The following is a 72,089-nucleotide window of genomic DNA, read 5'->3' as shown; positions in this document are numbered from 1 at the left end:
TAGTAGTTCTTTCTAAGTAGAGCTATGTAGGTTTGAGTTCTCCATAGCACCTGGATATATGTAGGAGAAGGATTGATAAATCTTATCAGACACGTTAATGTTAAAAAAAACTTAAGTATTTCCTTTCTTTCTTTCTCTTTCGTCACTCTATAGATAGAAATTCGCAGACAATATCATGTTATCACTCTTACATGAAGCTAACTAAATAGGTCCCATCGAGTATGATGGATGTGAGGGGTGCTAATACATTTCCTTTGCATAACTGACTTTCGAACCCGATTTAGTTACAACAGTCATTTCTTTTTGTTTTTCGTGGGTTTATCTTTTTTGTTAATACCTTTCCTTTGCACACCTTTCCTTTTTGTTACAACTTCCTTTTCCCTCTTCGAGAATAAATAAATTTTGGTGGCGACTCTGTTTTGTTTATAAATTATATGTTCCTTACGCTCAGGTAGTTTCGTGACGCGACAGCTGGAGACTCTGTTGAGGATGCCTTTTCATAAGCGAGTCCACCTTCGTTTAGTTTGTTTTGGGTTTGAGTGGTTGCTTTTTTCTGTTTGTTTGCTTCTTATTTACTTTACCTTTATTTGCCTTTATTTTTTGCATTTCCATTTGGTCTATATCATTGCTATATGGTATCATTGTAGCTTTCTTCATTATTGGCATTTGTGTGAGGAAAAGCTTTATACCCGAGCTATGAGAAAAACCTAAGTTAGGATGGTGGTTGTGTAGTATTGACCTGCGAGACATCAGACTCGTTGGGTTGATGTGAGAACCCCACTTAGATGAGATCCTTTGAAAGTATTATTGCCTTACGATTAGTCATTCTGACAGTGATATATTCAACCTTGATCCATGATTCTAAGGACCTTCTGTAGAACCCTAAACCATTGGCTTTTAAGATCGATGGTTGTCTAGTATCGACCAACGAGACTTAGAACTCGTTGGGTTGATATGAAGACCTCACTCATAATAGATCCCTTTGAGGATATTATTTTCTTATGATTACTCATTCTAATGATAATATCGTCAAATGGGATCCATGACTCTGGGAACCATGTATAGAACCGTGGAGTCGATGGTTGTGTATTATTGACCTACGAGACTTAGGAATCATTGGTTTAATACAAAGACATCACCTAAAATAGGTCCTCTTTAAGATAATATTGTTTTACGATTATTCTTTTTGACGATAATATTCTTGAATAGGGTCCATGACTCTAGGAACATTTTTAAACCATATAGCCTACCTGTGGTTGGATTTCCTTTCCCTGGAACTTTTTACCTCCATGAAATAATTAATCAGAATGATCTATCGATCACCTACCCAATTGTACATGCATAAACATAATCATTTCATGATCATAACACATTGAGAATGTGCATATTTTCAAGGAACCTAAAGACTTTCTTATTTCATGCATTCAAAAGACATGGGTACCAATCATAAGAGTACTTATTCGTTCAAGTTCAGGATGAAGGAGAATTGCGACCCAAAGCGCAGCGGAAATTAAAATTTTCTCCTTTAGAGATCCTTACGAATGGTCATGATCAGTGATAGAATATTTACCTCTTATGACGATTGAAACCTTTGGTGCAGATCTCTTGTGACTATCAAAACCTTTGATGCAGATCCACGAAGCGATCACGAATGTTGAACGATGACAACGTCTCTACTCAGTCCACACGAACGGGTTCCTTCAATCTCAGTGCTAGCTGGTACGAATGAAGGCTTTGAGTGAGAGAGAGAGAGAGAGAGAGAGAGTGAAAACGAAAAGAATGCAACCGCAAATTTTTGCTTCTGCACAAGGGTTCTATTTATAGAACCACTTGTGTGGGCTTCAAGCTAAAAGCCCACTTAAGTGTATTTTGGCCCATATCTCATAATATGCCCAAAATCACTTAAGCTCATGGTACCTTACTATATTTCGTATTCTACTCAAGTACATCGTACCTTACGATGCTCTATAACTCACTTAAGGGCACCGTACCTTACGGTATTCCTTAGTTACTCTATCTCTCATTAATCCGTCCTTTGTGTGTGACCCTGTAGGTTTTTCGTGACGTTGGCAATTATATTAAATCACGCATTTAACATAATAAACAGTGAGCGGTATCTAGCAACACATCACTGCTACCCAAGACACGAAAATGTCATGTGATCTGACAATTCCTTCTGTGATAATACTTATGTGTATAATTACCCCTTTGCCCTTATGTCTATATTGAACACAAGGCATAGACCGTGTCATCCTTGTCCAGTTCAATATTGGGCCCATAGACATTTATCCTGTTATGCAGGATGGGCAAATTCCATCTAGGTCACTCATGTCCCTCAGCATGCTTTGTGGAGTACCCATCAACTGTCTTTATGGTTATCCAGTTACGGACAACGTTGGATCAGCAATAAAGCACTCGACTCTACATCTAGGATCCATAGTGGTTTCAGGTCGAAGAGTGGAATACACTATTATCACCATGAGAATAACTTATGACACTTTGCATAACTTTCTATATAGTATTCTCATAGCGTGTCAATCCGGTATAAATATTACTCCTAATATTCATACCTATGTTTAAGACTTGATAACTCTTTATCCATGATCCATGAGATGTGATCATCAGTCTACAAACATAATAGTCTTAATACTTTAATGTTATCCCACTTTACACTAAAGCTCGACTACGGATACTTTAGGAATAGTGTCCTTATGTTTAATGTGTTCTCATGATTAAGTCACACTTAATACATTAAACGGACTATCTATTCCAGGGACTTTATTAATCAACCATAATAAAGAGAATGCCTTTTATTATTCGATACAAGTACCAAAATGTATTGGCCTCTAGGGCTTACACCAACACAGGAATCCAAAGCTAGGGTTTATCAAGAGGTTGATCTCAGACGTGACTAAAATCTGAAGGAACAACTTTTGGGTTGAGTATGGTGACCTTTTGACTATCATGAACACCAAGGTGGATGCCTAGGCCATTTTCACTTTGGCGTAATTCTATGATTCTCCCTTGAGGTGTTTCACCTTCCAGGACTTCCAGTTGGCACCAACACTGGAAGAGTTCTCACACATAGCAGACATCAGTATCAAGGATGAAGTCCTTACACCGGTCTAGGGGAATTCCCTAAACATCAACTAATAGCTTCAACTCTACATCTGGATAAGGCAGAAGTGAAAGCCAATCTTGGACCAAAAGGATACACTTTGGGCTTCTCACTGAAGTTTTTAGTGGGAAAATCTCCAACCTTCCAAAGTAAATAAGATTGGGTCACCTTCAATGGTATGTTAACCTTGATAATCTACGGGATTGTTTTGTTCTCGAACATTGATGATTTCATGGACATGACTTCTATAAACATCTTCTTGCTCAGGAATCCCATTCCCACCTTGCTTATAAATGTTTATCACTCCATCCATTTGAGAAATGAAAATAAGGGGGGATGGTCTAGTGTCACACTCCTTTTCTACATAAGTGGTTCTTATCTCACTTACCGAGCGAATGACCTTTTGTTCATAACAAGGATAACCTCAAGCGGTCTTACAAAATCATGTCTTTAACTGCTGCTGACATCTCATGGTATTCTTGTGTTTATGATGATGTAGATATAATCTCTAACTATGTGAACTTCCATAATGCTCCACTCATAGGAACCCTAGGTCTCATCAATTACAACTCTGAGCTTGCTATGTGGCAACTTGGGTTTCCTATGGATGACAAACCAGAAGAAAACTCGTTGGAAGGTTTTGTTTTGGGCGAAGGAGTGAATGGATTTGATCTTGTAAATAATATAGGTCGTTCCTAGACTAAAGTTCGTAGAGAAGAAATGAATGAGTGAGGGAAGCAGAACTGTATAACTAGAGAGACGTATACCAGTTGGGTCCAAGCCAGAGTTGCTCAAGACAAACTACTATACCCTTATGATCCTCCTATACATATAAGTATCCCAAAGCCTACTCACATCACTATGAGAGAAGCTAAAAAGATCAAGGTTGTTATCCAAAGATTGGAAAAAGAGAACGGAGAGCTAAGATTGAACCTTCTCTTGTTAATTGAAGAAAAGGATAATCGGAAATTGGAGCTTGGGCAGAAGAAAACACAGTTCCAAGAAAATGTGGAAAGGACTAATAAAGAATAATACAAAAGAAAAAGATTTAAACATGGGTTGGATCATGCCGACATTTGCTTGGATACCATTAAGGGCTAGCTGAAGAGGGTTGAGAGGAATTGTCAAGAAAAAGAGAAATGGTGGAATCTTACCACACAAGAGACGAAAGAGATTAGAGAAACTCTTGAAGCTGAGATAGAGAAACTCATTATTTCTTTCCATGACTCCAGAGCGAAGGGAGAGCAGGAGCGTCGCTGCAAAGAGAGTGCTTTGGCTTCTTCTCGGATTTCACCTGAGACATGGAAAGAGAAGTGCCAAGAATTAGAGATCGCTCAAGATTGGGCACAACACTGGAAATATGGATTCGACTCTCTGCATAGAGAAGGTTCAAACTAGAAGAATCCAAGGGAAGAAATAAACGCAAGCTTGGCGGCCTGTGAAGGAACTATCCACTTTTTGCATGCATAAAGGGATGAATATCGAGACAAGTTCACTAGTTTGGTAGACTTCTGCAATTGGATAACCAAGAATGTGCTTTTGATGCTAAGATATGCTCTAGAAGAAATAGATAATGACAACATCCCTCTTTCAGTGATCATCTTTGTTTCTCTATATGAATACATGATAAAGAGGTTCAAGGAAGAGTTGGAAGAGCTAACAAGTTAGAAGCTTGCTCTTTGACCTTTTATGTTGTACTTTCTTTATGTTTGCAAGAATTTTCTACTCAATCCTTGTACTCTACTTTGAATTGAGTGAATGAAATTTTTTGACTCTTTTGTACCAAAGTTTGGTCCCATTCTTATTTTGTTCCCCATGACCTCTTTGAATGTTTGCTAAATAACAATGAATCTAAAATGGTTCCCTGAAAATAAAATTGAACATAAGCATGAAAAACATTTTTTTCACATCCCCCTACATTAAAATATGCATCATGCATTTCATTGCTTAAAACAAAAACTCGTTTCATTTTTCCTCATCTCCAGTAGTTCAAGATGATTCCTGAACGTGCATACACTACTCACTCCAATGCAAGAAGAGTCATGGATGTAGTTCGGGAAGAGAAAGATTCCATCAGAGATAAATAGACTATGTCAAAAGAAAAGTCGAGCATATCTTTAAGGTTATACAAGCTCGTCCTAGGTGACAGGAAGAGGCTCGTGTTGCTGCCGTTGCAAGGAATGACACTCTTGTTTAAGGGGCTACTCTCCAATCAGGACCTTTAGTTCCTATTCCCAATCCCTTTATCTACGATATTCCTTTACATTTCGTTCCTACGCCTGAAAGAACTCATGTGCCTCCACCTGCACATACTTCCAGAGTAGCTGACGAATTTGTTGCACAAGGACTGTCAGTTGTCAATCAAATTCCCATTCCTCGTACTAATGAGGAGCTCCAGGATGATTTTGAAATGAAGATTATAACGGGGCTACTCCAGTGTTCATTCCTATTGCTGCTTAGGATTATGAGGCTATCTTGACATGAAGTGTTTTGGCCGAAAAGCTAAGAATCCTGGAAGGACATAACTCAACCCGTTTGAGTGCTTTGGAGATGTGTCTAGTTCCAGACATGGTGATTCGTCTAAAGTTTAAAGCGCCGGAATTTGAAAAGTACAAAGGTCTCACATGTCCTAACATACACCTGAAAATGTATTGCAGAAAAATGGCTGCTTATGCTAGAGATGATAAACTCATGATCCATTGCTTTCAAGATAGTCTAACTAGGGGCATCTTTGGATTGGTACATGTAGCTAGAGTGTAGCAACATCCACACTTTGGACGAGTTGGATGAAGCATTTACAAAGCAGTACAAATATAATACTGACATGGTGCCAAACTGTACTCAACTTTAGAGTATGGCCCATAGGGACATTGAATTTTTTAAAGAATATGCACAATGATGGAGAGAATTAGTTGCAAGGGTGCATCCATCATTGGTTGATCGTGAATTGATTGACATCTTTATGGGAACCTTGCAAGGCCAGTATTATGAAAGGTTGATTAGTAGTGTGTCCACAAGATTTTCTAAAATGGTGATCATGGGTGAAATAGTGGAAGAAGGATTGAATATTGGTATAATTCAGGGAGGTTCCAGCATTCAACCAATCTTGAAGATGCCTTTCAATGGATTCAAGAGAAAGGAAGGCGAGACCAGTGTCATTTCTTCTCAACGGGGGAGGGCACTACCCAGAGCTCCTGCTCCCATGCCTTATTTTCAGTACCCTTACGTAGCCACTACTCAGTATCTAACTATGCCTTATCGTCCAATTGCTCATGTTTCTATTCCAGTTCAAGTACCTCAGTATCAAGCTTCAAAACCTCAGTACCAGGCTCCTCCTCCATAGTATCAGCAGAGAAATCAACATAACAATCAACAATGTCTAGTCCAACAGTAGCCACCAAACCAACAGAGGTCGTATCAACAGTACAATAATGCAAATACCATTCTTATCCCTATGACTTACACTCAATTGTTATCGTATCTAATTTAGAATGGGACAGTCGTACCTAAAGGATTTCCTCCAATGTCGAATCCCCACAAGCCTTGGTATTATGAGAATTCCAAGTTTATCTTTCATGATAATTCAGGGGGACATACAACAGAGAATTGTTGCGTGTTCAAGCTCTGAGTCTATGAGTTGATAAACCAGAAAATATTATTTTTTGTTGATGTTCCGAATATAGGGAACAATCAGTTGCCTTGACATGGTGGTTCATGCGTCAATGCAATAGAGAGTTCAACTGATGAATGACTAATAAAGGATGTGTTCAAGTTGAAAACTCCCTTGACAGTGGTCCATACTAGATTGACGGAAGCATAATTGAGAAGGGGGTGCATGATAAATGTGTGTGTGTTCATCTAACCCTGATCAGTATGTTGAATTCAAAATTTGTCTTCAAGTTTGATGGATCACCGGGCTATTCAGTTCACGAGAGAAAATACTGATGAATATATTGATGTGATTATGCTTGTGTTTAATCAAGAGAGGCTTCTCAAGCCTATAGTGGTTCCTTATCATAGAAGTGCCAACCCAACACCAGTGAAGAAGATTGATTCAATGGTTATCTATGTTCCCGCTCCGTTCTCATTTGATAGCACCAAAATAGTGCCATGTAACTATGAGCCTGTAGTTTATGTGGGTGACAAACTAATAATCTTGAAAGAATCGGACATGACTAACATTGCTGGAGCTACTGGTGTAACTTGAAGTGGAAGAGTTTTTGCTCCTGAAGTGGTATCGGGAAAAGAAAACGTGCCAGCAGTTGAACCAACAAAGGGGAAGGAGGTAAACCCCCCACAAGAAGGATAAGGCTCATCTAAAAAGGTAGTGACTACAAAGGAGGATAGAGAGTTCCTGAAAGTTATTAAGAAGAGTGACTACAAGGTCGCAGATCAGCTTAACCATACTCCTTCAAAAATCTCCATTCTTTCTCTACTTATGAGTTTTGAGGCTCATAGGACTGCTCTTTTGAATTTCTTGAACGAGGCTTACGTAGCATAAGACATCAATGTTAATTATTTTTATGATGTGGTTGCTAACCCCAACGTCGGTAGTTGTCTAATGTGTACGGATGATGATTTACCCTCCAATGGACGAGAACATTATATGGTGTCGCACATCTCCATTCAGTGTATATATGTTACTCTGGCTTGAGTACTAGTAGATACAAGTTCATCTTTGAACGTATTTCCAAAGACTACCATGGCGCAACTAAATATTGAAGGAATGCAGATGAGACCCAATGTGTTTGTGGTGAAAGCTTTTGATGGTTCTAAGCGAATGGTTATTGGAGAGATTGATCTCCCAATCCTGATTGGCCCTCAAACTTTTTGTATTACCTTAAAGGTAATGCATATTAGGCTTACCTATAGTTGTCTGTTAGGTAGACCGTGGATTCATGCTACTGGAGTTGTCACCTCGACACTCCACCAGAAGCTGAAGTTTGTCACTTCTGGTAATCTGGTTTCAATATCCGGAGAGGAAGATATTTTTTCAACCATTTGACTTCATTCAGATGCGTTGAAGTAGATGAAGAAATTTTTGAAACTCCTCTCTAGGCCCTTGAAGTGGTGAATATGGTTCAGACAAAGCCGAAGCCTATTGAAGAACCCAAGATGGTCATGTCCTCATGGAAGAGTGTGAAAGTTGCAATTGAAGTTTGTTGTTCTAGAAGCTGAGGTGCATTGATTGAATTACTAGAGAAGAGAGACAAGTGTGGATTGGGATATCAGCTGTCTGTTGAATAGTTCAAAGATCAGAAGTTACATAAGGGGAAGGTTCCTAGCATCCAAAAAATGTTCTCCAAAGCTAGTTTCCGAAGTGATGATCAAGTGAATCCTCTTGAAGATGAAGATCCATATTTGTCCAAGATGGTATTTTATGGACCTCTGGATGCTGCTCTTACTAACTGGAAGGAAACAAATGTTCCAGAGATAGTTTCTTGTTCAAAGTAATTTCCTGTTTAAAAAAAATATATATTCCCTTCCCAAGGCATATGGATAGCTTTGTAGGGCCCATTTTGTTTTAATCTTTAAAATTTATCATCAATACAAAGCATATTTTGAGATTACTGTCTTTTATATTTATTTTAATTTTTGCATATAAATAAACAACCAAATTAAAAAAGTGGAAATTTGTATTCCATATCACTTACATTCTTTAAAATTATTTCCTCTAAAAAGAAAAGTCAATTCCATGCAGATCATTAATAACTGAATCTATTGAACACGACAATGTTATAATTCCATATGACTTCGACTCCCGATTAACCAAGCTGAAGAGGATGGTGAGGAAGATTGCAAACTCCAAAAAGAGTTGGCTAGACTTTTAAATTAAGAGGAAAAGATGATCCAGCCTCATTAGGAACCAGTGGATGTGATTAATCTGGGGACTGATGAGGATCGAAAGGAAGTCAAGGTCGGAGCTGCCTTAGAGTAAAGTGTGAAAGAGGAGTTGGTGATGCTACTACATGAGTATGCGGATGTGCTTTCTTGGTCATATCAAGATATGCCAGAACTCAACACCAACATAGTTGTGCATAAACTACTGTTGAAGTTAGAATGCCTTCCCATCAAATAAAAGCTGAGAAGAACACGACCAAACATGGTTTTCAAGATCAGGGAAGAGGTCAAGAAGAAGTTCGATGTAGGTTTTCTAGCTGTTGCAACATACCCGCTGTGGATTGCTAATATTGTGCCAGTTCCGAAGAAAGATGGCAAAAAACGAATGTGTGTAGACTACAAAGATCTGAATAGAGCTAGTCCCAAAGATGATTTTCCTTTACGTCACATTGATGTATTGGTAGATAACACAACTCAGTTCTCTGTATTCTCCTTCATGGATGGATTCTCATGATATAATCAGATTATAATGTCTCTCAAAGATCTGGAGAAAACAACTTTCATTACACCATGGCGCACTTTCTATTACAAGGTGATGCCTTTCAGCTTGAAAAATGTTGGGGCAACCTATAAAAGGGCCATGGTAACTCTCTTCCATGATATGATGCATATGGAGATTGAAGTCTACGTGGATGACATGATTTCTGAGTCTCATACTGAAGAAGAACATGTTTGTGCGTTGGTTGTTTTTACCTTGAAAAAGGGTTTTCAGAGTGATGCTCTAAGGGGCAAAAATAAGGTTTGATGAGTTGATGTCTGTTTTAGGGTTTTTGAAAAGAAATGTTTTTTATTAGAATTACACTAAAGACTATGGGTGGATGTGAATATTTTAGAAAAAGAAGCCAAGCGTCTTGTGTCCAAAGTACTCAGAGTAAGGGTAGGAAAACTCCATTCTTACTCATTCCCCACCATTTAAGGCTCGTGGCTCACAATTTCTAATCATGTTTTTATTGAATTTTGAGTTTGATTGAGAAAATTCAGCATGACGTTGGATCAAGGGTTTATTACTTATGATTTTGAAATGGTGAGATACATGGATATTTATAGAGAAATAAATGCGAGAAATAAAATGTATCATTGTAAGGTAGCCCAAGAGAAAGTCTTTTGTGTGCAAAATGACTTAACTAGTGGATAATGGGCTTAAGAGCATGTCTCCCTAAGGTAGTGCCATGAATTCCATTATTACAATAAAAGATTGCAAGTTGCAGATGAAAATCCAAGTCATAGCAATGGGTCAAGGATCAAAACAAGGTCCAAGTGCAACGGTCCTAATGAATCCTCTAAGTCCAACAGTGGGTAACAAATGAATGTAGTTTTTGGTCTTTTGGTTTTAACATGTTTTTGTTCTTTTTTATTATGAAATGACAATGAATAAATGACAATAAGATAAGGATGCATGGGATATATATACAATGATGATGAATATGAGAATAAAGTACTTGGAAAGTAAATGATAAGAAATTAAATGATAATAAGATAAATTAGGTCAACAAGTCAATGGTTAGTGATAATAGTTAGTGGTTAGAAGTCAAATTGCACAAGGTAACCAATTAGGGACTATCTATCCACAAGTTAAAGGACTTAAAATATGGTGCATCGAGGGATTCATGATCATCTATCAATAGATTTGGATCAAAGAAGGTTGAAACATCCTCAAATCCATATATCAATGATTTGAAGTATGGAAGAATTTATCACCCAAGTAATCAAGTTAAAAGTCAGATAAAATACAAGTTAAATATCCAAATCCAAATGGTTAGTGGTTAATGATCAATGGATATAATGCAACACAAATAAAATCAGAAAGCAAAACTCAAGTCAACACAAAGGTCTCATATAAACATTAAGAGGTTCGAACATGATCAACTAAAGGCAACCTATTGTTCGCAACAATCTCTAGTGTTCGCAATAATCTCTAGCCTTCCTATCGAGGTTTACTTGCAGAACTGGCTACAAAGTTCTAGACTAATATGTGTTGAGTATATGGTGTGTTTGTTGGTAAAATGGTTGGAACAATAGAACAATAAGTAAAGTGTTTGCAAATAAAAACGCAGTAAAAGTAGAAATGTAAAAGTAAGATAAAGACGTAAATGAACAAAGAAAATGAAATAACTTGGTAAGTTAAATAGTTTGAAAATAAATGTGGAAGCAGGTGTACATTTTGCAGGAAGTTAACTCTTTTCTCTTAGACGCTTGATACTTCAAGTGGTTTCCTATTGCAATGTTATAAATGTCACCTTTAGAAATGAAAATCACATTTACTTAAATCTACTTTTAATATATAAAAGTTAATTACCACCATAATTACTTAATTACCCTAATTACAATCCATAATACAGCTACTTTCATGTTCCTATAAGTAATTTCGTACTAAACTCTATTTATACTACTAAAAAATATTACCGTTATTTTATTGTTGTTGCAATCTTATCATTCCAAAATGAAATCAATATTCTGAAATCAAATTAATTATTATTGTAGTTTTTTTGCCAAATATTATCGTTACTTGATTTTCTTTAAATGACAAAATGAATATTTAATTGTATAATTATATGTTATTAAATTATAACTTTAAAATTAAAAATAACTATTTAATATAGTTGATTAATATTAATTGATTAATTTAATATTATTGTTAATTTACCTACCAATTAATTATTATTATTGTTATTATTATTATTGATATTTACCCGCCATATATGATAAGAATATTTTTAAAATTTAAATAGTATATTTATTATTTGATTTGACTTGATTTAATTGAGATCCAAACTCTATAAATTAAAATCGGTTACTTATTATGAACAATAATATAGGGTCATTCCAATGTCAATCTATTATTAATTGAATTTTACATAGATGTAATTTTGCAATAACACGCTGGCATATTGAATCTTATACCGCTGTTATCTTTGCACTAACATATTTTATCCTTTCAACAGAATAATTATAGTAAATACGTACATTCTGTATACCGAATTATAATAAAAATGTATTAAAATCAAAAGCAATAAAACTGTTTACAGTAAATAAAAATATAGAATAACATCTTAAAATTCTATTCTATTTGATTATTCATTTACTTATTACTAATTTATTTATTATATAAAAATATATCAAATAAAATTTTAAATATATGTTGTGTCATTAGCATTTATTTCAACTTTTGATTTATTATTGATTTTTTATTTCAATGAATTTTTCTTTAAATATTTATGATCATGAAGAAATTAGACTATATTTTTATTTACTGTAAACAGTTTTATTGCTTTTGATTTTAATACATTTTTATTATAATTCGGTATACAGAATGTACGTATTTACTATAATTATTCTGTTGAAAGGATAAAATATGTTAGTGCAAAGATAACAGCGGTATAAGATTCAATATGCCAGCGTGTTATTGCAAAATTACATCTATGTAAAATTCAATTAATAATAGATTGACATTGGAATGACCCTATATTATTATTCATAATAAGTAACCGATTTTAATTTATAGAGTTTGGATCTCAATTAAATCAAATCAAATCAAATAATAAATATACTATTTAAATTTTAAAAATATTCTTATCATATATGGCGGGTAAATATCAATAATAATAATAACAATAATAATAATTAATTGGTAGGTAAATTAACAATAATATTAAATTACTCAATTAATATTAATCAACTATATTAAATAGTTATTTTTAATTTAAAGTTATAATTTAATAACATATAATTATACAATCAAAACGATGTTATATATGTGTAACATCAAAGGTTGGATCCTTTTCAGCATTTTGCCACACACCTCTATCAAATTTATATACTCTCTTTTTTTCCAGGTTATTAGGTTTGTAATTTTATAGTCATCTAAATTTGCAGTTACATTAATTTTTGAATTTTTTTTCAGTGTAAATGAGTAGAAAGGTTGATTCTGTGAAAGACATCAATGACTCAAAAGAAATTTGGCGTCTTGCTGTTCGAATAATGGATGTTTGGAGTGTTGTGAATAATAAGGGTATTGAACATTTGGAGATGATTGTTATGGATTCCTTGGTAAATTGCTTTTCTTTTTTTAAGTATAGATTTTTGTATGATAGTTAGTAATTACAACAAAATGCTTTTTTGTATAACATATAAAAAGAAGATTATTTTCATTTTGTTAGGGTGATCGGATTCAGGTCCTTATTCGTCATGACCATTTACTGAAATGGAAAGAGGTCATTAAGGAGAATATGACCTGCATTATAAACGATGGCAGTGTCTATAACAATGATTTTCAATGGAAGGTATGTGATCATTCAAAAAAAATTGTGTTTCTTGGTGGTACCACAATGAAGGCAATCGAACTTCAAAATATTCCACCTAAAGGATATTTCTTTAAAGATTTTGGTGAGATACTTCAAGGCAAATGCAAAACCAATAGACTGGAAGGTAATTTAAATTCTATTATAACTTATATAACTTATATATTTGCAAACACATTCAATAATGAACCTTACTTTAATGTAGATATTATTGGTGCTGTTAGTAAGATAAACCATATCCAATCCAACACTCCGGGGAAGAAAGTTGTTGTTTTTGTTGTGCTGAAAGATTTGAAGTAATGCGCATTATTTTCATAACTTATGTGTTTGATAAATTTATATATTTTGCATCACTGAATCCCATCATGTAATATTGTTTATTTATATTGCAAAATAGGGGTAATTGCATAAATTGCAATTTATGGGAAATCTATGGATCAAAATTTTTGGCTTACTACAATGATCCTAAAAACAATGGAGCTATTGTAATTCTGCTCACTCATGCAATGGTAAAAGATGGCCAAGGTATTACACTATCAGACTTTATAAATACATAGCTGATTTGTATTTTTCATTATACGTTCAATAATTTTTATATTAATTATACAATTTACAGTGTCAAATGCATGGAGTGGTTCCAAATTGTTGATAAATGAAGACATCCCTGAAATTCAAGATTTTATGTCTAAGTATGGATTTTATTTATTTATTTATATTCAGATTATTATACATAATTTTTAATTTCAAAAACAATCTTATTTCTATAGGTTGCCTACTAATGAACAGAAGGAGAAGCCTACTCAATCTGCAAAATCTCTTTCTAATTGGTCTGGTGGTTCTCAGTATTCGCCAGTAGAAAGGTTTATTCATAATGCAAAATGTATGTCCTTAAGTCAGTTCTGCAAAATCAAACATGTAAGTTGAATACTATAGAGCCGAATTTATCTTTACTATTACAATTATATTGTTTGCTTTTTGAAATTAATATCATTTTTGATTTGCTTTTAGGAAACTTTATGTGTTACTGTAGCAACCACATTAAAATTTGCTGTCTCAAAGTATGGATGGTTTTATTATGGCTGCACAAGATGTTCTTCGAAGGCACCTAATCCTGAAAAAGCTTATGAATGTTCATGTGGGCAAAAAGTCGAACAGCCTATACCAAGGTACATATAATCTAGATGAATTGCAAATAAATTTGGTAATGGATTTGTTATTAATCATATTATTTTCTTCGTTTAAAATACTATAGGTACAAGATTGAGATATATGTTAGCAATGGTGAATCAAAATATCGATTTGTATTCTGGGATTCCGAATGTGCTGCTATACTTGGAATGACTGCTGAATTTATGCATAACTCTATGGTGGAGGTACATTGTTATACATAAGTTAAAATGTTAATAGTTTATCGAGTTGTAAAGTTCAGATTATCACTCATGGTTGATATTTTATTTTTCCATTAGAATGGAGAAGATGATCCAATGGTTTATCCTGATGAGCTTGAAATGCTGTTGAATAAGAAAATGGCTTTTAGAGTTAAGGTGCAGCCAACGTTTTCCCAAGCGTCTGTTTGGAAGCTTTGTGATGATGAAGCCTTTGTTAAAGAGATTGAAAATGACTACATAGTAGAAGACGTATAATATTCACTTAATTCATGTATTATTTAAACATTTAACAAGTATAATAAATATTCGATGTTTCAATATGCAGAATCAGTCTAAAACTGAATATGCAAAGTTGGCACTACGCCAAATAAGGGAAAAGAGGGGGCTTTTTTGGCCTATAACAGCGCTTTAAAGCGCCCTCTAATCTGGCGCTGGCATAGGTAAAGACAGCGCTTTTTTTCCTGGTGAAAGCGCTGTCTAAAGTGGCTCTTTAAGCCCTTTAAGGGCCACTTTAGAGGGCGCTTTATAAAGAAAGCGCCCTCTAAAGTGGAAACATTTAAGGGTTTAGAGGGCGCTTTTACTGGAAAGCGCCCTCTAAAGTGGAAACATTTAAGGGTTTAGAGGGCGCTTTTACTGGAAAGCGCCCTCTAAAGTGGAAACATTTAAGGGTTTAGAGGGCGCTTTTACTGGAAAGCGCCCTCTAAAGTGGGTGGTTATTTAATTTTTTTTTTTAAAAAGCGCTATATTTATTTATTTATTTTAGACAACCTGTATATTGAAGCAGTACACCCAAAACTGTATAATTTGAAGCCCTTTTTCACACATTGCATTCAACAAGCCTTATATACAACAATCCATACATATACAACAATCCACTGATATATAATCGTTTAACTTCTAAAGATTCTAAATATACAACCAATTCATAACTTAAAAAGAAATAAAACTAAGTAGCAAAAACATCTCTGAGATGTATGTTTTTTTGCTAGCAGCAGTCTTCTTAGCAATAACCTCTTTTTGTTCAATATCAATAGCATGAACCTAAAATATCATAAAATTAGTTAGGTGATGTATAAGATCAAGAATTAACATTTTCTATGCATAAATATCATATAATTGTGTTTATACCTTTTTTTTTGATGCAACTGACTCGATTTGCTGCGTAATCCCCTTATATTTTTGGTCCCTTATCTTTTGAAGATAGAATTGATATTTGTTTAGATGGACATGTTCCATTGTCGTAGAGGGATACTTTCAAATATCCAGCATCATCATCATCTACGCGAATGAGGCTTGACGACAATGGAACATCTCCATCTAAACAAATATCAATTGATACTTTCAAGTATCCCTTGCCCTTGCACGAATGATTGACTTCATAATAGCCATTTTACCTGTAATAAAGAAAACAATTAAAATCAGATGACAAATGTAAAAACAATTAAAATCATAAAAGTCATTTTACCTGTAATAAAGAAAACAATTAAAATCATTTGACCTGTACCTTTTTCACTAAGTTCTCTTTCTTTTCTTGGTTGGAATATGTTCTACATGTCTCTTAACAACACGGACGGTTGGATTGATCCAAATACCCTCATTATGATCATTTCTAATATATGAATCATTTGATATAATATTCTCATCTTGACCATTTCTGGTAAACGATTCAATCTCAACATCAATATCACCTTGATCTCCAGTGTTTTCATCAATTACTTTGTTGGAAAAAAGAACTATAGACCATTTCGTACTTTTCGGATCATTGACATAGAACACTTGTCTAGCTTGAGAGGCTAGAATAAAAGACTCATCTTTGTATCCCACCCTATTAAGATCCACTTGCAAAAATCCTGACTTATCCATTCGAATTCCGTTATTATTTTCAACCCACTTGCAACCAAATATAGGAATTTGAAACTTCTCATAATCAAACACCCAAATGCGCTCGATAACACCAAAATACGACAGATTTGCAAATTTGGGGTTTAAGTCCTTCACACTTGATATGTGCATTGCTTCAGCTACCACAGTGACACCACTATTCTGCATAGTACTTTTATCATCTTGTTCTTTGGTATAAAATGTGTATCCACTGTGGTGAATCTGCCGGATGTCGATACTTTCCATCTATAATTCTTTCATCTGCATGCTAGGTCAAGTGTCTTGAATCGGTTTCACTACGAAACATGCGTCTAAATCTCGGAATAACAGGAAAATACCACAAGACTTTTGCTGGAGACAACTTGTTCTTATATCGCGAGACACCGCATTTAGGACACTCATTTAACGATGCATACTCATTTCGAAACAAAACGCAATCGTTTGGACATGCATGTATCTTATCATAGCTCATGCCAATAGAGCACAACATCTTTTTGGTCTCATATGTTCGATTGGGAAGAACATTATCCTCAGGAAGCATATCTTTCAAAAGGGCTAATAACTCTGTGAAACTTTTATCCGACCATCTATTGCCCGCCTTTAAGTTGTACAACTTTAATACCGCAGACAATCTTGTGAATTTAGTGCAACCATCATACAAAGGTTTCTCTGCATCACTTACCAACCTCTCAAACATTTCGGGACAATCCTTAAGATCTCCTTCAAGTGCTTCTGCAATCTCTTCAACTCGATCACAATCGTATGTATCTGCGCCACTATAGTTTGAGGCATAGGTCGTACTATCCCCCGGTTCAACATTCTCGTTACTTTTCTCACCATGCAAATTCCAACATGTATAACTTCGATCAATTCCATGCCTCATTAGATGCGATGTCAACTGAACTGCGTCAACCCGTTTCCCATAACAACAACCCAAGCAAGGACATATCATTCTACTGGGGTCTTCGGCGTGCGCAACGGCAAACTTAACGAATTCTGATACCCCATTCTCGTACTCTCTCGACAATCGATTGGAAGACATCCATGTATTATCCATTACTAATTAGAATAAACAAAAAACAATTTCAGAAGAGAAACCAATTTCAGAAGATACTCTGTGCAGGGCATTCATGTCTCCATTTACTCTATCAAATAACATCCATACCTAAACTTCTTAAGCTACTAGCTACGCTATGTACTGGTTGGCTGTTAATGAAGAATTCAAACACATTCGGACCTAGGTTTCTAATGATACTGGTGTTGACACAAAATCAGATGTTCATAGGTCGTATAACCCTAACTACTGGGTAATGTAGTCCCATTGCATGCGCTATCATGGTCACTAAAAACCAACCGTCAATTGCCTAATAAACCCAAACTATTTAAATGACTATGAATATTGAAACTTTACAGGTCGAAACAAACGTAGCATAGACAACAATAACATAAAACTGAAATGGGGCAAAGCTAAAACAAAACAATAATGCAAGTAATAATGTATGCATCGTGTACCTTTGATTGGTAGAAGGAGGAAACGTCGTAGATCTAACAGAGGTGGAAGGAGAACGCCTTAGAACCCTAACGTGAAAAAGAACGAAAATAACAGAGAGTGAAATAACAAAACGCGCAGTATGTTATAATTTTAATGTTTACTAAAGGGGACCTTAGAGGGCGCTTGTGGAAAAAAAGCGCCCTCTAAAGGGGGCCTAAGAGGGCGCTTATGGAAGCGCTCTCTAAGGCTTTCCAGAAGCGCTTTATAAGCTGGAAATGCGCATGGACTTATAACAGCGCTTTATTAAAAGCGCCCTCTAAGGGTAACCTTAGAGGGCGCTTTCTAAAAAGCGCCATGTATTGTTGTCCCTCTATCTCCTCCTTATTTTTTCGCTTCACCTTAGAGGACGCTTTATTACAAAAGCGCCCTCTAAAGTGCGCTGTCTATTGCTCCTTATTTTTTCGCTTCACTTTAGAGAGCGCTTTTGTAATAAAGCGCCCTCTAAGGTGCGCTGTCTATTCCAGTTTTTGGCGTAGTGTGGTCCCTAACAAAGAAAATTTGGAAACTTCCGCAGTAAGTATCTTCATTTATTAACATAATAATTTTCTATGATAAATATTGTATTATTATAATTCATTTTATATCTGACAATTAATTTTTTATATTGCAAGCAAACATTATCTGCATCTGGTGAAAATGATCCAGAATCAATCATTCTAATGACTCCGGCTAAGGATGTTGTAATTGCTGACAAGGGTGAAGAAGTTGATTTTGAAGCGTCTGGCGCTACGCAATTATCAGACACCAAACCATCCAAGAAATTAAAGATAGAACCATTTTCTTAATTAGAATTTTCGGAAATTTGATATTGAAATATATTTTATGAACTTTTTAGCACCAGAATGAGTTTAAGTATGAAGTTGTTAAGAACATGATATGTTTTGGTTGTAGGATGTGTTCTTACTTTTTTGAAGTGTTTATTTTGTGGGATTACAATTGACATTTATATTTCATGTATGGTTTAAAGGATGATAATGAGTATTTAATTCATGTGTGTGAAATTATTCAAAATCCTATGTTTTTATGTTGAACATTGTGTTTTGTGTGTTCTTTCAACTACAAAATTTATATGAGTATCATATCTTCAAATGTTACTAAGTATTTTAGATTGATAACAAAATACGTTGTCATCTTATGAAATATGTGTATACGACTAAATTATAAATAGATTATTGCATGTCATGTTTGGTTTCAGCATGCCTAATGGTGTTAGAAATTAAAAAAACAATTACATAAAAATTTATTATGAAATCCTTCAAAACTAATTATAGAAAACACATAGAAACACATTTTTTTACAATTTTTTTCAAAGTCTAATACATATGTTAAAATTGCAGGTAGTTCAGAAATGTTGGAGCAATGTTTGAATCTTGCATTCAACTGAATTAAGGATTTATAAAAAAGCAAGGTATAATTATCATATACAGTGAATTGTCTTTTGATTGGTAATGGAAAATCTACATTGTTTGTTTGAAATGATTAAGTTAAGCATGCAACTATACTTTTTACCAATCTCACGTCATCATATATAGTATTATAACTCAACATATTTAAATTATTTATTTGCCAAAATATAGTTGGGGGTTGAAATGAATAATTATGTCCACTGCCTCCTTTCTATTGGCTAGGTCAGTGGAGTATTAAAATAATTCAGCCGTAAGATAATTAATATTATGCATGATTTGTAATAAATCAATAAGAATATCAATTCTTTATACATTTAGTTATACAAGAAAATGATTGTAAATAATTAAAGTGGGCTAAGAAAATGGGCCCCACTAAATCCCACTATATATTATATAAAATATAATTAAAAAATTGATTCAAATATATCAAAATACATTAAAAGAGAGTTTTTCATTGGGTAAGGTGATGTATGATATGAATAATTTCCAATGGGTGAATTATTTTATGGATTTGGGATAAAAAGAGAATTTTGAAATCTTGAATTATGGTGTGGATTTGGAATAAGAGGTGGATTTCCAAAATATGGGGTGTTTTGTTGATTTGGGATACAAAGAGGACTTCCATCATTTTGCATAAAATTGGAGCATGTGTTATGTTGATTGAGGTTCATTTTCAAATGAAATGTGTACACAAAAAAATTAAAATAAAATAAAATAAATTGGTCAAATTTAGACTAGATGTGAGTGAAAAATGTGATAAAATAAATTACCTATTTATACTACTAAAAAATATTACCGTTATTTTATTGTTGTTGCAATCTTATCATTCCAAAATGAAATCAATATCCTGAAATCAAATTAGTTATTATTGTAGTTTTTTAAGGTTGCGGGCAGGTTTTGAATCATCACTTCCTAAAAGGTTGCGGGCAGGTTTTGTATAAACCTAGTTTTTTAAGGACCAAAGAATTGTACGAAGTTAAATCATTTTTGTTGCTGGACTTATTTCTCACAATTTTAACTAAAATTGTGAACCTTTTGTTTCAATATCTTTTGTTGCATTAAACCTTATTGTATCAATTGCAATTAATTTCAACATTTGGTAGTATTCATTACTATATTTTAAAAAAATGAGGTTCTGGTATTTCTTTTACATGGTTTATGTATTTTGGTTAAATAATCATTTATTATGAATGTTAATATTTGCACTTTTATACCTCAAATTAGTAACAGATTGAAAAATTTCATCCATTACTAAATAAATATATTTTTATTTCTTATGTCCAAAATCTCAATGATAAATGGAATGTTTATTCATAACATTAACAATGGAATGTTTATTATATATCAATATATCAATAAATTGTAAAAATATTTTTTGTATTATATTTTTTGATTATTTCCTTAATATAGTATATAAAAAAATTAAGCAAATTATATTACTATAAATTAATAATATTTTACTTTATTATGTCCCAAACTGGAAAAAGTTATTTGTGGAAAATTTTTGAACCCATTTATTGATCATTTAACATCCATTACATTAAAAAAAACTCTTATGCAATAAATTTGTGTACGTTGATCCAACCATATATATATATATATATATATATATATATATATATATATATATATATATATATATATATATATATATATATATATATATATATATATATATATATATATATATATATATATATATATAAATAAAAAAATATATTATATTTAATTTTTTAAAAATAAATTATTGCACTTGCGCGACCCGTGCGAACGCACGGGTCCTTTACTAGTAGTAATAAAAAATAAATGCTAGGAGGTTGTGACCCATTCATGATGCGCCACGTGTCGGAGCCTGTCAACCCACGTCTAGTAACTTCCCACGTACTGCTTCCAATGATCGGTGTCCATCATGGAACGTTTCACTTCGACTTCGACAGGATCACTCCCTTCGTTGACTTCGCTTTCCTGATTTCTCCCTCTATCGACTTCGCTTTCGACCGCATCTCTGTTGTCCTGATTTCTCCCTTCGTCGTGGTCAAAATTTTCCATCTAACAAGAAACTTGGATTTTTGATTTTCCAAATTTAGGTTAGATGTCTAATCGTTAATGATGCTCTACACAATGATGATTTTTCTTGCACCACGATTTTCCAGAAAATTTCCATCATTAGAAGCTTCTTCCTAGGTCGTGGGGTTTCAACTAACGCTACTAACTTTCCCATTACCACTTAGTTAGGCAACTGTCGTCAATCGAATGACCCTTGGTTGCCATTCTATTTGCCTATAAATACCACTTTTTCATGTTCAACATTTTTCTTTCTGCTTCTTCATCTGCACATTTTCTATGCATTCCTAGAAAGCAATATTACTCTCCTCATTTTTCTCCTTCTTTCACTGCAATGGCTTCCTCTACTCACACGAAGGACGTAGCAACCTTCAACATTGGCAACAATCCTATTGCATTTCAACTTACTGAAGCAGAAAGCATGAAACCTATTCCTCAACCCACCTCCAATGATGAAGTTGTTGTGAAAATCTGGCAACACCAAATGCTCATTCCATTTGTCGTTGTTGATAAACTCATTGCCTTCCATGGGGCTTTTCCAGACACCAAAACTCAACCAAAAAATGTTCAATCCTATTTTCCTGGTTTTACTTCCACTCTCCATCTAGCTTTTGAAAAGGACGGTACCATTGGCGTAAAGTTCATGGACCCAAAGAATAGAGTTTTCAGATCGATGCCTACTCCTGGAAATAAGGAGTATGTGGCTTGGCTTAACAAAGTTCAACACAAACGCCAATACCAATGGAGAAGTGTTGGTATCTTCGACGCTATCCAGATCTCGGGGCACGCCCATCGAATCAACCCATGCATGTTGCTGGCTTCGATGTATTTTTGGGAGGGTTCAACCAATACCTTCCAGCTTCCCTGTGGCATGCTGACGCCAACTCTTTTCGATGTGGCGGCTATTACAGCTTTATCACCTCTGGGCAAAACTTTTGACCCTACGCTTCCTACAGAAGCCACTTTTTGTTCATGCTAGCCTTCAAAATTATATCGAAGACCACCATAATGAAGATTCTATCGAAGCATCTGATGAAGAGCATATTGCTTTTCAAACCCTTTGGCTTTCATACTATGTCTTATGTCCTGGCTATTTACAAATATCCAAGAGTTACATAAGCCTGGGGATCCAAATCCATGAAGGTCGACAGGTTTCTTTAGGTAAGCTCTTGCTGGCTTCCTTGTACCACTCTCTGGGGCTTGCAACCCTAAAATTGAAATATCTTCATTCTACTCCAAAGGCCCTGAATTTGTCAGGCCCTATGTGGTTGTTGCAACATTGGTTAAACGCCACCTTTAAATACAAGTTGGGTTATCCGGTGTCGGAGCGCCTAATGCGTTTGAACAAGGATCAACCAGTCGAAGGTGCAAGATTCGCCTTAATGACATGTCAAGAGGCTCCCAACAAACACCTTTTTATGAAGTACCTCAACATGTTTATCGAGGCCAACTCCTTTGTTCCAGGTATGACCCCATTTATGGATCGAGGCTTTGGCCCAAAATGGTTTTAAAATCCTTTCTCAGGTGATTCTCCTCAAGCTACAGCACATTCGAGTTCTGTGTGGATGGCGTTTTTGACTCCTACATTGCTGTCCTTCAGGATAGAGGCAGGGTTGAAGGGGTATAGTTTCATGAGATACCAACCCAACTTGGTGGCTCGCCAATTTGGCCTTAGCCAGATGTTACCGAAATCTCTGGTGTCACATTCGAATGACATCGTATGGGCTGGTCGACCACTAAATGCTGAAGGCCATAAAGCTTTCTTAAGATTTCACAAGTATACTCAACGCCTCGAACTACCAATTTTCAAATTCCAGCAATCCTTTTTGACAACCAAAGACTTCGACGAGTGGTGGTCCGACTACCAATGTCAATGTTTTCCAAATGCACTTTTTTTTCAACACATGATCCACGCTTTCTCCACTCTCGCTGGCGAAATTCCTACTCCACCGCCGACTACTAACGCTCCCGATGCAACAATCCAGATTACCAATTCTGACGAGGCCCCAACAAAGAAGGTAACCACTATTCCTTTTCCTTTTCCTTCTTTGAGAAGCAAAAATAACAACTTCTTTTTCTCTGTTTCTATCTTCTAGGATCGAAAGAGGGTTTCGGCTACTGCTCCAGCCCTTGGAAAACCTTCAAAAAGACAAAAGGCGCCATTGACTCTGAAACCAAAGGTATTTCATGTCTTAGCGTTTCATGAGGTTTTAAAGTTCAGTCACCCTCTCACCTATCTTGGGACTTAATTTCCTGAAGAGGTGCCTTCGATCGACAATGAAGACTCTGATGGTAGCGTGTATTCACACATCTTTCCAACATCAAAGGTTCCACCAGTTACTTCGCCTATCCGGCCCGAAAAAAGAAAGTTTAGGTTAAAAAAACCCCATCAAGAACCACTTCTTCGATCGCAAAGACCTTACTTCCTGATGATCTTACTGAGGTATTTGCGCCTCATGGTCAAGAAAGAAAAATTCCCCATAACACACGGCTTCCCAGGTATTTGACTCCCCTTATTTTACCAACTCGTGAATCATTCCCCGACGTGGATCCTAACTTCTTTGTTATAGGGACATGCGGCTGATTCAACTCCTGCTGAGCCCACAATCAACGTGAGGGTCGAAAGTCAAGCAACTGAGACTCTCTTGAGTCCTCAAAGACAAGATGAGCTCCGAAGCATGTCGCCTGTGGCTCAACAAAATCTTAATACTCAGCAAATTCAGGCCCCTTCGACCGCTGCTAGAGAAGGCACTTCTTTCAGCACTCTAACTCCAGAAGAAGCTTTGGCCATAAAGCGAGAAAGTTCGGTAGAGGCCTTAAGGAGACTGCAGCAACTTCGTGAAATATCGACTGAGGCTCATCCCTTCTCTTCGACTGTCGTACCTGCTCCAAGAATGGATGCCACCGTCACTCTCAAACTTCAATAGTTAAAATATTATCTGTTTGAGCATGAGATTCTAATTATCATCAAAGAAGAAGAAAACTTGGCGCACGACATCCTTAAATTGCTCGACGAACTTGCCCTACATGAGCTTCCTACTCTGGTTACTAGATGCTTGATTGAGTTCAAAGCTTTCTTCACCCAACTGGTCAAGGATCTCGCTCTTTTTCATAATGTTGATTTTCAAATTAAAACGAAGATCAACGAGATGAGACTAGAGTGGGATTTTAGTGAAGACTGTGAGAAAAAACTCAATGACTTCGAGGCCAAGAAACAGGAACGTCTAAGCAAACAACAAGTCTTCGATCAACAAATCTCAGATTATCAAGTTTAAATAGCTGAACTCACTAAGAAGATTGCTGAGGTCGAAGCACAAAAAGCCTCTTTGGGTATAGCTGAACCTCTTCCTACTCAGGATGTCGTCGACCAAGAGGTTCTTAAAGGGATTGCACACGGTGAAAAGGCCCTTGAAATCAAAGCGAGGATCAACCAACTATGAGAGAAGAAAAACCTCCTTGACAACAGAACTGGTCATGAGAAGACCCTTTTCGAAGACTTTAAGTCTAGGTTTCCAGCTTGATGTATTTCTTTTGTCGAGGCAATTGTAGCAATTGTATGCCATCTTGGCTTTAACAATTAATTTCTTTTCACTATATTTTAATTTGAATCTATTGTAGCATAGGTTTATATTTTTTCAAATATTTCCCATTTACTCTTAATATTCTTCGATCAATACCCATCTCCTGAATTTTGTAGGCATTGTTCTTAAACATTTGGACTATTTGAAATGGTCCTTCCAACTTTGGTGACCATTTTCCTAAATTTAGATCTCTTTGATCCATAGGTAAAACTACCTTCCAAACGTAATCATTTATTGCAAAGGTTTTCGTCTTAATCCTTTTATTGTATACTTTGGCCACACGCTCCTTTTATCGTATCAACATGTCTATTGCAGCCAACCTTCCTTCGTCTAAATCAGTTAGTTCGTCAAACATCAATCTCCAATACTGTTCCGACGGGATATCATTTTGCCATTGCACCCTAACTAATTGTAAACAAATCTCTGCTAGCAACACATTATCATGCCCAAATGTCAAACGGAAAGGCGTTGAATTCGTTCCCTCTTTTGGGGATGTTCGACAAGCTCATGAAATTTGGTTTAATGTTTTGTGCCAATTCTTAGGTTTATTGGCAATGTGTTTTTTGATTAAACTACTTATCACTTTGTTGGCTGCCTCGACTTGGCCATTTGCTTGGGCGTAGTGAGATGTGGACGTAACCAACTTGAACCATGTTTCCGCCAGTGAACTCTTGCATCTTTTGACCCACAAAAACTGAGCCTTAATCTGTAGTAATGTTTCAGGAATCCCAAACCTATACACTATTTATTTTTGAATGAATTCAATCACAACCTCTATATCCACTTTTACCAAAGGAATAACGTCTATCCATTTTGTAAAGTAATTTATTCCTACTAGGATAAACTTTTTTTATTTCGATGAGGCTGGTTGAATTTTATTGATGACATATAACGCCGAACCTCGAAAGGGCCAGGGCTTGATAATGGCATGCAACTCAGTTGTTGGTACATGTTGGATGCTTGCATGCATCTGACACTCTTGGAACCCTTTGGCAAAATCAATACAATCTCTTAACATACTTGGCCAATAAACACCTTGTAGAAATAATAGCCATTTCATTTTATGGCTCGCTTGGTGTGTCCCAGAAGTTCCACTATATACCTCAGATATTGCCAAGTAGGCTTCTGTATATCCAAGGCACTTGAGTAATACTCCTTCTGAAGTTTTCTTTAATAACTCATTTCCCAGGTGTACATAACTTAAAGCTCTATACTTGATTTTCCTTCCAGTGTTTCTGACTGGATTTTCCAAGTACTATATGATTGGCTATCTCCAATCTGATTGCGACACATTTTCAATGGCAAAAACTTCGTGCCTTGCAAAAATTTCGAAATTTTAAAGAAATTTATTGCTGAAGACCTCTGCCCCCTAATTTTTGGGATTGCCATATTGGGTGACGATGAGACGTTCGACACCATCTTTTCCTTTACCTCGATAAAACCCTTGCGCTTTTTTTCGATACCTTGTACCCAGAGGCAATTTGTGCTAACTCGTTAACTTCTTAATTCTCTATTATGGGCACATGTATGATGCTGACAACCTCAAAGCACTCTAATAGTTGTGTCGTCATTGTAAAATACATCAACAGATTTTCTTTAATGCACTTGTATTCTCGTGTGATTTGTCTGATCACTAGCTCTGAATCTCCTTTTATTTCGACCTTCTTGGCCCCTAAGTCCCTTAAGATTTTGAGAACATTTATTAGGGCTTCGTACTCTGCTTCGTTCTTGGAACACTTTCCATCGACTTTACATTTGAACTTCGTTGTAATGTCTTGTGGGGACAATATTAAGATCCCAACTCCTGTTCCATTTTTGTGACTTGACACGTCGAAGTATAATCTCCAAGGGTTTGTCTCAACCATGTTTAGTGAAGGTTCAACTCTGGCGCGATCTACAATAAAATTTTCCACTATCCGGCCTTTCATAGTCCTCAAAGGCCTATATGTTAAAGAAATTTTTGTTAATGCTAGTACCTATTTTCCAATTTGAGTATGTAGAATGGGTTTATACAACATATGTTTAATAACATCACAATGAGACGAAACATAAACATCAACTAGTTTTAAATATTGCTTTAATTTCATACATGAGAAGTACAGGCGCAGGCACAGTTTTTCAATCACATTGTTCCTAGTTTCAACATCTATCAAAATTTGACTGAGGTAGTAGATGGGTCTTTTGACACCACTATCATCCTTTTGAGCTAACATACTTCCTATAGTCGTATCTGAGCAGCAACATACAAACTCATATTCTTATTCCTACTAGGCGGTAAAAAAATGGGAGGCTTTGTGAGGTACTCCTTGATGGCATCGAAAGCCTCATGCTGTTCTTGCCCCCAGTGAAAATAACTTTCCATCTTGATCTTGAGTAGTGACGAAAAAACCTTCATCTTGCCACTTAGATTCGATATAAATCTTCTCAAGAAGTTTATCTTCCCCAACAAAGACTGGAGCTGTTTCTTTATCGACGGAGGCTTGAGATCCAAAATTGCTTTTGTTTTGTTTTGGTTGATCTTGATGTCTTTCTTGTGTACCACAAAACCTAAAAAGTCTCTTGCATGTACACAGAAAGCACATTTTAATGGATTCATTTTCAATCCATATTTTCTCATCCTCTCAAATGAGCGTCGAAGATGATCATTTTCAGATGACGATTTTATCACAATATCATCAATGTATACATGCATAAATGTTTCAATAAAATCATGGAATATGGCATTCATGGCTCTTTGATAGGTTTCTCCAGCATTTTTTAAACCAAACAGCATCACAACCCATTCGTATATTCCCAAAGCTCCAGGACATCAAAATGTCGTCTTGGGAACATCATCTTCCTCTATGAGAATTTGATTATAGCCAAAATAACCATCAAGCATACTCAAGTATTTGAAGCATGCGGCTGAATCGACTAGCATTTATGCCACAAGCATCAAATAATCATCTTTTGAAGTAGCATTGTTTAAATATCTAAAATCTATACAGACTCTAGGAGTTCCATTTTTCTTAATAACAGGTACTATATTAGCTAACATTAGACATACCTTGTTGTTATGATAAACCGGCTTTTGAGGAGTCTTTCAATCTCCTGCTTAATCTTTATTGCGACTTCTGGAGCAAACCGTCGAAGATGTTGCTTTATTGGTCATTTTCCTGGTTGAATAGGCAATCGGTTCTCCATCACAGTTTGATCCAAACCAGGCATTTCTTCATAGTTCTAGGCAAAACAGTCTCTATATTCTTTCAATACTTAGATCAGTATAACCTTCATCGTTGACCCAACTTTAATGCTTATATATGTTGGTCTTTTCGTGACTCCATCTCCTAAATCAATCTCTTCGAGTGGGTCTTACGCTTGCATTTTCTACAACTCATTCAATGGGTATTTCCCAAACCCTAAAGGCTCATTGTCATAGATGAAATCAAGCCTCCAGCTTTCTGAAGCTGTTGTTGGGCCTTGTCGACCATCTTCACATTCTTTGGATTCGATAGCCAAACTTTGTAGTCACTCAGCTTCTAGAGCCAACTTTCTTTTTTTCTCATCCAAATAGGCCAAAATTTGAGTCAAACTTTCTGACTCACCAGTCATCTCCATCGACTGTTGGCCACCCCATAAGTGGAATTAACATTTTTGGCTCCATTTCTTCTTCAGCATCATAGATGAATCTGTAGTCGGGATCAAGGTCCAGAACGCGCCCTGTGTTGACTGAAGTGTAGGATCGTGATTCATCATCACAAGGTGCGATGTTTTCCAAATGTTCGTCAAAATATTTCTTCGATCCCTTGGCCTCATCGATCCTGTAATAACTCTGGTCACCTTTGATGTTTTCAACGATATCGTCCTTTCTCCAGATTATGAGTCTTTGATGCACATTTGGTGGTGCTTCTCCTATTCCATGGATTCATTCCCATCCTAGGAGTAGGTTAAAATTTTCTTTGGAGTTTATTACCATAAAGAGCGTCGATCGCGTGGTCGTGCCAACGGCTAGATCGACTTGGGTAACCCCAAGTATATTACTAGTTTTTCCTTCGTAGTGTAATAAAACCATATTGTACTTTCAAAGATCATCATCGCATTTCCCCATCGTTTTGAACAAAGTGTAAGGCATCAAGTTGACGGTTCCACCTCCGTCTATGAACACTTTGTTCACTATTATCTCGTCGACCTTTGCCCTTATGAACAAATGTTTCAAATGGTACATCATCCCTGGGATAGGTGTAGATGTTTGATTGGCTGCATTTTGTGTTAAAACACTAATTGTACTCTGATGTCTTGACTGATGTCATGACATGCTTAAGTAGCTTGCTGCAGGATTAGCTAATACATGATTTACTGAATGTCAAACTGGATGTTATGACATTCATCCATGACAGCAGATACTGGACAATAGAATAGTTGGCTTTTCTGTTATAGCTCAGTATTTGGTTCAGTCTGTGTTCATTCAGGAGAGTAACAGACCTGGCACAATGCCTATTGTCTAAATGTCAAACTGGATGTTTTGACATTCATCATTGTCAGCATATACTGAATAATAGGCAGGTTGGTTTTTCTGCTACAGTTCAGTATTCATTTCAGTCTGTTTATCAGGTGAATAACAGACCTGACATAGGACCTATTGTGTAAATGTCAAACTGAATGTTATGACATTTATCTCTGACAGCTGATACTGAAGTATAGACTGGTTGGTCTCTCTGTTATAGTTCAGCATTTAGTACAGTCTGTTTTTCAGGAGAATAACAGACCTAGCATATGGTTTATGTTCTGGACGTCAAACTGAATGTTATGACATTCATTCTTGACAGCATATGCTAAATTGTAGGATGGTTAGTTTTTCTGTTTCAGTATTTTTCTCAGGCTATTTTTCAGGAATCCAACAGCTGAGCTAAAATCCAGGAAACTAACAACTGAGCTACATTTAATGAACCTAACAAATAGCCTATTTGTTAGCACCCTAATATGTGGAAATTAGGTTAACTTGCTTAACCTTAATTTTAGGGAATACAAGTACAAGGCCCAAGTGCTGCAATATAAAAGGATGGCAATCCTACTTTCAGCAACTCAGGGGTTTTAAGCGTGAAGCATTCATTGTACCATCTTTCTTCACTGTTGTATTTTTATGTGTGTCTTGTATTAGGTGTAACTTGTGAGCCAAGCAATTATCACCTAGATGATTGCATTGGACTAGGGTGTTCATTGAGTTGTAAGTGTTGTGTCACTCTAAGCTTTTAAGCGTGAGTGATGTGTTTCTTGATTAAAGCTGTTAAGCATAACCAAGAGTTGTTTGAAGTATAAACTTCACCATTTAACTTTAAACGAATTAAAGGTTGTAATCACTGAGGTGATTGAGGGGGAGTGAGTAGGAACTCTGGTCTTAGTTTAAGATTGAAATTGCATTGGGTAGGTATTAAGTGATAGGATTAAACAGGTGGTTTAAGGCCTGAATTAATACTGCTAATAGTGGATTTCCTCCCTGGCTTGGTAGCCCCCAGACGTAGGTGTGTGTGACACCGAACTGGGTAAACAATTACTTGTGTTATTTACTGCACTTTACTTTTAAGTTCTGCATAATTCTTGTCTGCACAGAATTGGATGTCATAACATCCCGTGTGACATCGAAAGTCTGTTAACTAGAATTTCAATTGGCATCAGAGTAGGCACCCTGCCTGTTAATTTTTGGGTGAGATCTAGGGACGTTACTTTCTAGTACCATGGACAAGGATGTAGGATTCTCAAATAGACCACCCATTCTGGATGCTTCTAACTATGATGACTGGAAACCTTGTATGATAGCCTTCTTGAGGTCTCTAGATAGCAAGGTCTGGAGAGCTGTCAACAAAGGATGGGAACATCCAACGAAGACAGGTAAAGATGGAATCATTTTGCAAATCCCTGAAGAAGAGTGGGACAAGGAGCAAGAGGCACTAGCCCTTGGAAACTCTAAGGCCTTGAATGCACTGTTCAATGGAATAAATAAGAAGATTTTCATACTGGTGCATCACTGTGAACTGGCCAAAGAAGTTTGGGATACCCTCAAAACAAATCATGAAGGTACCTCCAAGGTAAGGATGTCTAAACTTCAGATGCTGACCACCAAGTTTGAAAATCTGAGGATGAAAGAGGATGAGACTATTCATGACTTCCACATGAATATTCTTGAAATTGCCAACACCTCTGGTGGCTTAGGAGAGAAAATGGCTGAAGAAAAACTTGTAAGAAAGATTCTCAGATCATTGCCAAAGAGATTTGCCATGAAGGTCATTGCCATAGAAGAGGCTCAAGATATCTGCAATATGAAGGTTGACGAGCTTATTGGTTCTCTCCAAACCTTTGAAATGGGCTTGTGTGAGAATGATGAAAAGAAGAACAAAAGCATAGCTTTTGTATCAAATACTGAAGAGGATTCAGAAGAAGGAAGTACTGGAGGTGATGAAAGCATATCAGAAGCCATAGCCATGCTTGGAAGACAGTTCAGCAAGTTCATAAAGAAGATTGATCAAAAAGGTAGACCAAATGTCAAGAACATTTCGTCTGACATCAGGAAAAGATCAACATATGAAGAAAAGTTCAACCAAGGCAAGGGAATCCAGTGTCATGGATGTGAAGGTTTTGGACACGTTAGAGCTGAATGCCCTACTTACCTCAAGATGCAAAAGAAGGGACTATCAGTCACCTGGTCTGAAGGAGAATCTGAGAGTGAATCAGAAGGAGAATCTGCTAAACATGTCACAGCACTAACAAGTGTTTGTGCCTCTGATGATGACTCAAGTGGAGATGAACTAACTCTTGATGAACTTGCTGCTTCATACAAAGAGCTATGTGTCAAAAGTGCAGAAGTGTGTATACAAGGAGAAAAGTAGAAGAAACTCATCAAGGAGCTGGAAGCGGAGAAAAAGAAGCATCTGACAGTCATAGATGGTCTAAATGGTGAGATAACCCTACTGACATCTAAGCTGGAACAGATGACAAGATCCATCAGGATGATGAATAAAGGAACTGACACCTTGGAAGAGATTCTAAAGGTGGGACAAAAGTCAGGAACCATGTCTGGTTTAGGTTTTGTCAAGAACTCCTCAACTAAACTCAAAGGCTCAAATGCTAAAGTTCACAAACCCAAGCAGAAGTCACAACCAATGTCACAACATCAGGGAACCAGGATGAGTAACCATCAGAAGAAGAAATTTCAGAGATGGAGATGTCACTACTATGGTAGATTTGGTCATATAAAAGTCTTCTGCTACAGGTTGCATGGTTATCCTAACCAAACCCCTCATGTCAGACCTAAGCATAAGGCATCTAAGCATAATGCCCCCATCAAGAAACGACAATGGGTTGCTAGGTTAGCTCACACAGCTCTAAGGGCGTCTACCAGAGAAGACTGATATTTTGATAGTGGCTGCTCAAGACATATGACTGGTATAGAGAATTTATTGGTGGATATACAACCTCACACTACCAGTTATGTGACCTTTGGTGATGGTGCTAAAGGAAAAATTAAAGGTGTTGGTAAGCTGGATAGTTCTGGAGTTCCAGAACTGAATAATGTGCTGTTAGTTAAAAGACTAACTGCTAATCTCATCAGTATAAGCCAGCTGTGTGATCAAGGGTTCTATGTCCAGTTCACAAAGGAATTACGTGTTGTGAAAAATGGAGATAATCAGGAAGTTATGAGAGGATCCAGATCCAAAGATAACTGCTATCTATGGGAACCTAAAGTCTCAAACTATTCCTCAGTTTGCTCCTCAGCCAACACTACGCCAAAAATGACTTTTAACAGCGCATCTTAGACAGCGCTTTTAAAAGAAAGCGCTGTCTAAGGTTAAAATTAAAATAAAACACGGAAAATGTTCCAAAAAAATAATGAAAGCGCTGTCTAAGGGGGGGTCTTAGACAGCGCTTTCTAAAAGCGCTGTCTAAGACCCCCCCTTAGACAGCGCTTTTAGAAAGCGCTTTTAAATATAGACCTTAGTCACCGCTTTTGATAAAGCGCTGTCTAAAGTCTTTAAATTAAAAAAAAAATTAAAACCAAAAGCGCTGTCTAAAGTCTTTATTCCCTCCATGTCACGAAAAAAAAGTTATTCCCTCCCAAATCCTAAAAATCCTACATTCTTCTCCCAAACCCTCAATCAGAGCTTGCTTCTCTTTCTCCCAAATCGACTCCCCCTTCTTCCAACCCTCAATCAGAGCTTGTTTATCCTGTGTGAAAGATTCTTCCCCTAAACCCCATTATATGTGCGAAAATGGGATCCGAAGCTATGGTTCCAGAATGGGCATCGGAGCCTTGCATAATGGGAATCGACGAAGCCGGAAGAGGTCCCGTTCTTGGTCCTATGGTCTATGGCTGTTTATACTGTCCTCTCTCCTACAAGAAAACCCTAGCTACTTTGAGTTTCGCCGGTACTTTCTCAATCAACTTCATTCTCTTTTTTTTCTGATTATTTTATAATCAATTAAATTGGCACCAATGATTGTTCAAACAGATTCTAAGACTCTGAAGGAAGAGAAGAGGGAGGAATTATTTGAAGCTTTGAAAGGCAACAATTCTATTGGATGGGCTGTTGATGTCATTGATCCAAAGGAACTCTCTGCTAAAATGCTCAAGAAGTAAATCTATAAACCCTAGTTAGTTAGCTTTTGATTTTGTTGTTTTTCTGTTCTGGTGAATTTCAAATTGTTGTTTCTTCCGTTTTGTAACTTTTTGTAACTCTAACAGGAATAAGATAAACTTGAATGAGATATCACATGACTCTGCTATGGGCCTCGTTGATAGGGTCCTCAAAATCGGAGTGCTTCTAACCGAGGTAAAATCGGCTACTGAAAGAGAAAATTGAGGCTTTTGTAACTTTTATTGTTAAAGTACTTGGGTAGTAATGTTAAGCAGATAATTGAATTATTAGAGATGTAATGTAATGTATGATTTGTGCTTTTCAGATTTATACTGATACGGTCGGAGATCCAGGGAAATATGAGGCAAAAATGTCTAAAAATTTCCCATCTATCAAATTTGCTTCGATTGATTGAAAATGGCGGGTGTTTCTCAGCAGAATTGGGTGCTGATGGTTACGGCTCAAACACCGACCAACATTGCTGTCATCAAGTATTGGGGCAAGAGAGATGAAACCCTAATCTTACCTGTCAATGATATTTGTGTTTTGTGTGAGTAGTGTAGTATAATCTACCAATTTTTGGGGTCTAAGAGTGAGTGTTATAAGAAGAATCTTGTGGTGCTTGTTGTTGTGTTGTATTGGTTCTTTTTAGGTTTACTTTTGGGGTGTGATTGTTTATGATTTTGATATATTGAGAATAGGAGAAGAAGATGGCAATGGCTGTTGCACAACAGCAGAGAGATAACAGCATTGAGAGACACATTGATTCTTCTGGGAAATATGTGCGCTACACTGCTGAACAGATTGAAGCTTTGGAGAAGGTTTATGTGGAATGCTCTAAGCCAAGTTCCTTGAGAAGGCAACAGCTGATTCGGGAGTGTCCGGTTTTAGGCAACATTGAGCCTAAGCAAATCAAGGTTTGGTTTCAGAATAGAAGGTAATGAAGATTTTGGTTTCACCTTGTGCTGTGAAGGGGTTTGGCTTTTTTGGTTGTTTGACTTGATTTGTGCCTTTTTTTTTGTTTTGTTTTGCAGGTGTAGAGAGAAGCAGAGAAAATAGGCTTCTCAGCTTCAGACTGTGAATAGGAAACTAGCGGCAATGAACAAGCTGTTGACGGAGGAAAATGAGCGGTTGCAGAAACAGGTTTCGGAGCTGGTGAATGAGAATGGGTTTATGCGCCAGCAATTGCAACCCGTAAGCCCTGTCATTGTTCATTTTCATTCACTACTAGTATAATTTTTTGTGAATTGATAATTATTATGGTTTGATTAAGGAATGTAGCTGTTATCTGATATGATTTGTGTTGTTTCAAATGTTGATTCGTATTGTTACTTGCTGTCCTGTAATTGCAGGCCGTCTCAGCAGCTCCAAATGCTGATGGCAATGGCAATGATTCTGCGGCTGCTACTCCTCGGAGTACCATGAGAGATGCTAATAGCCCTGCTGGGTAATTTGAGAGCTTATGATTTGAGAGCTTTTTTATTTGATTTATTTATCTTGTGGAGCTTTCTTTGATTGATTTTTTTATTATGATCCTTCAGATTCCAATCAATTGCAGAGGAAACATTGACAGAGTTCCTTTCAAAGGCTACAGGAACTGCTGTCGAATGGGTCCAGATGCCTGGGATGAAGGTAGAGAGAATCATGCTTCTAAGTGAATGATTGATTTTTGCTTTTACAATTGATACTGTACTGATTTTGATATTGAGGTTAAGTTCTTTCCAATGTCGATACTATATTTACTTTCAAACTTTGTTTTGTCAGCCTGGTCCGGATTCGGTTGGGATATTTGCCATTTCTCAAGGTTGTAACGGAGTGGCAGCTCGAGCCTGTGGTCTTGTTAGTTTAGAACCTTCAAAGGTAATTAAAAAGGGGAATAATAAGTATTGATATTTTTCAGTCATTTCTGTTAACATTAATTAAAGTTTGTAAGCTTTCTGAATTTTTGAATTGCCTAAAATTTTCAATAGATTGTGGAAATCCTTAAAGACCGCTCAACTTGGTTTCGGGATTGTCGGAGTTCAGAAATGTTCACAATGTTCTCAACTGGAAATGGAGGGACAATTGAACTTCTTTACACACAGGTGAGCAATGAAGTATGGAATTTAGCAGCCGTTATTTATTATTTAGTAAGCCTCGTGCATAAACGTTTAAGTTTGCTGCAGACATATTCTCCAATGACGCTGTCTACTGCTCGGGATTTCTGGACTCTAAGATACACTACAAATCTTGACAATGGAAGTATTGTGGTGAGTATAGTTGTAGTATAATGACTCTAATGCATTACTATTGGGCTCTAAGATACTCTAATGCATTAGTCATCAAGTATTGATTTTTTTTATTGGGTTCTGTCTTCATCAAATTGCATATAGACTTTTTTTGCAGACAAACAGGCTTACTTGTTCAGTGTTGCATGTTTAATGTCTCGTGGTTTGGATTCATAGAGGACCTTATTCTTTAATCAATAATCTTGCTTCAAACTTTACATCTTTTAAGATGTTATACACAGACGTTCAATTTTATTTTTTATTCTGTCTAATGCAATTCAACATAAGTTCCATGCTTTCTTAGTAACAATAGCATGTTTCTTGGTTCTTATTAATTTTATATAAGGCTTTATATTAGTCAACATATTTTTTAATGGCGAAGTCTTCTATTTTACAGTTTATGCCCTTGGGAAGCTAATGAATGTCAAAGAAGATGAAAGCCAGCTATCTGCTATTGCAAGGTCTTTCTTTTCTCCATGGCTTTAAATTTGCAAGGTGTTTTGGCTTGGTTTGGATACTTATATTTTGACTATATATTTATCAATTCCGGATATTGTCACTATATACAGGCAAGGATCAGGCAGTGCTTGTCGCGGCTTATTTGGGGGATTTGTCAAGTGGATAATGGGGAAAGTAAGTTTTGTTTCATATTGTATTTAATAGGGACATTATATCATCCAAAAATCCATCTGTAATTTATATTCTGTTGATGTGTATATATATAGGAGGAGAATGGAAGCGATAGTCTCGCAGTTCAACTTGCTGATGAAAAGCATTGGGATGAACTTGTTATTGTTATTGCCGTGGTATGCTATTTTTAGTCTTCGAATGGATTAATTTGTTCAGTTTTGACTTTTAATATATTTTAGTAAAAACGGTATGTCATGGTCATTTTTCAACGTAAAGTTATAGCTTCTCGTATCTAGTTTCCCATCTATTTCTCTCAAGCTCTTTTTTAGTCGGTTTAATTTGGCTTGTTATTCTCTCATAGGCCAAGCTAACATTTGTTCTATAAGTCTTAACTTTTTCTCTCACTAAAAGTGCCTTGTCAGCACTGCATAATGTTATACTGCTTCACTACTTTTTGGCTTCAAATCATATTAATTAATAACAGCTTACAATATTTTCATATTCAAGTCGCCTACATACATGTATTATCTCCTAATAATAACTATAAAAAAAATAATTTGGCATTATTGTGGTAAAAGTTCAGCATTTTTCTTCCTAATTTGTTAAATGTTGAAGAAAATGTTTTTCTATCAATGACTACATTGCCAATTTTCAAATTTCAACTCTATTGTGATTGCCACTTCTCCATGCACTTCCATCTTGCTACTTATGCCTCAGACGATAAAAGGTTTATGCTTTAAGTTGTAGAATGCGCCAATGGCCAAATGACAGCTCTGTTAGATTTTCCACATCAAATTTTTTATTTTCCTAAGCAGAATCTTTTATCTTGTAAATAAGATGTTTCCATTTCATGTAAGCACTATTGGATTTACTCTATAGTATTATGATATCTCATATCATACTTTGCTCAATATTCCCATCTCATTATTTATTTCTAGGTTAGCTCTCGGCAAAAGGAAACAAGCAGCACCTCAGGAATGCGTGAGACTGTTGAAACAAGTTTGCTTTTACAGCACAGAGCAAAGGTAGTACAAATGTTTCTCTCTCAAATAGTGTGAATTTGAAAGTTGTGTGTTTTTCTTTGTCATTGTTATATAAACAACTATGCCATGGTAATTTAAGTTGATTAATTTTTGGCCATGTCTTTTTCTCATTTGAACCACAATAGGAAGTTGATATATTTTACATGAATGATACATCCTTTAGCAAATTTTTTTTCAAATTCAACAACGAGAATGTGAAATGGGAGTGAGAAATGAGTGGGAAAAAAGGAATAGATCTATGATCTAATTGAATGTTAATTAGTTTTTGATTAATTTTTGTTGTTGTAATAATTGTTGTTGCAAAAATTGGTAGAAAAAAGGCCAAAATGGCATATATAAATCTGGTTGAAAACAGGTAGAAATTCTGGTTTATAAACCTGGAAAAAATATGGTTTAAAACAAAAGTTTCAAAAAATTTCGTATACCTTAGACAGCGCTTTTGTAAAAAGCGCTGTCTAAGGGGGGGATTAGAAAGCGCTTTAGGCAAAAGCGCTGTCTAAGGGGGGGGGGGGGCTTAGACAGCGCTTTTTGAAAAGCGCTGTCTAAGGTATACCTAAAAAAATTAAAATAGGAGGGTCTTAGAAAGCGCTTTTGGCCAAAGCGCTGTCTAAGGGGGTGGGGCTTAGACAGCGCTTTTTTGAAAAGCGCTGTCTAAGGTATACCTAAAAAATTTAAAATAAGAGGGTCTTATAAAGCGCTTTTGGCCAAAGCGCTGTCTAAGGGGGGGGCTTAGACAGCGCTTTTAAGATTTAAAAAAGCGTTGTCTAAACCTTTAGCAGCGGAGGTTTAGACAGCGCTTTAAAGCGCTGTCTAAGGTCTTGTCTGTTGTAGTGCAAGGAAGAACAGGAGGTGAAGCTTTGGCATAGACGCCTTGGTCATCTTCATTTAAGGGGAATGAAAAAGATCATATCAAAAGAAGCAGTTAGAGGAATCCCAAAGATGCTTATTGATGAAGGAAGAGTCTGTGGAGAATGCCAGGTTGGCAAGCAAACCAAGATGTCACATCCTAAGTTGGGACATCCTACAACATCCAAAAATTTAGAACTTTTACACATGGACTTAATGGGACCTATGCAGGTTGAAAGTCTGGGTGGAAAGATGTATGCCTATGTGGTTGTTAATGATCATTCCAGATACACATGGATAAGATTCATCAGAGAAAAATCAGATGCATTTGATGTCTTCAAAGATCTGTGCATCAGACTTCAAAGGGAAAAGGACAGTTGTGTTATCCGAATTAGGTGTGACCATGGGACTGAGTTTAAAAACTCTAAGTTTGATGAGTTCTGCTCATCTGAAGGGATAAGTCATGAGTTTTCCTCACCTATTACTCCTCAGCAAAATGGGATAGTTGAAAGAAAAAACAGAACTATTCAAGAATCTGCCAGAGCTATGATTCATGCAAAGAAGCTTCCCATGCACTTTTGGGCTGAAGCTATGAATACAGCTTGCTATGTTCACAATAGAGTTACCTTGAGAAAAGGAACCTCTTCCACTTTGTATGAAATATGGAAAGACAGAAAACCCATTGTGAAGTACTTTCATATATTTGGAAGCAAATGTTACATTCTTACAGATCATGAACAGAGAAGGAAAATGGACCCCAAAAGTGATGAGGGTATATTCCTAGGATACTCAACTAACAGCAGAGCCTACAGAGTGTTCAACTCTAGGACCAATGTCCTGATGGAATCCATAAATATGATTGTGGATGATAAAGAGGAAGGAGCCAATGCCATAGAGGATGTTGGAACATTCCTTGAGACTTCAACATACATACCAGTCAAGACTAAAGAGGTACAGGAAACTCCTCCTGAATGTGAGGTAGATGCATCCAACAAGGTGCCTTCTATCAGAATTCAGAAAGACCACCCTAAGGATATTATCATAGGGGATCCCAACAGTGGTGTGACTACCAGATCAAGGGAGAATAGCTCAAATTCCTGTTTTGTATCTGTAAGACCCCAATTTTGTCCCTAAGATCCCTCATGGCATCATAACATTGCATTTGCATAGCCTCAAGGATCTTTAAGCATCTTGGTTCCCCTTGTCTTTGGGTGGGACTCCTTGTGAGTGGTTTGAGATCACCAAGCATGCTTGAATTGTATATCATTGCTTTTCTCTTTTTGTTTACTAACCAAAAGCACAAAAATATGCCACTAACATCTTTTGTTTGTAGCTTGAGTAATCACAAGGCCAAAAGCTTCAAGGAGGTCATTGGTACAAAGGCATGGTCAAGACGAGATGAAAGCAAGCATGGTAATGGTTACCAAAGCTCTCATCCATCAAATATGCCTCCCTAATATCTCAATTCATCATGTTTGATCAAAGCAAGTCAAAGGGTTTGAGGTTTGTCCCCAGAGAAGCCCTAATTCAACTGTGCACCACAATGCCTTGCTCATGAAGCAACCTCAGCCCATGGTCAAATATAATCAAGGGAAGTTCTTTAATTCATCATTTCATTCATATTTGAACTTATTTTAGTATCCTCAATCATCAATTCATCAAGGTATGAGTCATGAACTTGAGAAGTTGATCAGTCAATTCATCTGACTATTTTGAAATGCACTGAGACCTAACTTCTTATGTGTTGGTCATATGGAGATGGTTCCAAAAGAAAAAATGTTCCTAAGGACAATATGAAAAACTTTCATGTTAATCAAAAATTGATTTGAATCTTGGAAAACCATCTGCCATTCCAATACATTATAGGTCATTTTGACTGAATCCCTAATTTTGGGTCAACTTCCCAAGGACATAACTCAGTCATTTTTTATGATTTTGAGGTGGGATCAAATGCATTGGAAATCTTAAGATGTCTACTTAAAATGTTATGTTGAACAAAATTTCAAAATCTCAAAGGAAATACATGTGATAATGCAAGACATTATAGGTCCTTTTGAGTCAAAGGCATTAAAAGTCAAAAAAGTCCAACTTCAAGTGCCCATAACGCTTTCATCAAAAATCCAAATGATGCAAAATTTAAGTCCAGTTTGACTGTCTTGAAAAGATCTACAACTTTGATGTTGGAAGTTTTTCCATTTGGAGCTTTCATCATCAAAACATAAAGGCTTGAAAGTTGGCCAATTTTAGAAACCTTGCCTTGACATGTTTTGCACATCACCCTTCAAACTCAAATTTCATAAATTTCCAAGCTCCAAATGAAGTTTTGATCAACATAACATTTGTTCCTCATACAAAAATCTTTCCAACCACTACCCATAAGGCTATGTGTCACTTTTGGATATGCCATTTTCGAAAGCATGAACATATTGGTGCATTTTTTGGAAATCAATTAAAATTGCATTGCATGAGCTCAACATACACCATCTGCACGTCCATTCTTATTCTATTTGGCATCAGCTTGTAAATCCAAGTGGAATTGGGCTCTCCATGCGCCTGTACAGACCCATGCATGGAGGCCCTTTCCATTCATGCAACACTTTGATCATGCATTTCAGCCATGCTTTTGCTATAAATACAATGCTCATGCCTCTCATTTCAGCAACCTAAGGGCGCCATACATGCTGCACGATTCATTTCTCAACCACACTCAAAGGAACTCACCATTTTCATTCACAATTTTCAGATCTAAATTTCAATTTCATTGATTGATTTTTAGACCTAAAGTTCCTTAGCCTTGCTCACAGTAATCCAAAGAACAAACTGCAAGCATCAACCTCAAGAGATCGTGCCTTCAAGCTCTGCAATTCAGAGGTTCACTTCAAATTTATTTTCTTCGAATGTGCTCATATATTTCTTGTTTCTTGCTGATGTTGTGTTGTCTGAAGTCTTCTACATAGAGGCAACCTTTTTGAGCTTTGAATTTTCAAATTTCAACAAGTTCAGTCGAACACCACAAAAATTCATTCTTTGATTCCTATTTCTATGGAAGTCTAGAGCAGATTTGGTTGGTACAGGGGTGATGTACATCACCCCAGCTTTCATTGGGTACCAAGATCGTAGCATTTGGTGAATTTTTTATCTCTCTGCAAATTTGGCCGTCACCGGAAGCTAGCCGGAGAAGACGGTGGTGTACACCACCGTCTGACCTCCAGATTCAATCTCAGCCGTGCATTTCATTTTCTAGATTCAATCTGATCCGTCCCATGTTATGACTTATTTAATGGTCATGTGTAATGCATTGACCTCTAGATTCAATCTCAGCCGTGCATTACACGGATATCGTACTTCTGTCTGCACTTCAACAGGGGAAACCCCTTTCTCCCTTGTTTACGGCATGGAGGCTGTACTCCCAGTAGAGGTGGAGATCCCATCAATGAGAGTCTTGATGGAAGCCAAGTTGACTGATGCTGAATGGGTTCAAAGTCGTTATGACCAGTTGAATCTGATTGAAGAGAAGAGATTGACTACCATGTGTCATGGTCAGTTATATCAGCAGAGGATGAAGAAAGCTTTTGATAAGAAGGTCAAGCCTCATGTGTTCCGAGAAGGTGACCTGGTGCTCAAGAAAGTCTTGTCTTTCGCGCCCGATTCCAGGGTCAAGTGGACTCCAAACTATGAAGGTCCATATGTTGTTAAGAGAGCCTTTTCAGGCGGTGCTTTGATGCTTACAACTATGGATGGGGAGGATTTCACTCGTCCTGTGAATTCAGATGCAGTCAAGAAATACTTCGCCTAAAAATAAAAACAGAATAGCTCGCTAAGTTGAAAACCCGAAAGGGCGGCTTAGGCAAAAATGAGCGTCTCGGTGGATTGAAAACCCGAAAGGGCGGTCCAGGCAAAAGTTAGAGACATAAAAAATATATATATATATGTATCCCGCTAGATTGAATACCTCATCCTGGGGCAATCTAGGCAAAAATTAGGGATTTTGCAAGTAACTGCATCCTGACAAGACTTTGTTCTACATTTGTCATCCGTCAGAGACTCTTGTTCATTCGTCATCAACCGAAACTTCAAATACATCGGATTCAGAATTGGTGGAGAAATGGTCATTATGTTCAATGTAGCCCTTTCCCAATATATATCACCAATTTCAAATTTGTAAAGATCTATGGAGTCTTGCCATTTGCAGACTACCATTCCATCAAATAAATTTGAACCTTTTATCCAATTATTTGCACTCTTATTTGTTTCTATTCAACAAATGTTTCACATGTTTTAGTTGAGAAAATATCATTGTTTTAAACAAATAAATTTTTTCATAAATTATTTTTTAACAAAGTGAACATTCACAATGATGAAAGGATACTTAAGAGATCCTCAGTGCTCTCCCAAGGGTGGTATGATCTCCGACAGGGTAAGATTTTTGTTCATATTCCTGGCATGACTATATCCTCTTCCTCCATAATAGTGTTGTGGTTTATCCCACCGAGTGGAGTGCTTGTTAAGGTTATTCACCTCCCCTTCCTTCAGCAGAGCAGTGATCTTTCCTCCTCAGTAGATGTGTTTCTCTTTGGAAGGTTCGGTATTTGATGGTTGATCCCCCAGAATTCCTTCATTTCCTCGGATAAATCCCCAGTAGAGTTATTGGTGTGGTGGATTTTATCTGTGGTGATTCATCCCCTGTTGAGATATTGTTGTTTCCTGGTATCCTTGATCCCTGGCAGATTGGATACTCTCCGGTGATCCTGGCTCTTTCTCTTGAGATGTAATACCAGATGGTTGATTCCTGGACCTGTTTGTGTTAGATATGTCTGTTTGTCAGCATTCATCAAACATAAATCGCGCATATACATGAATAATTATAACATTCAGATATTCATGATGCATTTCCTTGCCATATATCGTTGTTTGTTGTCTCCTGCTATTTGGTGGTATATATTTCCCCAAGCAGATGTGTGCGTCTAATCTCTCCATATAGAGTCAGCCCCATAGGCAGAAAGCGTTTATCCTTTCTTCCATATTCCCCACCGAGATATATCCTCGTGGATGACGATTATTTCCGTTTCCTCCTAACACATATATTGGGATGGGTTCCCCTATTGAGTTATATCCTCATTAGGGCGAGTCTTGATTCAGTTTGCCTCTTTGGTTTGATCCTAAATTGGTGTCTTATGACTGTGTCCTTTTGCTTCCCTGTGGTATAAATGAATAATTGTTCAGTAATTAGTAGTTATTCATATTATCCCCGGCGGAGTCTGTGGTTTTCTACCCTTATACCGGTAGTTGTAAACCCTATTTTCTCCCCTTTTGCAGAGTTAACCTTGTGTTCATCATAATCGATGACGGTTACTTTTCTGTGGTTTCCTACCCAGTATCCGGTAGGTGTAATTTGTAACACCCCGATAAAATATGATAATTATTTAATTTAAGTTAATAATATATTATGATGATAATATGAATGAGAGGGTATTATTTTTCAAAATAAAAGATAAACCATTCATATATATTATTATTAATATATTTATTAATTTAATTAAATAATTGGAATATTATTGGATTATTATTGGAATAATAAAATTGGAATCAGAAAAGAGTCCCATTTGGTAAAAAGGGTTTTTCACGTGAAAAGAGAGAAGCGACTCAAAAGTGGAAAAAGGGCAGAAAGGAAGAGCAAGAGAAGAAGGGTTGAAGAAAGGAAAAGCGTGAAGCAAAAAGGATTTGCCGGATTAACTCAGGTAAGGGGGGTTTATCGTCGTTTAAGGGGTATTATGGGTTAACATGTAATGGGTAGTAATAAGCCATTGAATCGACTCTAATTAGGATGATGAATGCTGAAATTTGTGAAATTGTGGATGAATGAGATATGGGTCTATAATTGAAGAAAATTCGTAGGAATTTAGATGTAATAAGGTTAGAAATTGTGAAATTGAATGAGTATGATCTGTGTTAGATAATATGAACGAATGCTGTGTAAAAAATTGGACTATGGAAGGTTGGATCTGAGGAATCTCGTAGCAGAGAAAACCCATAGCAGATCTGGAATTTGGTTTCTGGTCATACGCATATGACACTAGGCCATACGCGTATGAGATGGCCTGGTACGCGTATGGGGTGAGGCCATACGCGTATGAATGAAGAAGATGATGTTCTAACGTAGTTTTGTCTCTGTTGGTACGCGTATGGGAGAAGTGGTACGCGTAGCATACGCGTATGAGACAGGCCATACGCGTATGGGCTTGGCTAGGAAATGTGCCATACGCGTATGGGCATGAGGCATACGCGTATGGGCAGAAGTTTGACTTTTTCTGAGCTGTTGTTGTGCAGTTTTGGTCGTTTCAGCCGAGTGATGTAATTTAGCTGATGTATGATATAGTAGGGATCATTTCCCGTTGTTTTGGGCAGTATAGGTATTAGTAGAGTGTGCTAATACTGTGATTTATTATTTGGCATGACATGATATGATTCTGTGATAAATATGTTGATGATGTGTGATGGTATGCATAATGCTGTGAATATATCTATTATGTATGCAATTGTGGATGGACTGTTTATGGCTTAGAGTGTGAGCATATGTCCATTGTGGATTGTTGTTGATGTTTGCATGCTAGGTGATTTAGCGTGCATAGCATGGCCTTTATGGTGGTAGCTAATTCCCATGGTGAGGAATTAGTGAGTGAGTCACTAGGTCTCAAATGAGTGGGACTAGTGAGCTTGGTAGCCGTATCTGGGTTTGATCGGTGAGGTTGAACTATGTGTTCACGAATAGTCGGTACCGCATGCATGGAGTCTCATTGCATAATGTATGTATGGCGTATAATGTAACACCCCGATAAAAATAAGATAATTATTTAATTTAAGTTAATATTATATTTATTAATTTAATTAAATAATTGGAATTATTGGATTAATATTATTGGAATAATAATTATTGGAAAGTATATAAGTGGGAAATAAGAAAAGAGTTTCATTTTTGGTAAAGAGGGTTTTTACGTGAAAAGCAGAGAAGCGGCTGAAAAGGGAGAAAGGGCAAAGAGGAAGAGCAAGAGAGCAAGGGTTGAAGAACGGAAAAGATTGGAGCTTAAGGATTGCCGGATTAACTCAGGTAAGGGGGGTTTATCGTTGTTTAATGGGTATTATGGGTTAACATGTAATGGGTAGTGATAAACCGTTGAATTGACCCTAATTGGGATGTTGGATGCTGGAAAATTGTGTTGGATAAGTTGTGTTAAAGTTGTAATTGAATCTGTATCTGTGTGAGTTGTGATTTCCCGAACGTATAGCTTTTTACGGAATCGGAATCGGAGGTCCGGAAGTCCTCCAACGGCGGAAAATGCGGAGAATTCTGCATTCTGCTTCGTGTTAGCGCAGGAACAGCTTTCTGTCTTGCGTTAACCGGTTAACCCAGGGTGTTAACCGGTTAACACTGTTATGAATTGTGAAATATTGTTGTTTTGTCTGCGTTAACCGGTTAACCCAGGGTGTTAACCGGTTAACACTGTTGTGATTTGTGAAAATTGCTGTTCTGTTTGCGTTAACCGGTTAACCCAGGGCGTTAACCGGTTAACACTGTTGAGTTTTGCCAGGAAGCGTGTTCTGTGTTGCGTTAACCGGTTAACCCAGGGCGTTAACCGGTTAACACTGTTGGAAATCGGGAAAATTAATATTTGAATAATGTGTGCATAATTGGTGTTTGGCCTATATTGGCGTATGATGTAATAGGGATTAATTCCCGCTGTTTTGAGCAGTATAGGTATTAGTGGAGGGTGCTAATACTGTGATTAATTATTTGACATGATATGATGTTTTGATACGTGTGTTGATGAATGTATGATGGTATGCATAATGCTGTGAATGTATATGTTATGTATGCAATTGTGAATGGACTGTTTATGGCTTAGAGTATGAGCATATGTTCATTGTGGATTATTGTTGATGATTTTGCATTGCTAGGTGATTTAGCATGCATATTGTGGCCTTTATGGTGGTAGCTAATTCCCATGGTGAGGAATTAGTGAGTTAGTCATTATGGACTGTTGTTGATGTTTGCATGCTAGGTGAATTAGCGTGCATAGCATGGCCCTTGGGGTGGTAGCTAATTCCCGTGGTGAGGAATTAGTGAGTGAGTCACTAGGTCTCAAATGAGTGGGACTAGTGGGCTTGGTAGCCGTATCTGGATTTGATCGGTGAGGTGAACTATATGTTCACGAATGGTCGGTACCGCATGCATAGAGTCTCATTGCATAATGTATGTATGGCGTATAATATGAATGGATGTATTCCAGTATTATACGTGTGTTGTGTGTTGTATGAGTTGTATTGGTATTGAGTATGATGTTTGAGTTGATATTGCCGTTGCTGAATGTGTAATCTGATTTGGGTGATAAAATGTGTTAATTTACTTAACATTGCATGATATTTTATAATGCTTATTATATCGATTGAGGAACTCACCCTTACAACTATTTTTCAGGTAACGAGCAGTGATTGAGTAGAAGCTAGTGCTTGGAGTCTAGTGTAGTTTCTTTAGTGGGTCATGCTCTGATAGATGTAACATCGGGACGGGATGTTTTACCTTGTTGAATAATTTTACATGTAATGTGTTACATGTTTTGAATGATCAATTTGATCTCTATCCGCTGCGTATTATGCAAATGTTTTATTTGATAAATAAATGAGCATGACAAGCTACTTTGATGAATGGTGTGAAGTTGTTTGTGTGACACCCTTAACTGCATAATTACTCTGATTTATATATGTTGTTTTAATTAAATATTTGGGGTATTTTAGAAGGGTGTTACATTAGTGGTATCAGAGCATAGTCGGTCGAGTCGAGTCGTAATTATTCTGTTTCCCCTGTACGGGATAGGTGTTGTGTAACCTTATCAGTACTTATTGTTTTAGCTTGATTGGGTTTTCAGAATAGAGATGGCTGGAAGAGGTAGAGATGATGTTGCGATTGCTGAGGCTCTGGGTATGCTAGCTGGAGTACTTGGAGGGAATCCGAATGTTGTGGGAATGGGAGCTGCTCGTCAACTGAGTGAGTTCCAGAAGTACAATCCTCCATGTTCAAGGGAGCATACGATCCAGATGGCGCTCAGAAGTGGTTAAAGGAGATCGAGAGGATCTTCCGAGTGACTGAGTGTGCCGATAACCAGAAGGTCAGGTTCGGTACGCATATGCTGTCAGAGGAAGCAGATGATTGGTGGGTTGCTACCCGCTCTGAGTTGGAAGCTGCTGGGAATGCTGAGATCACTTGGGCTGTGTTCAGAGAGAGATTCCTGAGGAAGTACTTTCCAGAGGATGTCAGAGGAAAGAAAGAGATAGAGTTCTTGGAATTGAAGCAGGGCAACCAGTCTGTTACTGAGTATGCTGCTAAGTTCACAGAGCTGTCGAAGTATTACACTCCCTATGATGAGGCTACTGGGGAATTTTCAAAATGTGTGAAGTTTGAGAACGGGTTGCGTCCCGAGATCAAGAAGGCTATTGGATATCAGCGGATTAGAGTGTTTTCTGATTTGGTTGACTGTTGCAGGATTTTTGAACAGGATACCAAGGCCAGAGCGGAAAGCTATCAGCAGAGGGTTGATAGGAAAGGCAAGAATCAGAATGATCGTGGGAAACCGTATGCAGTTGGCAAAGGTTTCCAGAGACAGAGTGGGATGAAGAGGCCTAGTGGGGGAGACTCTAGTGCCCCTGCTAAGTGTTACAGATGTGGTCAGGCTGGACATCGTGTCCATGAGTGTACCAGTGCTGAGAGGAAGTGTTTCAAGTGTGGAAAAGGTGGTCATTTGGCTGCAGAGTGCCGGTCGAAGACTGTGACTTGTTTCAACTATGGAGAGGTGGGTCATATCAGTCCACAGTGTCCTAAGCCGAAGAAAGAGAACCAGTCGGGAGGCAAGGTCTTTGCTTTATCGGGTTCTGAGACTTTTGCAGATGATCGTTTGATCCGAGGTACGTGTTATATTAATGGCTTTCCTCTTGTAGCTATTATTGACACAGGTGCGACTCATTCCTTTATATCTTTGGATTGTGCTGTGAAACTTAAGTTAGAGATATCTGAGATGCATGGAAGTATGGTGATTGATACTCCTGCGAAGGGTTCAGTGACTACTACTTCAGTTTGTTTAAATTGTCCTTTGAGTATTTTTGGTAGAGACTTTGGGATGGACCTAGTGTGTCTTCCACTAGTGCAGATTGATGTTATTCTGGGTATGAACTGGTTGGTGTGTAACCGAGTTTATATCAACTGCTTTGATAAGACTGTGATCTTTCCTGAGATTGAGGAAGGAAAGGATTTGTTTCTATCAGCGAGGCAGGTGAATGAGGCAGCAGCAGATGGGGCAGAGTTGTTTATGCTGTTAGCGACTTTGGAAGCTAAAGATAAACTAGTGATTTGCGATCTAGCCGTGGTGTGTGATTTTCCTGATGTGTTTCCTGAAGAAGTGAATGAATTACCACCAGAGCGTGAAGTTGAGTTCTCGATTGATTTGGTACCTGGTACTAGGCCGGTGTCGATGGCTCCGTACCGTATGTCTGCTATTGAGCTAACTGAATTGAAGAGTCAGTTGGAAGATCTGTTGGATAAGAAATTTATTCGTCCGAGTGTGTCACCGTGGGGTGCACCAGTGTTATTGGTTAAGAAGAAAGAAGGTACTATGAGGTTGTGTGTGGACTACAGGCAACTGAATAAAGTGACGATCAAGAATCGGTATCCGTTACCGAGGATTGATGATTTGATGGACCAGTTGGTTGGTGCGAGTGTATTCAGCAAAATAGATTTGAGATCGGGATATCATCAGATACGTGTGAAAACTGAGGATATTTAGAAGACTGCTTTCAGAACAAGGTATGGACATTATGAGTATTCTGTAATGCCTTTTGGTGTGACTAATGCGCCTGGAGTATTTATGGAGTATATGAATAGGATTTTCCATCCGTACCTAGATCAGTTTGTTGTGGTGTTTATTGACGATATCTTGGTGTATTCGAAATCTGAAGAAGAGCATGCTGAGCATTTGAGAGTGGTTTTAGGAGTTCTACGAGAAAAGAAGTTATTTGCTAAACTGTCAAAGTGTGAATTTTGGTTAGAAGAGGTTAGTTTTCTTGGTCATGTGATTTCAAGAGGTGGTGTTGCTGTTGATCCTTCTAAGATAGAAGCGGTATCTCAGTGGGAAGCTCCGAAGTCTGTTGCTGAGATTCGAAGTTTCCTTGGTTTGGCTGGTTATTATAGGAAGTTCATTGAGGGATTTTCTAAGTTGGCGTTACCGTTAACGATGTTGACTAGAAAGGGGCAAGCGTTTGTTTGGGACTCAAAGTGTGAAGAAGGTTTCCAAGAGTTAAAGAGAAGGTTAACTACTGCTCCTATTCTGATATTACCGAGTTCGTCGGAATCATTTGAGGTTTTCTGTGATGCTTCATGGTTGGGTTTGGGTGGTGTTTTGATGCAGAATAAGCAGGTTATAGCTTATGCTTCCAGACAACTGAGGGTTCATGAGAGGAACTATCCGACACACGATTTAGAGTTGGCAGCTGTGGTATTTGTTCTGAAGTTATGGAGGCATTACTTGTACGGGTCAAGATTTGAGGTTTTCAGTGACCATAAAAGTTTAAAGTATTTGTTTGATCAGAAAGAGCTGAATATGAGACAGAGGAGATGGTTAGAGTTTCTGAAGGATTATGACTTTGGTTTGAATTACCATCCGGGTAAAGCAAACGTAGTGGCTGATGCATTGAGTCGGAAATCATTGCATATGTCTATGTTAATGGTTAAGGAATTGGATTTAATTGAGCAGTTTAGAGACTTGAGTTTGGTGTGTGAGAGTACTCACAGTAGTGTTAAATTGGGAATATTGAAGTTAACGAGTAGTATTCTGGAGGAGATCAGAGAGGGTCAGAAATCCGATGTGCTTTTGGTTGATAAGTTGACTCTAGTGAATCAAGGTCAAGGTGGTGAATTCAGAGTTGATGAGAATGGTGTTTTGAAATTTGGTAATCGGGTGTGTATTCCGGATGTTACCGAACTTAAGAAGAGTATTCTTGAGGAAGGACATCGTAGTGGCCTGAGTATTCATCCTGGGGCTACGAAGATGTATCATGATTTGAAAAAGTTATTTTGGTGGCCGGGAATGAAAAGAGAAATTGCGAGTTTTGTTTATTCTTGTTTGACTTGTCAGAAGTCAAAGATTGAGCATCAGAAGCCGTCTGGGCTATTGCAACCGTTGGCTGTTCCAGAGTGGAAGTGGGATAGTATCAGTATGGATTTTGTTTCTGGTTTACCGAGGACAATTAAGAATTTTGAAGCTATTTGGGTGATTGTGGACAGATTGACAAAATCGGCTCATTTCATTCCGATCAGAATGGATTATCCGTTAGAGAGATTAGCTGAGTTGTATATTGAGAAGATTGTAAGTTTGCATGGTATTCCGTCGAGTATTGTTTCGGACAGAGATCCTAGATTTACATCGAAGTTCTGGGAAGGTTTGCAGAAGGCTTTGGGAACTAAGCTGAGATTGAGTTCTGCATATCATCCGCAGACTGATGGTCAGACTGAGAGGACGATTCAGTCACTGGAGGATCTTTTGAGGGCTTGTGTTTTGGAAAAGGGAGGTGCTTGGGATTGTTATTTACCTTTGATTGAGTTTACCTACAACAATAGTTTTCATTCGAGCATTGGGATGGCACCGTTTGAAGCTTTGTATGGTAGGAGATGTCGGACACCTTTATGTTGGTATGAGTCCGGTGAGAGTGTTGTGGTTGGACCGGAGATTGTTCAACAAACTACGGAAAAGATTAAGATGATTCAGGAGAAGATGAAAATTGCTCAGAGTCGTCAGAAGAGTTATCATGACAAGAGAAGGAAGTCACTTGAGTTTCAAGAGGGAGATCATGTGTTTCTTCGCGTTACTCCGATAACTGGGGTTGGTCGAGCTTTGAAGTCGAAGAAGTTGACACCTCGATTTATTGGTCCTTATCAGATTTTGGAGAGGATAGGGGAGGTAGCCTATCGTATCGCTTTACCGCCGTCGCTTGCGAATTTGCATGAGGTTTTTCATGTGTCTCAGTTGAGGAGGTACATTCCTGATCCGTCGCATGTAGTCCAAGTAGATGATGTACAGGTGAGAGATAACCTGACTGTTGAAACATCACCTATGAGGATCGAGGATCGAGAGTTGAAGCAGTTGCGGGGTAAAGAGATTGCCTTGGTGAAGGTAGCTTGGGGAGGACCAGCAGGTGGCAATGTGACTTGGGAACTTGAGAGTCAGATGAAGGAGTCCCATCCGGAGTTATTCGCTTGAGGTATGTTTTCGAGGACGAAAACTCTTTTAGTGGGAGAGAGTTGTAACACCCCGATAAAAATAAGATAATTATTTAATTTAAGTTAATATTATATTTATTAATTTAATTAAATAATTGGAATTATTGGATTAATATTATTGGAATAATAATTATTGGAAAGTATATAAGTGGGAAATAAGAAAAGAGTTTCATTTTTGGTAAAGAGGGTTTTTACGTGAAAAGCAGAGAAGCGGCTGAAAAGGGAGAAAGGGCAAAGAGGAAGAGCAAGAGAGCAAGGGTTGAAGAACGGAAAAGATTGGAGCTTAAGGATTGCCGGATTAACTCAGGTAAGGGGGGTTTATCGTTGTTTAATGGGTATTATGGGTTAACATGTAATGGGTAGTGATAAACCGTTGAATTGACCCTAATTGGGATGTTGGATGCTGGAAAATTGTGTTGGATAAGTTGTGTTAAAGCTGTAATTGAATCTGTATCTGTGTGAGTTGTGATTTCCCGAACGTATAGCTTTTTATGGAATCGGAATCGGAGGTCCGGAAGTCCTCCAACGGCGGAAAATGCGGAGAATTCTGCATTCTGCTTCATGTTAGCGCAGGAACAGCTTTCTGTCTTGCGTTAACCGGTTAACCCAGGGTGTTAACCGGTTAACACTGTTATGAATTGTGAAATATTGCTGTTTTGTCTGCATTAACCGGTTAACCCAGGGTGTTAACCGGTTAACACTGTTGTGATTTGTGAAAATTGCTGTTCTGTTTGCGTTAACCGGTTAACCCAGGGCGTTAACCGGTTAACACTGTTGAGTTTTACCAGGAAGCGTGTTCTGTGTTGCGTTAACCGGTTAACCCAGGGCGTTAACCGGTTAACACTGTTGGAAATTGGGAATATTAATATTTGAATAATGTGTGCATAATTGGTGTTTGGCCTATATTGGCGTATGATGTAATAGGGATTAATTCCCGCTGTTTTGAGCAGTATAGGTATTAGTGGAGGGTGTTAATACTGTGATTAATTATTTGACATGATATGATGTTTTGATACGTGTGTTGATGAATGTATGATGGTATGCATAATGCTGTGAATGTATATGTTATGTATGCAATTGTGAATGACTGTTTATGGCTTAGAGTATGAGCATATGTTCATTGTGGATTATTGTTGATGATTTTGCATTGCTAGGTGATTTAGCATGCATATTGTGGCCTTTATGGTGGTAGCTAATTCCCATGGTGAGGAATTAGTGAGTTAGTCATTATGGACTGTTGTTGATGTTTGCATGCTAGGTGAATTAGCGTGCATAGCATGACCCTTGGGGTGGTAGCTAATTCCCGTGGTGAGGAATTAGTGAGTGAGTCACTAGGTCTCAAATGAGTGGGACTAGTGGGCTTGGTAGCCGTATCTGGATTTGATCGGTGAGGTGAACTATATGTTCACGAATGGTCGATACCGCATGCATAGAGTCTCATTGCATAATGTATGTATGGCGTATAATATGAATGGATGTATTCCAGTATTATACGTGTGTTGTGTGTTGTATGAGTTGTATTGGTATTGAGTATGATGTTTGAGTTGATATTGCCGTTGCTGAATGTGTAATCTGATTTGGGTGATGAAATGTGTTAATTTACTTAACATTGCATGATATTTTATAATGCTTATTATATCGATTGAGGAACTCACCCTTACAACTATTTTTCAGGTAACGAGCAGTGATTGAGTAGAAGCTAGTGCTTGGAGTCTAGTGTAGTTTCTTTAGTGGGTCATGCTCTGATAGATGTAACATCGGGACGGGATGTTTTACCTTGTTGAATAATTTTACATGTAATGTGTTACATGTTTTGAATGATCAATTTGATCTCTATCCGCTGCGTATTATGCAAATGTTTTATTTGATAAATAAATGAGCATGACAAGCTACTTTGATGAATGGTGTGAAGTTGTTTGTGTGACACCCTTAACTGCATAATTACTCTGATTTATATATGTTGTTTTAATTAAATATTTGGGGTATTTTAGAAGGGTGTTACATATAATATGAATGGATGTATTCCAATATTATACCTGTGTTTTGTGGTTGTGTTGAGTATGATTATGAGTTGATGTTGCCGTTGCTGAATGTGTGATATGATTAGGGTGATGAATGTGTTAATTTACTTAACATTACATGATATTTCATAATGCTTATTATATCGATTGAGGAACTCACCCTTACAACTATTTTTCAGGTAACGAGCAGTGATTGAGTAGAAGCTAGTGCTTGGAGTCTAGTGTAGTTCCTTAGTGGGTCATGCTCTGGTATATGTAACATCGGGACGGGATGTTTTACTTTGTTTTCATTTTTGGTTGTTGAACAATTTTACATGTAATGTGTTACATGGTCTGTCTGTTGTTAGATTTCTATCCGCTGCGAATTGTGCAATGTTTCATTTGATTAATAAATGAGCATGACAGGTTATTTGGTGAATGGTGTGAAGTGTCAAGTGTGACACCCTGAAATTGCATGTCTACTCTGATTTATATTTTGTTGTTTTAATTAATTATTGGGGTATTTTAGAAGGGTGTTACATAATTCCCTCTTTTGCCTGGATAATTGCTCTAATTACACAATTTATCCCTAGCGGGTCATCTCTCATTTGCCCTTTTGTTGTTGGTAACGTCTGTTTCCCTCCTGAATTGGTCGTCATTATATACCTAGTTTCGGTATCCCGATGCCTTTTCTTTTCTGTCGATTTATCCTTTATTAACCCAGTAACCGGTTGTGGATAATCTTCCATGCGAGTATATTATCTACGTTCTGACGGTAATAGATAATGTATCTCATGCACTCTTCGGTCGAAGCCTTTTGTTCTTCCTCAGTAGAGTAAGATTTGTATCCCCTTTGCGGAATCGAATACCCATCCTATATTCGAGTTTGCTTTTAGCCCTCTTTTGGATGATGAGTGTCTTGGAAATATTCCCCAATTCACGCCTTGGTTGGTCACCTATTATATGCCCAGTAACCGGTATTCCTGGTGTTCCTCCCTTTATGCTCCCTATTATGACTTTTGTCCCCTATGGAGTCAGAGTTCCTGAGTTGAAATTTACCTTTTAGGTCTTCCTCAGATGTTTTGAAGTTTTGATATCTCTCACCCTTATACCGGTCTTAGATATTAATTTCTTCCTGAGCATGTTGAACATGTAGAGCACTTGTTGATGATATGATTGTTAAGTCAAGAACGGAAGTTGAACATGTAGATCACTTGTTGAAACTTTTTCAGCGTCTGAGGAAGTTTAAGCTTCGTCTGAATCCCAACAAGTGTACCATTGGAGTCCGTTCTGGAAAGTTATTGGGCTTTATTGACAGTGAAAGAGGTATTGAGGTTGATCCTGCAAAGGTCAAAGCAATACAAGAGATGCCTGCGCCCAAAACTGAGAAGCAAGTCCGAGGTTTTCTTGGCCGCTTGAATTACATTTCCAGATTTATATCCCACATGACTGCCACATGTGCACCGATATTCAAGCTCCTCCGGAAAGATCAGTCTCATGATTGGACCGAGGACTGCCAGAAAGCCTTTGACAGTATTAAAGAGTACATGTCCGAGCCTCCGATCCTGTCTCCACCTGTGGAAGGGAGACCCTTGATTATGTATCTGACTGTCCGTGAAGATTCAATGGGTTGTGTCTGGGTCAGCAAGATGAATCAGGAAAGAAAGAGTATGTCATCTACTACTTGAGTAAGAAGTTCACTGATTGTGAGTCTCGATACTAAATGCTTGAGAAAACATGTTGTGCTTTGGCTTGGGCTGCTAAGCGCTTACGCCAGTATATGATAAATCATACAACTTGGTTGATATCTAGAATGGATCCAATCAAGTACATATTTGAGAAGTCTGCTTTAACTGGGAGGATTGCCCGTTGGCAGATGTTGTTGTCTGAGTATGATATTGAGTATCGAGCTCAGAAAGCTATCAAAGGTAGTATCTTGGCTGACCACTTGGCACACCAGCCGATCGAGGATTATCAGTCAGTTCAGTATGACTTCCCGGATGAGGAGATTCTGTATTTGAAAATGAAAGATTGTGATGAGCCTACACTTGATGAAGGGCCAGAGCCTGGTTCCAGATGGAGTATGGTATTTGATGGCGCTGTAAATCAGTATGGAAATGGTATTGGGGCAGTAATCATTACTCCTCAGGGCACACATTTTCCTTTTACAGCAAGGCTAACTTTCAAATGCACGAATAATATGGCTGAGTATGAGGCCTGTATTATGGGATTGGAGGAGTGCGTTGATCTTAGGATCAAGCATCTTGAAGTTTATGGTGATTCGGCCCTCGTTGTTAATCAGATTAAGGGTGAGTGGGAGAAGAATCAACCTGGTCTCATCCCCTATAGAGATTATGCGAGGAGGATTTCAACGTTCTTTACTGAGGTTGACTTCCATCATATTCCTCGAGATGAGAATCGGATGGCAGATGCTCTTGCTACACTTGCTTCGATGATTGTGGTCAAACTGTGGAATGAAGTTCCCAATATCACTGTGATGCGCTTGGATAGACCAGCTCATGTATTTGCAGTTGAATAAGTGAAAGATGATAAGCCTTGGTATTATGATATCAAGTGTTTCCTTCAGAGCCAGATTTACCCACCTGGGGCATCTGTGAAAGATAGGAAAACTTTGAGGAGATTATCTGGCAGTTTCTACCTCAATGGTGATGTGCTTTACAAGAGAAATTTTGACATGGTTCTGCTCAGATGCGTGGATAGACACGAAGCAGACCTGTTAATGACTGAGGTCCATGAGGGTTCATTTGGTACCCATTCTAATGGACATGCCATGGCTAGAAAGATGTTGAGAGCAGGCTACTATTGGCTGACAATGGAGTCTGACTGCTGCAAATATGTGAAGAAATGCCATAAGTGTCAAATTTATGCGGACAAGATTCATATTCCTCCGACACTTCTGAATGTGATTTCATCACCATGGCCTTTCTCCATGTGGGGAATTGACATGATTGGCATGATAGAGCCGAAAGCGTCCAACGAACACAGATTTATTCTCGTAGCAATTCATTACTTCACCAAGTGGGTTGAAGCGGCATCATATGCAAATGTGACTAGGCAGGTAGTCGTGAAGTTTATCAAGAATCAACTCATATGCCGATATGGTGTGCCAGACAAGATCATTACAGATAATGGATCTAACTTGAACAACAAGATGATGGAAGAGCTGTGTAGTGAGTTCAAGATAGCACATCATAATTCTTCTCCTTACAGACCCAAGATGAATGGGGTTGTTGAAGCTGCTAACAAGAATATCAAGAAGATTATCCAGAAGATGGTTGTCACGTACAAGGATTGGCACGAAATGCTGCCATTTGCTTTACACGGATATCGTACTTCTGTCCGCACTTCAACAGGGGAAACCCCTTTCTCCCTTGTTTATGGCATGGAGGCTATACTCCCAGTAGAGGTGGAGATCCCATCAATGAGAGTCTTGATGGAATCCAAGTTGACTGATGTTGAATGGGTTCAAAGTCGTTATGACCAGTTGAATCTGATTGAAGAGAAGAGATTGACTGCCATGTGTCATGGTCAGTTATATCAGCAGAGGATGAAGAAAGCTTTTGATAAGAAGGTCAAGCCTCGTGTGTTCCGAGAAGGTGACCTGGTGCTCAAGAAAGTCTTGTCTTTCGCGCCCGATTCCAGGGTCAAGTGGACTCCAAACTATGATGGTCCATATGTTGTTAAGAGAGCCTTTTTAGGCGGTGCTTTGATGCTTACAACTATGGATGGGGAGGATTTCACTCGTCCTGTGAATTCAGATGCAGTCAAGAAATACTTCGCCTAAAAATAAAAACAGAATAGCTCGCTAAGTTGAAAACCCGAAAGGGCGGCTTAGGCAAAAATGAGCGTCTCGGTGGATTGAAAACCCGAAAGGGCGGTCCAGGCAAAAGTTAGAGACATAAAAAATATATATATGTATCCCGCTAGATTGAATACCTCATCCTGGGGCAATCTAGGCAAAAATTAGGGATTTGGCAAGTAACTGCATGCTGACAAGACTTTGTTCTACATTTGTCATCCGTCAGAGACTCTTGTTCATTCGTCATCAACCGAAACTTCAAATACATCGGATTCAGAATTGGTGGAGAAATGGTCATTATGTTCAATGTAGCCCTTTCCCAATATATATCACCAATTTCAAATTTGTAAAGATCTATGGAGTCTTGCCATTTGCAGACTACCATTCCATCAAATAAATTTGAACCTTTTATCCAATTATTTGCATTCTTATTTGTTTCTATTCAACAAATGTTTCACATGTTTTAGTTGAGAAAATATCATTGTTTTAAACAAATAAATTTTTTCACAAATTATTTTTTAACAAAGTGAACATTCACAATGATGAAAGGATACTTAAGAGATCCTCAGTGCTCTCCCAAGGGTGGTATGATCTCCAACAGGGTAAGATTTTTGTTCATATTCCTGGCATGACTATATCCTCTTCCTCCATAATAGTGTTGTGGTTTATCCCACCGAGTGGAGTGCTTGTTAAGGTTATTCACCTCCCCTTCCTTCAGCAGAGCAGTGATCTTTCCTCCTCAGTAGATGTGTTTCTCTTTGGAAGGTTCGGTATTTGATGGTTGATCCCCCAGAATTCCTTCATTTCCTCGGATAAATCCCCAATAGAGTTATTGGTGTGGTGGATTTTATCTGTGGTGATTCATCCCCTGTTGAGATATTGTTGTTTCCTGGTATCCTTGATCCCTGGCAGATTGGATACTCTCCGGTGATCCTGGCTCTTTCTCTTGAGATGTAATACCAGATGGTTGATTCCTGGACCTGTTTGTGTTAGATATGTCTGTTTGTCAGCATTCATCAAACATAAATCGCGCATATACATGCATAATTATAACATTCAGATATTCATGATGCATTTCCTTGCCATATATCGTTGTTTGTTGTCTCCTACTATTTGGTGGTATATATTTCCCCAAGCAGATGTGTGCGTCTGATCTCTCCATATAGAGTCAGCCCCATAGGCAGAAAGCGTTTATCCTTTCTTCCATATTCCCCACCGAGCTATATCCTCGTGGATGACAATTATTTCCGTTTCCTCCTAACACATATATTGGGATGGGTTCCCCTATTGAGTTATATCCTCATTAGGGCGAGTCTTGATTCAGTTTGCCTCTTTGGTTTGATCCTAAATTGGTGTCTTATGACTGTGTCCTTTTGCTTCCCTGTGGTATAAATGAATAATTGTTCAGTAATTAGTAGTTATTCATATTATCCCCGGCGGAGTCTGTGGTTTTCTACCCTTATACCGGTAGTTGTAAACCCTATTTTCTCCCCTTTTGCAGAGTTAACCTTGTGTTCATCATAATCGATGACGGTTACTTTTCTGTGGTTTCCTACCCAGTATCCGGTAGGCGTAATTCCCTCTTTTTCCTGGATAATTGCTCTAATTACACAATTTATCCCTAGCGGGTCATCTCTCATTTGCCCTTTTGTTGTTGGTAACGTCTGTTTCCCTCCTGAATTGGTCGTCATTATATACCTAGTTTCGGTATCCCGATGCCTTTTCTTTTCTGTCGATTTATCCTTTATTAACCCAGTAACCGGTTGTGGATAATCTTCCATGCGAGTATATTATCTACGTTCTGACGGTAATAGATAATGTATCTCATGCACTCTTCGGTCGAAGCCTTTTGTTCTTCCTCAGTAGAGTAAGATTCGTATCCCCTTTGCGGAATCGAATACCCATCCTATATTCGAGTTTGCTTTTAGCCCTCTTTTGGATGATGAGTGTCTTGGAAATATTCCCCAATTCACGCCTTGGTTGGTCACCTATTATATGCCCAGTAATCGGTATCCCTGGTGTTCCTCCCTTTCTGCTCCCTATTATGACTTTTGTCCCCTGTGGAGTCAGAGTTCCTGAGTTGAAATTTACCTTTTAGGTCTTCCTCAGATGTTTTGAAGTTTTGATATCTCTCACCCTTATACCGGTCTTAGATATTCATTTCTTCCTGAGCATGTTGTATCTCTCGCCCTTATACCGGTGTTCGGATCACATGTCTCTTTGAGTTTATTACCCAGTAACCGGTAACACCTCATGCCGCTGCTTCCCCAGGAGAATTCTGTTGGGTATCCCCAGCGAGTCCTTAGTGGATTGTCTTCGTCCGGATTTTTATCCGAAGTATCCATTATGAATAATTTCGCTGTATTGGCATATTCCCCAATACGTGCATCTTTGAGTCAGCTCGAGTCTTTCCAATGGATTTATTTCCTTTTGGAAATTTTGTTCCCCAAGCTTTGAGTTGTGACCTGCTCACGCATTTTCAGTCCTTTACTCCCCAGTAGAGTCCCAGAGCCTATATCCCATGGAGTGAACTGCTCATGTAGATTGTCAGTTTCTCTGGATCTCTTTTTCTTTGTGGACACATATCCCCACAAAGGGGTTACCTTCTTTTTGCATACATGCATTTGCATCATGAGGTCTCTTAGGGACCAAAATCCGTCTCTTTGTTATTATTTAAGCCCATTCTACCTCGTCGAGACGAAGATTTTAACCTTCCCTTCTCCGGCTAGAATGACCTTAAATAGGGGCATCTGTAAGACCCCAATTTTATCCCTAAGATCCCTCATGGCATCATAACATTGCATTTGCATAGCCTCAAGGATCTTTAAGCATCTTGGTTCCCCTTGCCTTTGGGTGGGACTCCTTGTGAGTGGTTTGAGATCACCAAGCATGCTTGAATTGTATATCATTTCTTTTCTCTTTTTGTTTACTAACCAAAAGCACAAAAATATGTCACTAACATCTTTTGTTTGTAGCTTGAGTAATCACAAGGCCAAAAGCTTCAAGGAGGTCATTGGTACAAAGGCATGGTCAAGAGGAGATGAAAGCAAGCATGGTAATGGTTCCCAAAGCTCTCATCCATCAAATATGCCTCCCTAATATCTCAATTCATCATGTTTGATCAAAGCAAGTCAAAGGGTTTGAGGTTTGTCCCCAGAGAAGCCCTAATTCATCTATGCACCATAATGCCTTGCTCATGAAGCAACCTCAGCCCATGGTCAAATATAATCAAGGGAAGTTCTTTAATTCATCATTTCATGCATATTTGAACTTATTTTAGTATCCTCAATCATCAATTCATCAAGGTATGAGTCATGAACTTGAGAAGTTGATCAGTCAATTCATCTGACTATTTTGAAATGCACTGAGACCTAACTTCTTATGTGTTGGTCAAATAGAGATGGTTCCAAAAGAAAAAATGTTCCTAAGGACAATATGAAAAACTTTCATGTTAATCAAAAATTGATCTGAAGCTTGGAAACCATCTGCCATTCCAATACATTATAGGTCATTTTGACTGAAACCCTAATTTTAGGTCAACTTCCCAAGGACATAACTCACTCATTGTTTATGATTTTGAGGTGGGATCAAATGCATTGGAAAGCTTAAGATATCTACTTAAAATGTTATGTTGAACAAAATTTCAAAATCTCAAAGGAAATACATGTGATAATGCAAGACATTATAGGTCCTTTTGAGTCAAAGGCATTAAAAGTCAAAAAAGTCCAACTTCAAGTGCCCATAACTCTTTCATCAAAACTCCAAATGATGCAAAATTTAAGTCCATTTTGATTGTCTTGAAAAGATCTACAACTTTGATGTTGGAGGTTTTTCCATATGGAGCTTGCATCATAAAAACAGAAACGCTTGAAAGTTGGCCAATTTTAGAAACCTTGCCTTGACATGTTTTGCACATCACCCTTCAAACTCAAATTTCATAAATTTCCAAGCTCCAAATGAAGTTTTGATCAACATAACATTTGTTCCTCATACAAAAATCTTTCCAACCATTACCCATAAGGCTATGTGTCACTTTTGGATATGCCATTTTCGAAATCATGAACATATTGGTGCATTTTTTGGAAATCAATTAAAATTGCATTGCATGAGCTCAACATACACCATTTGCACGTCCATTCTCATTCTATTTGGCATCAGCTTGTAAATCCAAGTGGAATTGGGCCCTCCATGCGCCTGTACAGGCCCATGCATAGAGGCCATTTCCATTCATGCATCACGTTGATCATGCATTTCAACCATGCTTTTGCTATAAATACAATGCTCATGCCTCTCATTTCAGCAACCTAAGGGCGCCTTACATGCTGCACGATTCATTTCTCAACCACACTCAAAGGAACTCACCATTTTCATTCACAATTTTCAGATCTAAATTTCAATTTCATTGATTGATTTTTAGATCTAAAGTTCCTTAGCCTTGCTCACAATAATCCAAAGAACAAACTGCAAGCATCAACCTCAAGAGATCGTGCCTTCAAGCTCTGCAATTCAGAGGTTCACTTCAAATTTATTTTCTTCGAATCTGCTCATATATTGCTTGTTTCTTGCTGATGCTGTGTTGTCTGAAGTCCTCTACATAGAGGCAACCTTTTTGAACTTTGAATTTTCAAATTTCAACAAGTTCAATCGAACACCACAAAAATTCATGCTCTGATTCCTATTTCTATGGAAGTCTAGAGCAGATTTGGTTGGTACAGGGGTGATGTACATCACCCCAGCTTTCATTTGGTACCAAGATCGTAGCATTTGGTGAATTTTTTATCTCTCTGCAACTTTGGCCGTCGCCGGAAGCTGGCCGGAGAAGACGGTGGTGTACACCACCGTCTGACCTCCAGATTCAATCTTAGCCGTGCATTTCATTTTCTAGATTCAATCTGATCTGTCCCATGTTATGACTTATTTAATGGTCATGTGTAATGCATTGACTAAAGAACATGGTAGGCACGCGCTCAGGAGCCACACGATTCGCCAGCTCAATTAATGAGCCCTGCATCCAACGCTCCATGATTTTCGTATTTTATTTTCTGATTCAAATTTTTTGTTTTATTTCTTTTAATTCCATTTCATTTAAAAAATTCATATCTCTTTCATTTTTAATCCAAAAATTATGGGACCAATTGCATTATTTCCCAAATAAATTCTAGTTTCTATTTCTGATTTTTAATATTTTTTATTTCATCATTTGATATTTTTTGTGAATTTTCTCTTTTCTGGTTATTTTTAATTCATTTTAAATAGTTTTTGATATTCAAAAAATACAAAAATATTTTCCTAACCTATTTGAATGATGATGGATCTATGAAAAATATTCTCATCAATTTTTGAATTGATTTGAGATTTATTTGAGATTTTAGTTCAATTAGGTTATTTTTTATTCATTTTTAAATGATTAAAAATAGTTTCTGACTTTTAAAAATGCTGAAATTTTTTGTCAAACTTTGTTTGACCTTGTTGAACTTAGGATAAATCACTTGGACCTTTCAAGGTTGATTTGAAGTGATTTTGAAGTTTGACCTTTCCATTTATTTTTAATTCAAGTTTATTTTAAATATTAAAAATGCCAAAAATATTCTATTCATTTCTTGACTTCCAATCTTCATCTCACTTCTGTTTTTGATTGTTTGACCTTGACTTTCAATGTTATTGGTCAACATATGAGGATTGGTACATGATATTCCATTTAATGCATTTTATTTTGTCATTTCCATTTTCTCTTATCCATCTTCTCCTCCTTCTTCTTCTACTTCTTTTCTTTTCTATCAATGAGTTGAAGGTTGATAAGTTAGCATTGATTAGGGAGATTTAACATTCCTTGATTTAAATCTAATTCATCTTGATCAATTGATCAAGTGAATGGCTTTGCATTAAGGATATGTTGTCTTCTAAATCATGCAAATGGCTTAAACCAATACAAGATCAATTCTCTTCTCCTTTTTGGCATGGCAAGTTGTTGGGACTTGGTTCACTAATCAAGACTCATAACTTGTGTTTGTTGCCTACATTATTATTGACCGGCCTCAGATAGTTGTGACTTCTACATAAGTCCAATTACGATTGCTTAACATAGCGCTAAATTTTGCCTTAAGGCATACTAACTATTAACCATTAATAACTAACATTTACTTTTATGCAATTTATAAGTCTTGCACATATTATTCATTTTCTTTTTCCTTTGCTCATCGGAGCACATGTTTATGTTAATGCCATTTGCCTTTTGTCCACTTGGGTTTATAATTGTGAATATATCTTTTGTGCTTGTGTTTGTCTGTGTGTTCTGAACCAAATGCCAAGAATTGGACAATATGGACTTAGAATTTAGGACTCATACCCTAGCAAAATGGAATTTGAAGAGCAACTAGGCATTGGACCTTTAGAGTGCTATAAAAGTCAAAGAGCAACTAGGCATTGGGCCTTTAGAGTGCTATAAAAATTGAAGAGAACTTTGAAAGGACCATATTCTAAACTCCCTCTTGTCCATTCTTTGATTTGTTTAGAACCTTTTGATGTGTGTTTTCTTTGTGCTAGGAGTTCCCACTTGAGCTTAATTGAGGAACCATTACCATGAGCATCCAAAGTGAGAGATACAAAAGCCATTGGAGGATTCATGAAGCATTCTTTGCTTGATTGATTGCTTGAAATATTTACTTGTGATTGCTTATTCCAAAGGATGGGAGCTACTTGGATCATCAATATGATCTCAAGAGAGGAACTCCTAGTGTGGTTTCATTTCCTATCCCTCATCTTTTTGTTTTACTTAGGACCTAGCCATTCTTCTTCTCCTCTCCACTCTAACCCAAGCCAAAACTTTTTTGTGCAAACATTTCATTTGTTTTCAACATTAGAAACCTAAGCCTTATGCTTTTGATTTTTAAACCTCATTTTCATAACACTTATTTTGAATTGAATCTTTAAGTCAACTTTGACCATATTTTGTAAATACTTCTAATTGGTAAATATAACCCATTCAAATTTCTTTTGTGGTTTCAAAAGCCACTTTCTTAATCAAATTTTTCATAACCTTTAGCTATTAGGTTTGAGTTATCCTTGAGGTAGATATAATGCTCACCTTTATCCTTAGTGATGGACAATGAGTCTTCCATGCTTATTATAGGGTTAACCCCTCACTAGCATGTTGAAGCTATCCTCACATGGTGGATTTGTGGTTTAGGTTGAGTTTTCTCCCTTTGATAACAAAAGACCTTAAGGCTTTTGGACCAATCAATTCACCAATTCATTTTGAAATTTTTATCCCAAACTACGAGGTTTTGATCCTAATCTTTTTTAAGATGGTACGTAGGCAATGGGTTCATCCATTCAAACACAAAAATGTAAATAAAACTTGTATATTCTTCTCTCATCCCTTCAATCATGTTTGCACAAAATAAACTTTCACAAAATACCGACCTTACAACAAATATGAAGAGGGCTCCCTAGGAGTACCTAGGATGTTTTGGGTGCCTAACACCTTCCCATTGCATAACCAACCCCCTTACCCAGATCTTTGTTTCTTTTACTAGTTTTTGTTAAAACTTTTAGGTTTTTGTTCGCTTTCTAACCATTCCTTTGGATAAATAGAAGTGCGGTGGCGACTCGACTTGTATGATTTACCTTGGATTTAGTCAATATTTCTAATGGTAACGAATACCCCGCTACAGAAAAGTGGCGACTCTGCTGGGGATTAATCTTCTGCCTAGTGGGGTTTTGCCTACTTTTCATATTTGTGGTATTGTATAGTATATTTGTTTTGACATATTTTTGTGCAATTTGGGATTACTGTATTGTATGTAATGATTGATTTGCTTGATATTAATTCCTTGTATGCTTGGTGGTCTTTGTGAGATGAGTTCTATACCCGAACTCAAGTGCACTTAGGATAGGAGAATGGCATAGTCTTGTTGACTTGTGTGGAGTTATTCCTTAGCAAGTTGACTTGCAAGTCCATTCACTTGGTGGAGGTCATGTTGGGATCAATAATGTCGCACAAGTAAGTTGTGGTTAGACATTACTCTTTCCAATATAGACCTTAGAAGCCAAGGACCTTAGTATACCAAACCCATCTTGACCTATTCTTAGGATGTAGTGCGAAAGTCGTTCAAGTGTAAGATTTGATACGATTGTTACGCGATACTACACTCATAAGAGTCTCTCTTGAGAATATTTTTGGAATACGAGTATTCGTTTCTCCAATAATATCCGAAAGATGGGATGATGACTATGGGAACCTCTTGTAGAACATGTTTGGCAGGTTTAAACCCTAGTACACTCCCTTTGGGTGGTTCTTAAACAAAACCCCATGCTCGTGACTCGCAACAAACCCTTGATTCATGGTTGATCCGTTCATATATCCTTAATATTAATGGAACTTGGGTGTTGATAAGGTGTAAACCATAATCCACCAAAATGGATGATTGATATTAAGGATAACATGATCCATCCCATGACCTTTGTTTGGTGTGCTTTGCTTGATCCTTGAGTGTGATTGTTGCATTCATGCATTCATGCACCCATTTGCATCCATATCATCAAACAATAAGAAAATTTTCAAGGAACTTAAGGAGTTTATTTGCAAAATTTTCAGACATGGAAAGACAAAGAAGGAATACAAAGAAGTACAGCTTCAGGCAACCAGATTTGGAAGAGTTAAGGAATCTGACATCCTATGTACTAGATCCTTTGGGTTTCAAAGCTCGTTTTGGGAAGCTTCTTCCTCTTCTGACTACTCAGGTGGATGAAGGATTGATAAGTGTATTGGTGCAGTTTTATGATCCTTTGTATCGTTGCTTCACGTTTCCGGATTTCCAGCTTTTGCCTACCCTTGAGGAGTATGCTTATCTTGTGGGGATACCTATTCTGGATCAGGTGTCGTTCAGTGGCTCGGAGAATGTTCCTACTTCTCAAGAGATAGAAGACATGTTGCACATAGATGAATCTCTGATTGGTGCTCATATGACTACCAAAGGTGGAATTCAAGGTCTCCCTTCTGAGTTCCTCATTGCTCAAGCTACTATGTATGGGAAGGCCATGAGTGAGGATGCTTTTGAAGCCATATTTGTACTTCTCATCTATGGGTTAGTGTTATTCCCCAACATCGACAAGTTTGTGGATGTGAACGCTATTAGGATCTTCTCTGCTCTTAATCTCGTTCCTACTCTGTTGGGTGATACTTATTTCTCTTTGCACATGAGGAATGCAAAGGGTGGTGGCGCTATTGTGTGTTATTTGCCTCTGTTGTATAAGTGGTTTATTTCTCACTTACCTCAGACGGTCGCTTTCAAGGAGAACAAGGGATGTCTACGGTGGTCCACGAGACTTATGTCTCTCACTAATGATGATATCTCTTGGTATAACCGCATGTATGATGGTGTGCAGATTATCGACTCTTGTGGTGAATTCTCCAATGTGCCTCTTCTTGGTACATGTGGTGGGATTAACTACAACCCTGTTTTGGCACGTCGTCAGCTTGGGTTCCCCCTAAAGGATAAACCTAATAACATTCTGTTAGAGGGTGTGTTCTTTCAGGAGGGTAAAGATCCCCAAGGCTTGAAAGCTAGGATGGTTCGCGCTTGGCGCAAGATTCATAAGAAGGGAAGGAAGGAGTTGGGTCCTAAGAATTGCATCGCTTTGGAGCCTTATACTGCTTGGGTGAGGAAGAGAGCGTCTGAGTATCTCATGCCTTACGAGTATCCAAGACCTACACCTATGATTATGGCTGGGCCTTCAACCCTCCCTAATCAAGGAGTAGAGGAGTTGAGAGACGAAGACCGTTCACGTGCTTGGATCCGTGAACGTGAAGAGTTGCTTCAGCAGATCAAGGAGAAGGATGCTCTGATAGAGTTTCTTGAGCATCAGGTTATTGATGATCCTGATGATGCATGGACTTCTCTACTTCCTCAGTCTTCCCGGTTTTGGAAGAGGAAGTATGATCGACTCGCCAAAGAGAAGGCAGATATGGAGGCATCTTATGAAGAGGAGGTGAAGAGGCTCCGCGCATCTTATCTTCCTGTGTCCCGAGCTCTAGATGATTGTTTCTAGGGATCCATGGGATGATTATTTCCCTTATCTTTTGTACCTGATTGACAATGTTGTACTTCTTTTCCCTGATATTATTTGATGAGATATTTCCATATGTGATAAAATGCTTAATATTCCCAAATTTGCAAATAAAAATCTAAAGTTCCTTTGAAATATAAAAACAGATCATATGCACAAGCATTGCATGCATCATGTGCATAAGCAGGTTTTGTTTCCGGTCTCTTGTTCTGTGGTCTAACTCTGTGCTCTTCATTTATTTTGAAGACAAGCTGACTCACCGGTATTACACTCGAGCCAACTCTGCAAGACTGATGGATCATCTAGAGCAAGAGAACCGTGAACTCAAGGAGGAAGTAGCCAGATTGACTGCCCTGATGGAGTCATTCATGGCTGCCCAGAGCCAGTCTTCTCTGACGCCTTCAACTCCTCCCCAGAGGATAGTTATCTTCGAGATCGTCTCCTCTATTGTGCCTGCTGCCAGTGCACACTTTGCTCCGACAGCCATGCCAACCGGGTTTCCGTGGGGGATGCCTCCCAACTTCATGCCTGAGGGACCTGCTCCAACTTTTGTTTCTATGCCGGCATCTAGCCCGGTCCTTGTTGTTCCTCCTCCTTTCGTGCATACTCTTCCCAGGGTAGACGACACCATCTATCATTCTGAGCTGTCTGAGGGCCCAGATGTCTATGAGAAGATAGACGCTATGAATGATCAATTTCTTGAGCTGCGCAAGGAATTGAAGACTCTCAGAGGGAAGGACCTTTTCGGCAAGTCTGCTTCCGATCTCTGTTTAGTTCCAAATGTGAAGATTCCTGTGAAATTTAAGGTCCCGGATTTTGAAAAGTACAAAGGAAATACTTGTCCTCTCAGCCACCTCGTCATGTATGCCAGGAAGATGCCTACTCAGACTGATAACGACCAGTTGCTCATCCACTACTTTCAGGACAGTCTGTCCGGTGCCGCTCTGCGTTGGTATATGGGTTTAGACAGCGCGAACATCCGATCCTTCAACGACCTTGGCGAGGCCTTTGTCAAGCAATACAAGTATAACGTGGATATGGCTCCCGATAGGGATCAATTGAGGGCCATGTCCCAGAAGGATAAAGAAACGTTTAAAGAGTATGCCCAGAGGTGGCGAGAGGTGGCAGCACAGATCATGCCTCCGCTAGAAGAGAAGGAAATGACCAAGATCTTTCTGAAGACCTTGAGTTCATTCTATTATGAGCGGATGATTGCCAGGGCTCCTTCTGACTTCACCGAGATGGTGAATATGGGGATGCGTCTAGAAGAAGGGGTTAGAGAAGGACGTCTAACCAGAGATGAAGGCTCTTCTGCCAAACATTATGGGGTGTTTGCGAAGAAGAAAGATGGAGAGGCACATGCTGTGACCTCCCATATGAAACCTAGAAGACCCTCTATGAGGAGGAAAACTGTGCGTCCTGCCAGTAACCAGCACCAGGTGGCTCATATAGCACCTGTTTTCAGAGAAAATCAACAGTATCAGCAACACAATAACCATCAGCAACCACCTCAACAATATCAGCAACAACAGCATCGTCCGCAACAGCAGGCCTACCAGCCTCGCAATAGTAATCAAGCCAGCACGAGTTACGAGAGGAAAAGGGCCACTTTCGATCCTATTCTAATGACGTACGCAGAATTATATCCCTCTTTGATAGAGAGGAAGTTGATTACTCCGAGAGACCCACCGGCTATACCTGCTAATCCCCAGTGGTGGTATAAGCCCGAATTACACTGTGTCTACCATTCTGGTGCTCCCGGCCATGACGTGGAGAATTCCTATCCTTTAAAGACCAAGGTTCAAGACCTTGTGAGGTGTGGTATTTTGTGCTTTGAGGACATAGGTCCTAATGTTAAGAAGAACCCATTGCCCGAGCATGGGAAATCGGTTAACATGGTCCAGGGTTGCCCTAGCAAATACAAGGTCAAATATGTCAGTCATATCCGACAGTCTCTGGTCGAAATACATCATTTGTTGTGTGACTATAGTCACTATGAGCATGATCATGACAGGTGTCGAGTCTGCTCTGTTAACCAATTGGGTTGTCGCCGGGTGCGCAAGGATATTCAGGAAATGCTGGACGAAGGAGTTATTGAGATCCTTCAGAATATGAATGTTGATGAAGATGAACCAGAGGTCAACGTAATTTCCCCAGTGTTTCGGATACCCGAACCTGTTACCATCAAGTACGATGGTAGCAAGCAGAAGGTTTCTCCTACTCTTATCATCAAGCCTGCTGGTCCAGTGCCTTATTCTTCCGAAAAAGCAATTCCCTTCCGTTACAATGTTGTTGCTGTAGAAGGAGAGAAAAAAGTGCCTTTGCCTTCCTCCTCTGTTGTTAATATTGCTGATGTAAGTGGGCTGACACGCAGTGGTCGTGTGTTTTTAGTACCTCCCAAGCCCCGGGCTAATGCTGATTTTGTTGAACGCCCGATTGGGAACGTTGTGAGCTCCCCGAATCCGGCACTTGCTATTAAACCCTCCTCTACATTGTTAACTCCTGCTTCTGTTGGCCCGAGTGGCAATGTGAAAGAAGACTGCGATGAGATGCTGAGGCTCATCAAGAAGAGCGAGTACAATGTTGTAGACCAGCTTCTACAAACGCCATCCAAAATATCCGTGTTATCTTTGCTTCTGAATTCAGAACCCAATAGAGAGGCTCTGCAGAAAGTTTTGGATGTGGCATATGTATATCATGATGTCACTATAGAACAGTTCGATAGCATTGTTGCAAACATCACTGCTTGTAACAATCTGAGTTTCTGTGACTCTGATCTCCCTGAGGAGGGAAGAGACCACAACTTGGCATTACACATCTCCATGAACTGTAAAGACGACGCCATGTCCAATGTGCTGGTGGACACTGGGTCATCCCTGAATGTACTGCCAAAGTCCACTCTTTCAAAACTATCCTATCAAGGGCCTCCCATGAGGCAGAGTGGAGTAGTTGTGAAAGCTTTTGATGGGTCGCGTAAGACTGTGATTGGGGAAGTTGATCTCCCAAATCAAGATTGGACCAAGTGATTTCCAAATTATCTTCCATGTTTTGGATATCCACCCATCCTATAGCTGTCTCTTAGGCAGACCATGGATTCACGAGGCTGGCGCCGTGACATCTATCCTACACCAGAAGCTGAAATTTGTAAAGAATAAGAAACTGGTAGAGGTAAGGGGAGAAAAGGCTCTCCTGGTTAGCCACTTGTCTTCCTTCTCATACATAGACGCTGAGGATGAAGTTGGAACTCCTTTCCAAGCTTTATCTCTAGCCGAGCCTGTTGTGAAGAGAACTCCTTCATTTGCTTCCTATAGAGATGCAAAGTTGGCCATCGAATGTGGTGCAACTGCTGGTTTAGGAAAAATGATCGAGCTAGAAGACAACAAGTCCCGGGCTGGCATTGGCTTTTCTTCTGGGGTCTTCAACGAGAAAGGGCTGTTCAAGAGTGGAGGTTTTATCCATACTGGACAGGATGAGGAAGTTGCTGCTGTCTTGGAAGAGGATGCAGAGGACTCTGGCAATTTCATCATCCCTGGAGGGATCTGCAACAATTGGATCGCTGTGGATATTCCTACAGTTATCCACAAGTCAACGTAATGATCATTTTGTTTAAAAACCCTTCTCCCATGCCAAAAGGAGGAATGATGACATTGTTGGCAACATAAATACAATGATATTTTCATTCAATAAATTCATGTTAAATGTTTGTTTTTCCAATTTATTTTCCCTTTTTGCTTTTTGCATGAAATTGGTGATCACATAAAACCCTAAAAATAGAATAAAATCAATCTTTTCATCTGCACAATGATTTTCCTTGTTTGAATTCTAAAGCTTTTCATATCCAAAATCATTATGCAGGTTGATTTCTAGACCCATTGAACATAATGACCCAACGCCATCTCCCAGTTTTGAATTCCCTGTATTTGAGGCGGAGGAGGATGATGTTGAAGAGATTCCTGATGAGATCACCCGTCTACTTGAGCATGAAGAGAAGATCATTCAGCCACATCTTGAGAATCTGAAAACAGTCAACTTGGGGTCTGAGGATTATGTACGAGAAGTGAAGATTGGGGCACTCCTGGAAGAATCTGTTAAGAAGGGGTTGATTGAGTTGCTACGAGAATATGTCGATGTCTTCGCCTGGTCATATAAAGACATGCCTGGTCTAGATACTGATATTGTGCAACATTTCCTGCCTTTGAAGCCTGAGTGCGTGCCTGTGAAGCAGAAGCTCAGAAGAACTCATCCCGATATGGCAGTGAAGATCAAAGAGGAAGTTCAGAAGCAAATTGATGCAGGGTTTCT

General features: G+C 38.0%; 1 protein-coding gene, 1 long non-coding RNA gene and 1 pseudogene across 2 annotated transcripts; all 3 read left to right on the top strand.

Moving 5' to 3' along the window:
- Positions 1-33,429: 33,429 nt before the first annotated feature.
- On the top strand, positions 33,430-34,210 carry LOC127096034 (ribonuclease H2 subunit A). The gene is made up of 4 exons (XM_051034659.1): positions 33,430-33,586; positions 33,670-33,793; positions 33,903-33,990; positions 34,121-34,210. The coding sequence occupies exons 1-4, from the start codon at positions 33,430-33,432 to the stop codon at positions 34,208-34,210; spliced, it is 459 nt and encodes a 152-aa protein (XP_050890616.1).
- Positions 34,211-34,460: 250 nt separating this feature from the next.
- Positions 34,461-36,239, top strand: LOC127096033 (homeobox-leucine zipper protein REVOLUTA-like; annotated as a pseudogene).
- Positions 36,240-36,637: 398 nt separating this feature from the next.
- LOC127097605 (uncharacterized) lies at positions 36,638-37,728 on the top strand. Its single transcript, XR_007793105.1, has 3 exons — positions 36,638-36,695; positions 36,788-36,868; positions 37,631-37,728. It is a non-coding gene; the product is annotated as an uncharacterized LOC127097605 (long non-coding RNA).
- Positions 37,729-72,089: the final 34,361 nt, after the last annotated feature.

The sequence above is a fragment of the Lathyrus oleraceus genome, chromosome 6 (genome assembly GCF_024323335.1).
Source record: "Lathyrus oleraceus cultivar Zhongwan6 chromosome 6, CAAS_Psat_ZW6_1.0, whole genome shotgun sequence".
NCBI lineage: Eukaryota > Viridiplantae > Streptophyta > Magnoliopsida > Fabales > Fabaceae > Lathyrus > Lathyrus oleraceus.
This window is presented reverse-complemented; position numbering and strand designations above follow the sequence as displayed.

Coding starts and splice junctions, on each gene's coding strand:
- LOC127096034 (XM_051034659.1), top strand. CDS start 33,430: ATGGGATCCGAAGCTATGGTTCCAGAATGGGCATCGGAGCCTTGCATA. Junction 33,587..33,669: donor AGCTACTTTGAGTTTCGCCG/GTACTTTCTCAA, acceptor TTGTTCAAACAG/ATTCTAAGACTCTGAAGGAA. Junction 33,794..33,902: donor TCTGCTAAAATGCTCAAGAA/GTAAATCTATAA, acceptor TAACTCTAACAG/GAATAAGATAAACTTGAATG.